Raw genomic sequence first — 56,381 nt, 5'->3', positions numbered from 1 at the left:
GCGTTTGGGAATTCGAGAAAACGTGCCCTAATGTGCTGGGTTTCGATTTCTCGTTTAACCAAATTGCCGAATATCCTCTTAAATTTTTTTATCCATGCCATTCGAGTTTTTTTTTAATGATTGTATTTTAAATTTCTTTAAAGTTCTCAATTTTCGACACCAAGACATTAAGTAATCAACTGGGTACCAATTTTGGGCGTATCGAGGGTGCTAATCCTTCCTCGTGCGTAATCGACTCCCGAACTCATTTTTCTGAATTTCGTAGACCAAAATCGTTGTTTCAATAAAAATTAAATCGTTTATTAAAAACAACCACTTTTCGAGGTGACCCGATCACACCTCATCAAAAAAGATTGGTGGCGACTCCCGTTTTCGTTTTTATTTTCAAAATCCAAGTCGACCCCGTTTCATCCAAAAAATGGTGTCAACAGCTTGGCGACTCCACTGGGGACTTAAATAAGTGAGTCAAGCCATGAGTTGATTATTTTTTATCTTTTTGTCAAAAATTGAAAACTTGGTTTAAATTTACGATCCTCTCATTGCATTTCATTTGTCTTGAATTATAGTTTTCATCAAGTTTTGCATTTTAAATTTTTATATCTTTCTGCACATTGCATTGCATGACCGTTGGTCACACCTTTTAAGTGGGAGTGAGAAGCTAGTCCTTCGTGAGGTTTTCACCTCCGTGCAGGATAGTGGATCGCTTTCGGGATACATCCGTACCTATGTCTTCGTGAGATTTTCATCTCCGTGCAGCCATAGGGAAATGTATTCCCCTGAACCGAACTCGGTCCATATGAGCCTATAATGGGTGAGGATCGAGGAATCTGCTGGTTCGGGTACCTTGATTTTAGAGCCAAACCGCATGTAGAAGACCTTAAAAGCCCACTCTAGGTAGAGCTATTTCAAACCCCTAATGGTTACCCGAATAGGTACTCTATTTTTCTTGTTTGCTTCTGTTTTGTACTAACACATCTTGTTTTGTTTTGATTATGATTGCATTGCATTTGCATCTTAGGAAAGAGATATTGATTCAAATCCAATTACTAAATTAGAAAGCTTGTCATAGAATACGAATTCCTTGATAAAGTAGAAAACAATACGACTGCCTGAATATATTCTGAGAAACACAAGAAAGACGATGGAAGAGTTCGTGACCTTACTTCGTGGCCTGAGGATTCAAGACGATTGTCCAAGAGCCTTCGACGTTCGAACTCCCTTAAAGAAGTTGACGAGTCTCATGAAGATGACGACCAAGATCTAGAAAAGAAGCTAGCAGTGGCGTCTGTTGGAAATTGGTGAGATTATCACAAACATGCAGATGAAGGAAAAGATTGATGTTGTCTCTAGGAATATAAGGGCGAGGCCTTACATGCATCTGCTTTATGTAAAGGAATTTGCTTTCTAGAAAAGTTTCCTAAATGTAATTGAATCAAAATCAATGTCTCTCTAGGCATTCATTTTATGCACCGGCATTACATGCATTAGCATCCATTAAAAGAGTCTAATTGAGTCAATTTATTTCAGTTAACCTGGAAAACCGACAAAGTTACGACACTCGAGCTAAGTAAAAAATTATGGACCAAAAGTTGGAAAAGCTAGAGCGACTTCAAAAGGAAATGCAAGACCAGCTGCAGGCGCAAATGAAAGAACAAATAGAAAAGATTCAACATGACATGGTACAAAAGATGCAAGAGTCTCAAAATGATCTGATAACTAAGATGACGCAATTATTGAAGGGAGTAGATAAGGGGAAAGGACCTGTGATTATTAATGAGGAAGAAAACAATGGCGAACCACTTTATCCTCCAAGTTTTACGCCTCCGCATGCGCAGGTTCAAACTGAGCTGCATCCGCGAAAACCCTCTGTGTCGGTTAGGCCTCAGCAGTTCCAAGGCGATGCTTCAATACCAATGAATTTTCAACCCGGAGCGGGCTCTAATCCCGGTGATAGCCCGAATAATATTGCTATCCCAGATCTTGATGAGATGGCTGAAAAGGACAAGGCGAAGGAGGAACTTCCAAAACAATTTGAGGAGAAATAGAAATAGATAGAAGAGAAGTTTAGGGCAATAGAAAGCATTGAAAGCTATCATGGGATAGACGCAAAAGATCTGAGCTTGGTTCCGGACTTGGTGCTACCTTACAAATTTAAAATGCCGGAATTTGAGAAATATAACGAGACCAGTTGCCCAGAAGCCCATATTACTATGTTTTGCAGAAGAATGACGGGGTATATTAATAATGATCAATTATTAATACATTGCTTTCAAGAAAGTCTTACAGGAGCAGTGTCAAAGTGGTACAATCAGCTGAGCAGAACAAAAATTGGTACTTAGAGGGATTTGGCACAGGCTTTCATGAGACAGTACAATCATGTCTCGGAAATGATGCCTGACAGAATTACCCTACAAAATATGGGGAAAAAGCCTAATGAAAGTTTTAGGCAATACGCACAAAGGTGGAGGGAGATTACCGTACAAGTTCAGCCACCACTCCTGGAAAAAGAGACAACAATGCTCTTCATCAATACGCTGAAGGCCCCGTTCATTACGCATATGTTAGGAAGCGCGACAAAAAGCTTTTCAGACATAGTCATGAGCGGTGAAATGATTGCAAGTGCCGTGAGAAGTGGAAAGATTGATGCTGGGGAGAATAATAGAAGGTCAGATTTAAAGAAGAAGGAAAACGATGTAAGCAATGTGAACACTTACAATAAGGTGATTGCTAGTCAGCAAGGTTCATCTAGACAAGAACCTTGTGCGAAACAAGGTACTGAGAACCTCCAGTTTACGCCAATTCCGATGATGTATAAGGAGCTGTATCAAAAGTTATTCAACGCGCGCATTGTTGCCCCTCTCTATACAAAGCCTCCACAGCCTCCGTACCCCAGATGGCACGATGCGAATGCACAATGCGAATATCATGCGGGAAATACGGGGCATTCGATAAAAAATTGCATTGCTTTTAAAAAACTGGTTGAAAGGCTTATTAGTATGGGCGTCGTTAAATTTGATGATTCCTCCAGTGCGGAAACTCCATTACCCAATCATAATTGATAAGTGGAGTGAATGCAATGCAGAAGCAACTGAAGAAGGGACCCTGTTAGATATTTTCCCTTATAAACATAGAAGTGTTCTAAGCAATTCGACTGCAGAAGAAAACCCTATAGTCTCTAGAGCTTTTTAAAGTAATGTTCAGAACATTTTTGTTGTTCTTAGCCTAGAAATGATAGAAATTCCTTTGTGAAATAGGCTTATGTCTGAACGTTATTATGAAATACATCTTTACGATTATTTTCTTTACGGATAATTCTATATTCTTTCATTCTTTTGGATTTTCTTCCAAACCATCATTCATTCATAATCATATTGTAAATAATCATTCATAAATTTATACATTCTTTTGTATATTCTTCGGTGCATATAATGGGTCCTCAGATATCAATGCCGTGAATGACTCTGCTACACACCTAGATTTTTCTTTTGAGCAAGGCATGTGTGCAGAGGGATCTCAGGACTTTGAAAATGACAAAGATTGTAGCTTACCTCCGGACTTATTGAGGATGGTTGAGTAGGAGGATAGACAGATCCTACCTCTCAATGAATCATTAGGAATTCTGAGCTTGGTGAAGATTAGAATTGACTTGTCCTCAAAAATGAAGTAAGACCTTATTTAAAGAGGTCTTTGTAGGATCACATCAGGAGATGCCGGGTCAAGCACTGATAAAGAAATCTGCACAACAACACGATACAATTCTATGCTGGGGCAATGCCGTTCTCGTCGATTCAGCATAGTTTTGCCCGTTTGAAGTCGAGTTTCTATCCCTTTAAGATGTTGGATTTTATCCTGATGGAAGAGAAAGATCAAAAGTTTCCAGTTGTAGTTTTGCCCCAAAAGGCTCTATAAGGGAAATCCGATATCAGAGGAGATCCTTTGAAAGGGATAACAAGGACTTGCCTAATCCCAAGACTTCAGATCCGATTCGAAAAAAAGGAAAAGAAAAAGAGAAAAAAATCAAAATCAAAATCAAAATAAAAAACAAAAAGAAAAAGAGAAATCAATCAAAGTCAAAATAAAAATATGAAAAGCAAAAAAAAGAAAAGAAGAGGCCAAGGCGAAAACCCAAAAAGGGCGCTTTGTGACCAAAGGTGGTTTTGAGTTGAAAACCCGAAAGGGGCGACTCAAATTTCGAGCAAAATAGAGCATGGACATCACCATTATCGAAGACTTCTAATGGGCATTGCTTCACTACTGGGATCATTAATTACTTCATCAAATGGATAGAGGCTACTGCATGCGTCAATGTCATCATATGCCGATAAAGAATTCCAGAGAGGATGGTATTGAAAAATACATTGAACTGGAATGGCAACACGACAGCTGAGGGATGTAATCAGTTCAAAATCAAGCACCACGGTTTGTCACTGTATTGCAAGACAATGAAGTTCAAAAAAGAGAGATGAAAAATGAAAATGAAAAATTGAAAAGTAAAATGGAGAGGCTAAGGGAAAAACCCGCAAAGGGCACCTTAGACTAAAGGGGATTTAAGTTGAAAACCCGAAAAGGGCGGCTCAAATATTGATTAAAGTAGGGCATGAGGCGATCAGAACGATTCGTATTTTGATCATATTGGGGCATGTGGTGATCTTGCTATACCTGAATCAACAGGAAGGGATAAGCGACATCTTGGGGCATCGACAAAGCACTATAGATCTCCTAAACACATGTCAAACTCAAAATGGTCTTCAGAAAGTTTGTACGGAGAAGTTCAAGTTGCGACATCTGAGGCACCCAATTCTCATATTATTTGTTGTTCTTGGAATACCTTTTTTCTTTTCCAAGATATACATTCCCAATCAATTTCTTTGTCATCCTTCTTTACTATTTTTGGATAACTTGTTCTTTTGAGCTATGCTCAAAACCAACTTTATTCTTATCCATTGTTATGACCCTTTTTGCAAGCATGTTGTATTGGAATAATGATTAATGGACTAATAAAACTTTCACAAAGGAAGTTTTGCATATTACTTTGAAAAGTTTCTAAACAATATAGGAGCCTGAAACAGGACTATTGTTTAGAACACATCAATTTTAAAGGTTGGAAATTTGAGAAGGAAGAGTCTAAACTTAGACTTTCTCTTTGGATTTTGTTGACAAGAACATTGATTGAGGAAAGTGACAAGATGCAATGATCACCAGGCAAATAGGAAGAGGCTACCTCGGAGAAGAGAGCCTTCATTTGCGCATGTCTTTGGTACAACACCTTAGCATTAGTGTAAGAGACCATAACGATTCGGATCCTGTATCCTTGAATTGTGATAAGAGAGGATTGAGGAAAGCCATATATCTCTACTCTTGGATTACAGTGGAAAATGATGGTACAAATTTGGTGCCCCAATGGATTAAACTCTGAGGTTTACGATGGGGGCAACCTGGCTAAATGTTTCTTCAGAAAAGCCAGTCAAGCGAGAAGGCATCGTAGCACGTCAGTCACAAGGCCTTAATAAACTTCGAGTAATAACAACCTAAGCGGGAGCATTCTCGGAAAGATAAAATTCTGCATTCATGCAAACACCATTCATACATGTCTAGTTAGGAGCGTTTGATTCATTTTGATCATGTCATCCTAATCATTAGGCATAATTAGGTTCATTAGACATATCATGTTCCCTAAAGAGTAGACCAGTGAAGATCGAAAACGAAGCCTTGCCTCCATCAGTTGCAGTGGAGCTGGTTAAAGAAGCAGATCTTGCCTTCCTGCGTTAACAGCGAAGCAGATAAAAAAAAACAAAGCCTTGCCTCCATCGGTTGCAGTGGAGCTGGTTAAAAAAGCAGATTTTGCCTTCCTGCGTGAACAGTGAAGCAGATCAAAAAAATAAAGCCTTGCCTCCATCGGTTGCAGTGGTGCTGGTTAAAGAAGCAGATCTTGCCTTCCTGCGTTAACAGCGAAGCAGATCAAAAACAAAGCCCTGCCTCCATCGGTTGCAGTGGAGTCAAGTTAAAAAGCGATTTTGCCTTCTGCTAATAATGAAGCGATCAAAACAAGGCCTTGCCTCCATCGGTTGCAGTGGAGCTAGTTAAAGAAGTAGATTTTGTCTTCCTGCGTTAACAGCGAAGTAGATCAAAAACAAAGCCTTGCCTCCATCGGTTGCAGTGGAGCTGGTTAAAGAAGCAGATTTTGCCTTCCTGCGTGAACAGCGAAGCAGAAAAAAAAACAAAGCCTTGCCTCCATCGGTTGCAGTGGAGCTGGTTAAAGGAGTAGATCAAAACCACCAGTCCTATCTCCCTAAGCAGTAGTGGAGTAGGTCAAAGATGGTAGATCCTATCTCCCTAAGCTGTAGTGGAGTAGGTCAAAGATTGCAGATCTTATCTCCCTAAGCAGTAGTGGAGCAGATCGAAGATGGTAAATCTTATTTTCCCAAGATAGTGGAGAAGCAGATTTAAGCCACCAATCCTATCTCCCTGAGTAGTAGTGGAGTAGATTGAAGATTTAAGATCTTTTCTCCCTAAGCAGTAGTGGAGCAGATCACATCAAGTCTTATCTCTCTAAGTAGTAGTGGAGCAGACAAAAGAAACCAGTCTTATCTCCCTGAAGTTACAGTGGAGCAGGCTAAAACCACAAACATCGTCCCCCTGAAGTTACGGCGAAGAAGATTGGAGCTACAAGTCAGATCTTTTTGAACTGCAATGGAGTGGGTCGAAGCGGACTGGGATAACACTACGTGAAGAGGAGAAGTGTTAAAAGAAGTCGAGACTCGATGAGACCGGGCAAAATTGGTCTTTCTTAGTCTTTGCTCTGTTCCCGTTACACGACAACGAGCAAAGAGGGGCAGCTGTAAGACCCAATTTATGCCCAGGCCCAAAATTACAACCCAAATTCCAAACCCGAAAAATAACAAGGCCCAGATGGCCCAAAATTAAAACAATTTCAGCAAAAATCAGAAACCTAGAAACCCTAGTGCGCGCATCTTGCTACCCATGTGCCTCCAACAAGACTTTCAAATGCCCGAGGTCTCGCCACCGCCACCACGCCTTGCACCAAAATGGAAGCTTTCCGTCTCCGTTGACTTCATCAGTCCGCAAACAACAACAAAAGCAAAAGAAACAAGAACAGAGAATGAAAATGAAAACAAGCGTGTAGTCGGCTATAAGAGCCGAATCAAACAAAAGGAAAAGGGGGTTTTTGCTTTTGGTATCTTTCAAGATAAAACCGATTGAAAAATAGATAAAAAAGAGGGAATCAAGAAAAATCGATCTTTAGATCCGTTAGGGGCCAAACTTTATTCTTGTAACAGGTTCTTTTCTTTTCTTTCTTGTAACTTATTCACGAAATAAAAGCAAAAAATCAAAGGTGATTTCGATTGCAATATTTCCTTTTTTTTTTCGTTGTATTTATTTTTATTTTGATTTTCAAACAAAAACAAAAATAAAGATAAAGGAAAAGGGAAGGGAAGGATAAACTCACCGATCGGCCCCGAATCCGGCGTCGTCATCGGCTCTTCGCCGTCATCGAACGCCGTTAAGGAAGGACAAAGGCCTTCCGTTTTCTCCTCGTTCCCGTTTGAGCCTTGGTCTCTGGCGCTCTCAACGCTGGTGGGAGACACCTCGCATGGCTCCGGCCCACCCAAGGCGGGGAAGGCGTGATGGCGGCGGGGTTCCAAGGCTAAACACGGAACCCTAGCAAAAAGGAATTTCCTTTTATTTCTTTTTGCGTCTCTCTGCAGAATGTAGCAAAAAAAAAATAAAACAAAGTCTTTAGCTTTTGTGTTGAAGTTCAAACGGCGCCGTGTAAAAGAAAGAGGGTCATGCATTATTACCCTAATGGGTATTTTACACAATTAGTCCCTCCAATTCAGTAGCATATGCAACGCACTCTTTTATTTCTTTTAATGTCGGCCACGTAATTTCTACTTTGTTCAATCGGTCCCGCATAAATCAATGCGCATACGGGATGGGGAATATTGCGCGATCGATCCTTCCTTCTTAACGCGCATTTCTTGTGGTCCTTTACCTTTTATTATTTCATTTAAAATCGGCCCTAGTTTTTTATTTTATTTTATTTTGCTTTTATATTATGCCATTAATATTAGTATTTTACTATTTGCTTATTTTAATATTTTAAACTTCAAAATTTGTTATATACATATACATGCATACATTGTTATAATATACGTACATAATATATACACCTACTTATATATATTTTTGTATTCTATAATCTATATTTTTTATTTTCATATATATATATATATATATATATATATATATATACATACATCTTTTATATTTTATAATTTTAAAAATATACATGCACACGTACGTTCTTATAATCTATACATATATTTTATAAATCCTAAATGTATATATATATATATATATTATGTTTTATCATTTTAAAATATGTACATGCATCCATATATTTTATAATCTTGACATATATTTTATAATATATATATATATACGCATTTTTTAACTATTTACATATATACATATATTATTTATCTTCATAACTTAAAATATACATACATACATACATATATTTTCATATTTTCTACATGGTTTTATCTATTTAATGTATTGTAATCGTGGTTACTTGGTGTTATTTATTTATTCACATAGACTATTACTTTTCTAAAATGCTTTAGTTCTACTTATTTATTTACTTGCTATTTTTTTTATATGTAATCGCTTTGTCATTCTCATTTTGCCTATTTAACATCTGTTGTTACTCACAATATTTATGCTTACCTTGTCGTATTCATTTTTGTTTCATTATGCATATTAACACCACACTTCAAAAAAGAAAATTTTTCTAAATGAGGCAATATTTAGCATTTGGAAATTCGAGAAAACGTGTCCTAATGTGCTGGGTGTCTATTTTTCTCGTTCAACCAAGTGACTAAATATCCTTCCAAAAATTTCAAAAGAGGAAATATTTTGCGTTTGGGAATTCGAGAAAACGTGCCCTAATGTGCTGGGTTTCGATTTCTCGTTTAACCAAATTGCCAAATATCCTCTTAAATTTTTTTATCCATGCCATTCGAGTTTTTTTTTAATGATCGTATTTTAAATTTCTTTAAAGTTCTCAATTTTCGACACCAAGACATTAAGTAATCAACTGGGTACCAATTTTGGGCGTATCGAGGGTGCTAATCCTTCCTCGTGCGTAATCGACTCCCAAACTCATTTTTCTGAATTTCGTAGACCAAAATCGTTGTTTCAATAAAAATTAAATCGTTTATTAAAAACAACCACTTTTCAAGGTGACCCGATCACACCTCATCAAAAAAGATTGGTGGCGACTCCCGTTTTCGTTTTTATTTTCAAAATCCAAGTCGACCCCGTTTCATCCAAAAAATGGTGTCAACATACTTAAAACAAATTGAACCTCATCTTTAAATTTTTGTAACATACATTAGAGAGTGGAGGGCCGGTTGGTGGTGCTGGTTGTTGGGCGTTGAATTGGGAAGGAGGAGGGGGTGCCCTGGTGACTTTCATGGGATACCATATTGGAAAAATCATTTTAGAAAACATGATTATTTTTTTAATAGAAATTTAAAAATGAGTATTTGTGTTATTTATAAAAATAAATACGATTTTTTTATTTAATAGTCTTTGTCATGACTCTATTTTCACGAATTGATCACACAATGAAACCTTTTAATTTTCTCCACTAGAAAATTAATTTTTTCTATGGGTTAAAACCCTAACCTGAGTTCTAATAAAAATAAATTTTCTTTGGAAACTATAAATCTTTCTATGTGGTGTATTTTGGCCTAGCCCATAGTCTCTATTTATAGGGGAAAACACAAGAGTTCTACTTGGACAAGATGAGACCAAATACTAATATTTTAATAGAAAACACACATAGTCCTAGTAGGACTACATGGTAGGCAGCACTGGCTTCTCTAGGAACCCTAGGTGTCGAACATCACTATATGATAGCTCAATTTTGGGTTTTTCACTTATTAAGTACAATTTTATGTGATATTTGGTCTTTAAATCAACTCATATAATTTATCCAACCCAATAATTAGCTTTTTATTTTCAAAATATTTTTTATTTAAATAAATTTAATTAATTCTCTCAATTAAATTATTTTCTCAACTCAATTCTAATTCACTTAAAGTCATGACAACTTTACCGTACTAAAATTTATGAGTAAATAAATTTAATTGTCTTATTCTGTAAAATCACGATGACTGCTTAATTTAATTTTCACTTCAAACTTCAATTATGTAATTACAATGAATTGATTAATAATTCAAAGAAATTAAATCAATCACTAAGTCATCTATTATCTTATGTGAAAAAATACATTTATTGCGAATAGTGATACATAAAATCTATTTCTCTCTTCGTTGTTTTCATTCATTCAACATATTAGTTCAAATGTAATCCATAAAGGGTTATATTGAGCTAGCGAGGGACCGATTGAACATATATAATTAGATATCAAATAATTTGTAATTAAGTTTCAACTCTTCGTTTATTAATTACAACATTATTTAGTCATAGAGTCAATCCACTAAAAGTACAATAACTGAACTCTCCTTTATTGTATACCATTACGAAAATAACTTATAATTATGATTGTCAATGACATTGTCATTAGTATGTTATCATCATAGGATTATCTCATGATAACCATTGCATCTTCCTTTTATAAAAAAAATATATTACTAACATATAGTGATAAAATCTTTCATCCTAGACAAATGATTCGTGATCATGTTTCTTTTCCCTCAACCATGCAATGCCAACGAGAGGATATCATTTACGCTTTACCATGCTATGAATTTCATTGTTTTAAGTAAAGCTATGTCATACATAAGTTGTATACCCAACATACCAGCTTTTGACTTTATTACCAATTAAACTCGGGTTTTTAATAAATCAAAGTATATGAGTTACTTACACATAGTTAGTAGTTACTTAGGGTGGAGGTAGGTCTTTCATGGGAGATGCGATTATATTGAAAAAATTTATTTTAGAAAACGTGTTTGTTTTCATAACAAAAATTTAAAAAAAAAAATTTAAATCGAACCTTTGTGTTATTTATAGAAATAAACTTCATCAAATTATTATTTGTGTTTTCGACTTAATAGTTTTGGTCATTTCTTGGCTTTCAACCAATAAAACCTTCTCTACTATTCCCGAACCCTTAGTTTGCTTAAAGAGTACACTCTAATTTCACAAACTGATCACACTATGAAAACTTTTTAATTTTCTCCCATGAAAAATTAATTCTCTATCGGCTAAAAACCTAAATTAGAGAGCAGAGGCTAGTAGTAGTGCTAGTTTAATGCCATAATGGTGGCTACTAATAGTCAAGCAAAGAGCTTACTGGTTAGGGAATGAGACAAGGTGTAGTTATGGAGTAAGGAGGGGGTGGTGGGAGCTTACGTGAAAGTGGCAACAAGGAAACCTTGTTGCTTGTAAGTGGCGATAGTGTAAGATTGTGGGAATTATTAAAGGGGTGCAACAAAGCTATTGGAAAGGGATTGGGTACGACAGAAAGAGCTATATGGGCTGGGGGTAATGGTGGCTTGGCAGGGCCTTTGAAGGTCGATGAAGGGGATGGGCAATGCTGCCAATTATGTCAGACTTGGAGGATTATGTAAGAGATTCGGTAGTGCAAGAAGAAGAAAGGAGTGAAAACTTCTTGGAAGTTTTTAAAGGAAATTAGTTAAAAAAGAACAAACCCTTTTGTATTTAGATAATTATCATGTAACATATAATATTTGGGTTCATGACATAAATAGTTTGTAATTTTAATCATAAAAAATTATATAAACTTAATTTGAAAACATAATTATATTAGGTTGTAGCAATTTTTATAATATGTAAATTTAGTAAAAATAATATAAAATTTATAAGATATAACCTTTATAGAAAATGTTTTTATAAAGTATCCAATAACTTTCATAACACTTCTTATAAATGATATAATTTTTAGCTATAACTTTGGAATTTTTTTACAAATAAGTTATGATAAAAAATTATAACTTTTTTTTTACTGAATAAGCATATTATTTTTATAATATGTAGTACATACACATAAATAAGTTATGTTCATACTTTTTGGACATACTTTTATAAATAAATATATTGTAACACTTTTATAATATGTAAATTATTTTTTATAATAAACTTTTTGACCATAACTTTAAAAAAAATTAAATAATGTAATTTTTGACCATACACCATTTTTTTTGTGAAAATGGGGTCGACTTGAATTTTAAAAATAAAAACAAGTATGGGAGTCGCCACCAATCCTTTTTTATGAGGTGTGATATCGGTTCACCTCGAAAAGTGGTTGTTTTTAATAAACGATTTGATTTTATTAAAACAACAATTTTGGTCCACGAAATTCGAAAAAACGGGTTCGGGAGTCGGATACGCACGAGGAAGGATTAGCACCCTCGATACGCCCAAAATTGGTACCTAGTTGATTACTTAATGTCTTAGTGTCGAAAATTGAAAACTTTGAAGAGATTTAAAATACAATCATTTATTGAAATATTGAAAATTTTTGGGAAAATGACATATTTCACGTAATTCGGGAAAGAGAATTATATCCAGTAAGTTAGGACACAATGTCTAGAATTCCCGATGCGCGAATGAATGCTAAAAATTTACTTATTTAAAAAGATGTTTAATTATCTCGGGTTTAGAAAAGAGATCATGCCCAGTAAGTTAGGACACAATCTTTTCTTAATTCCCGAGATCGTTTAAAACTTGAGAAAAAAGGAATCATGCCCAATAAGTTAGGACACGATCTCCTTTTAATTCCCGAGATCGTTTAAAACTTGAGTTTGAAAGGATTCGTGTATTTAGATTTATTGTGAAAATCAAGACCCAATAAGTTAGGGTACGACCTTCTCGAATCTAAATACGAGATTTTGCTTATTCAAAAATCGTAATTTATGCATTGAAATAAATTAATCTAACACGAAACAGTAGAAATGAAACACGAGGTTAATATGCGTACAAAGCAATATTGAATGCGATAGTAAAAAAAAATAATACGAGCAACAACAATAAAAATGAATGGATAAAAAGGACAAATTAATAACATGCAGAATAACAAATATGTGAATAAATTAGATTGAAATATTCTTTTAAAAATAATAATAAAGACATAAATAAATAAAAGAGATGAACAAAATTATAAAAATATAAAAATATATGTATGTGCTTATGAAAATAAAGTAGGTATATAGATACATATAGATATGTATATAAATTAAAATGTATAAGAAAAATATAAGTATGTATATATTCGTGGAGGTAAAGTAAAAACTATGTACATAAATATATATAGACGTGTATGTAAAATATAAAAAATATATGAATACGTATGTATATGAATTATAAAGTATATAAAAAAAATAAGTAAGTGTAATAACCCAATTTGCCCGAGCCCAACTACTAAAACCCAGATATGAAAAATATCAAATTAATAAAGGTCCAATAATAGTCCATCTACAATCCAATACAATAGGCCCAATTTCAAAACACCCAAAATTTAAACCCAAGCCGAAAATACATTACCCTAGCCCAAATATCCTTAGCCCAAAACTGAAACAAACAGAAACCCTAGGGTTTCTGGGGTCTTCAGCCGCCGCTTTCCCTCAGCCTCACGCACGCACGTAGCACCACTCACGCGAGCCTCCGTACGCGCGCGCCTGCACACATCCGTACGTGCCACGTCCCCGACCCTGCACGACGTACCTGCAAGAGACGAACAAACGAGCAGCAAAGCAGACACCAACAGCACAAAAAGGAGCAGAGAGGAAAAAACAAAAAGGACAGAACGGGGGCGATTTGTTTTCATTTTTATTTTTATTTTTCATTTTTCTGTAAATAGAGACTATAAAAAAGACCAAGAGCGTACTATAACGGACACACGCATTCAGAATACAAAAATCAAAATACAAAGAAGGTGATTTCTGGGTTCTTTTTTATTCGCAAATCATTTTTTTTTCTCTTTTCCCTTCGTTTCTTTTTCTATTTTGTATCTACTAATCGTTTATTAAGGGAAGAAACAACAATAAGAAAGGGTAGAAAGTACCTTGTGACGAGATTCGGGCCTTCTCTGTCGTCATTGGAGACCAGGCTTGGATCGGAGATCACTCAAGCGCCCTCAATGTACAGAACGGCCCAGAGAACATCTATTCTCTTTAGGTTTTCTGAAATGAACCAAATGTTTAGGGTTTTAGTCTTTAAGCGTGGAAGCTAAAACATCGTCGTTTGTCGCCAATACAATGGCTTCAAAACGGCAGCGTTTGAAGACCCGATCCGGGAAGGATCCGCGCATATGGATCGATTGGTTTATTTATTCAATAAGTCCTTGCGCCTTTATGGGAATTGCGATTTAATTTCTTCAATTATTTGTAATTTATACCATGTATTTAACTTATTTTTCATTTGGATCCGAACTTGAACGGTGCCGTTTTCGTGATGGATTGTGATTATTTTAATGCCTGTGTTTAATTGCCTGATTAGTCCCTCAGTTTTGAAATGGATTTCAACTTAATACAAACCTAATTCTTTTTAAATCCAACAAGTTTTTTCAAAACAATTAGGTTCTACTTTTATTTATTATAAAACTTAACATTTTTTTGATATTTAAATTTTAATAATGTTTTAAATTCATTGTTGCTATAGTTTTAAAATTTATTAATTTATTGTTAATACTTCCAAATTCATTATATATTATTAGTTTGAACTTGCTATACATGTTTATTTAATCTCGTTTTTTGTGTGTGCAAATTTTATCTAAACCTTTTATGTTTTATTATAGTTATTGCTATCATTTTTAAAATTGTTTTATCATATTTAAATTCGTCTTCAAAAATGCTTTTAAACAAATTAACCCTTATTTTAACCCATTATTTTCAACATTATTTAGATATTTAGCTTAATATTGTTTTCAAACCCTTTTAATATAATTCTTTGGAAAATAATATGCAAATTCTTTCAAGTTATTATTTTAAATATATTTCAAATTCATTAAATATCCTTTCAAAATTTCTATTGTATACTTGATTATCAAATTGATATTATTATTGGTTCCATTATTTTTGATATATTTATTTGCTACTTTATATCTTTAAATAATGTATCTTAGAATATAACTTAGATCATATTTTCGTAATAAAATTATATGACTTTTTATATCTATATATAATTTATATGCAAATATTTTTAGAATTCATATATATGTACATAAAATATAGCATTAACTTTGAATTTTTTTCTAGTTTCAAACATAAATATTTTGTTACTTAAATTCTATTTATTTTATTAGTTTTATCGTTTGTTTATTTAAGTTTTTATGACATAATTAAAATCAATGTTGGTATTTGTATAACATTTACTTAATTGTTTTTAGTTTAAATTTAGATTGTATTTCATATTTTACATTGTATGAATTGTTATCCAATCACGTTCCTTTTGTGAGAATTGTATTTTATTAAGGCACTATAGTTGTTTTATTACTTAATTCCTAAAAGCTCGATGTTCATAAGTTCTCGAAAGAATCGTGCCTTAACTTACTAGGTTTCAATTCTTCCCGATGAATTTAGATGATCAAGTGCTTATTTTATTAAAACCATGCAATTTTAAAACTAAGCATTTAGGATTTCAAAATGTTAGATCCTAACTTACTCGGTACAACGTTTCCTTATCTCGTTTTTAAAATAAAGGCAATGTTTGATGTTTAAGAATTTCGAGAAGGTGAACCCTAACTTACTGGATTCGGATTTCTCGATTGACTTAAATAGTCAAGTATCCTTCTAAAAGCACATGATTTTCTAAAAAGGAACAAATCTAATTTCAAAGATTGAATGTTCGCACCCTAACTCACTGAGTGTGACAATTTATCTCTTCGAAATGAATGCATCTTATCATTAAAGTTTTCTCACCAAAGGATCGTATCTTAAAAATCTTTTCAAAATTTCGACGCTAAGGCATTATATAATCGATTCGGTACCAATTATGGGCGTTACGAGGGTGCTAACCCTTCCTCGTGCGTAACCGACTCCCGAACCTGTTTTCTCAAAATTCGCAGACCTAAAATTATAATTATAAAATATTAGTGGCGACTCACATTTTCATTTTCAAAGTCGATCCCCGTGTTTTTTTAAAAATTTAAAAATAGTTTCGACAGTAAGTATATATATATCAAAGATGTGTATATATGTATATGATTAAATCTAAAATTAGATGGTATAAATGAATAATAATAATACAAAACTAATAATTTCTTTATCTCGCTGTCCCTTTTCTCCCTTTCACCCTTTAACCACTTCTTGTGTTCTTCCTTTGCTTACCATCTTATGAGAAACTCCAACTCTTCTTATTTATATAGAAGAACTCCACGATTGAGGTGTATAGTTTATACACCATCAATAAAGTAAGTTAAATAGTAATATTGTCCCATTAGTAAATTAAGGGTATGCTTGAATACCACGGAGTAATTAGGTAAAAGTGTAATTTTAAAGTAGTATTTATATTTTTTATAATTAAAAGGAATTGAATTTTCTTTGTGTTTGATTAATAGGGTGTATATTGTAATTTCTTATTCACGTTTGGTAATATAAATTATAATTACACAACTACATAATTTTAAATTCTAAAAGATATTAATTATTATAAAAGTTATCAAGAAAAATTTCTCAAGACAAGTAGCAAAATCTAAAATCAAACCACCATATATAATACGACAGTCCATAAAAGTATTTTTCTTGATAACTTTAGACTTATATCCGTTGTTACCATTGATTGATCATTGACCAAGTATAAATAGTTAATAATAAATACTATATAATTTTTTAATTATTAGGTCAAAATGTGTACAGGAAAATATACCATCAAAAATTAAATTTTAAATAAAATTAGTAAAATAATATATAATTATGGAATAACTTATATTTGGATGATCCTAAAATTAAGATTTTAGGCACCAATAAAATTTTACCACATCATCATATTTTAAAGACATTAAATTATTATTATACAATCATCCATAGAAAATTTATTTTATGGACCCTTCCCACCACATTATTCATGGTCCCTTTCTAATTATTTAATAACATTTCAACAATTTTTTCATATAACTAATACATAACATTGTTACTTTTTTACATTGAATCCCAATCCCAAAACCCCGAACCCTGAATCTAGAATCTCGAGTCCTAAAACCAAAAACCCTATAACCCCAAACCCTTGAACCTTGAACCCCAAACTCATAACCTCAAACCTTAAATCCCAAACCCTTGAACCTTGAACCTGAACTTTAAACCCCGAACTCTAAAACTTAAATCTTAAACCCAAACCTTGAACCTCGAGGTTTGGGGTTCAAGGTTTAAGGTTCAAAGTTCGAGGTTTAGGATAAAATAATTACCAAAATTATGTGTCAATGACATGAAAAAATTGCACAAAAATTACTAATTTTTTAAAAAATTGGTTGCACAAAAATAAAAAAATATTAACTTATGAAAAAAACAAAATGATTAAAATTTGTAAAAGAAGAAAAGATGTTTGTTTATAATTTTAAAATTAATTATTTTAAGTAATTGAATTAAAATTAAATTAAGTTAGAGAAGATATTAGATATAGACGAGTGCATAATAAGACTTTGATATCTTTAAAATTTAATGACGTGGATTATTGTATTGGTGTCTAAAAACTATATTTTTAGGATGATCCTAATATAATTTATTCCTATAATTATGTTTTTAAAATATATATCCTAAAATTAAAACACTGTATTATATAAAATATTTTTTAATGTACGGATATATTTGAAAAGTCACAAGTAATTGAATTTGCATGTAATTGTTTGTAATTATCTGTATAATAACTCTATTTTTCACTCTCCCTTAAGAATCGAAGATTATAATCAGTGCTTCAGTCACAACAATTCATGAGATCCACTAATTATCATAGCTACTGAAATTTATTGCATATATGTAATTATAAAAATTACACTCGAAACTAATTACTAAATTATTAAAATTTGTGTTTTATGTTATTTTTTGTTTTCAACTTGGGTGTTGAAAGATTTGTGAAAAAGAAAACAGGAGGAAACCGCAAAGTTTGAATTGTTTGACATGTTATTTAAAAGGAAATTAAAATTGAATATCTGCATACTATATATAGCTCCATTGGTGTCACCCTTGGACCGCTCCTACAAATTATATAAATATATATTATAAGATTCAAGATCCAAAGTTAATTCACACAATCAACAAATTGCTTTTATGTTAATTGTTATTTTTTGAAAGATTTTAAATAAATAAAATTAAATATATTTCAATTTCAACTTCTTGATTTTACTGAATAAATATTTTCTTTCTAAAATTTATTTCAACTTTATCATGTTATAAATTTAAATTTTATCTAAATTCACCCTAACTAAAATTTGAAAATTTTATCTAAGAGAATAAAACATATAAAAATTAAAAAAAACTTAAAAAATCATTTTGTTTTGTAATTTTATTTTCAAAATTTATATATTATTTTTCCATATATCTTTATAAATCTTAATTAATTCTTACAATTTTATATTTTTTATAAAATTTAAAAATAAAAATTTATAATTGTTTCCTAAAATATAAAGGCTTAAAGATCATTTGCCATACATCATTTTTCTTACTTTGATATTTTTTTTTTGTTCAAATTAGTACCTAATGTCACATTCTATTAATCAGTTCAGTACACTAAATGTGGCCAAATTAGAATGTGCCACGTGGCACTTCAATCCAATTTGAAAGTATCACATGGCATCTAATTGAAGTGTCACGTGGTACATTCTATTTTTAAAACTTGTACATCGTCAGGTAAACAACTAGTTTTTATATTTAAAAAATTTTAATTTATTTTTAAATTTTATATAAATATAACAATTTTTTTTACATATCCAAATTTGATATAATCCTTTTATATATATTCATATTTTTAATAATGTTTGAATTTTATTTTCTTTCCAAAATTTTAGAAATGTTTATATATTTTGGTTTTTATTTTTTAATTTTTGAATCTTTTAGAATATTTATTATATTTCATTTATAAAATTTTTATTATATTTCATTTATATTTCCTTATAATAAATTAAATATAATAAATGAATTATTTTTTGAAATATAATAAATGAACTCTCTCACTAACATTTCTAAGCGTTAACTTTTTTAATTATTTAAGAGATAATTGTTGAAAAAAATTGTAGAAATTTTAGTTAAATTTTTCGTAGAAATTTTTTAAAAATATTTTATTTTTCCTTAAAATATAGTTTAATATTCAAAATTAAAAATAGATTATAATATGGAAATAGCATAAAGATAAATTATCTTAATATTAAATTTTCATTTAATATTTATCATATTAAAGATATATAATTTTATAAAAAATAAATATTATTTATCATAAAATATAAATGTCTCATCATTTTCTTAAAAAATATATTTATCATTATGAATTAATTTCAATATTATTTTAAGCACTAGATATAATTTAAAATTATTGTGAAAATATGAATTATTAAATTTAAATTTAATATAACTAGATATATAAATTTATTTATAAAATTGTTATGTTTGGTTAAAATTGTATAAAGTTATTTTAAATAATAGTGTTTCAGTTTCTTCATTTTAACCTTTCTTATTCTATGTTATTTTTTAATTTTTATGTATCATCATTTCTTTAAAAAATTAGAAATAATATATTTTACGAGAAAGAACCTAATAATCGAGGATGATTAATGAATGACCTTTTTCTCTTACCATCATAAGAAGTTTCTATGACGTAACTTTTCAGTATATTTAGTGTCTATGTTGAAATAATATTGTTAAAACTTAAAAGGAGCTTTAAACTCATAAAGTAAAGTTAGTGGATTGAGAAATGCGGGTTTTTACAGAAATAATATAAAAATAAAAATTATCAAAATGTTATAACTTTTTTTATTTATCAAAATATATATATATTTTATTTATCAAAATATATTAAAAAAACAGAAAAAAAAAACTTGAATTGATTTGACAACTCCCTGGGTGGAGGGAAGCAGGTTGGCGGCACCACCCTTGAATTTAAGGGTGGTCGGTTGGTGGGGGGAAGAAGGAGAGGGGAAGAAGAAGAAAGAAAGGAAGAAAGAAAAAGAAGGAAAAGGAAAGGAGAGGAAAGAAAGAAAAAGAAGGAAAGAAAAGGAAATGGGAGGAAAGAAAGAAAAATAAGGAAAGAAAAGGAAAGGAGAAGAGAAAAAAAAAAGAAGAAGAAGAAGAGGGAAGGAAGGAAGGACAAAAAAGAAAATAAGGTAATTTTATTATTAATTTAAGATTTTGTAATATTTGTGTGTTAAAAATAATGTTAAGTACATTTTACGTATTTTATTAATTTATTTAGGATATATAATTTTGAGATATATTTAGCATGAAAAATTCATAGTATGTACATTATATGTTGATTAGGAATTTTTTATGAAATTGACTTAGGATGTTGAAATTAGTTTTGTTAGGAAAATAACATTAAAAGTAAAATGATAAAGAAATATATTTAAGAAAACATAAAATACGAAAAGAAAAACGAAAATTATATATTCACGAAAGTAAGAAAATGCGAAAAAATTATATCTTTAATAAATTTTAAACATAATGCACTGAAAAGTATAAAATTATAAAATTTAAAATGTCGATATTTTTAAAATAATAAAATGCGGAGAGAAAATACGAACAAATGGCCAAAATAATAGTGTATTACTAACTTTTAAAAAAATTGAGAAATAGTTAATACAAATATTTTAAAAAATGTAATGAAATAATATAAAGTAATAAAATAAAAAATAAAAAAAATTTATTGAAAGTAATAAAATTGGGAAAAAATACGAGCAAATGGCATGGATAAGGATTTTTTTCTTACACCAAATAAAAACCTGTTTTAGTATTTTTTATTTTGGTAAATAAAAATATATATAATATTTTGGTATTTTTTAATATTTTATTATTTTGTAATGTTTTATTATGGGTTTTATAAAAAATAATATAAAAAATAAAATTACCAAAACATTATAACTTTTTTATTTACCAAAATATATATAAATTTTTTATTTACCAAAATATATCAAAAAAGTAAAAACAAAAAAACAGGAAAAACACACTAAATTAATAAATTAATTTTACACTAAATACACTAAATAATACGAGTAAATGGCAGGGATAATGGTTTTTTTACACTAAATTAATTTTAAAAACACACTAAATTAATAAATTTAAAACATTATGTAAAATTATAAAATTAGAAATGAAGATATTTTTTAAAGTAATAAAATGCGGAGAAAAAAATACGAACAAATGGTCGAAGTAAGAGTTTTTACTAACTTTTTTTTCAACTTGCAGGCATCGCAATGGCTTCATTGATTAGCACCAAAAGCCACATATCTGATGCGGCTAATAACGCGGTATGATTTATTATTTATTAATCACGGGTTCTATTTATTTAAAAAGGATAGACGTACAAAGAAATAATGTTATCGTAAAATTTTTTCTATAATTTAACACTATCAGGACTCGTACCGAGTTTTAAGGGGCCGTGTGAGTGTTTTGAAGAATACTCCGAATGCAAGGTTGATGCCGTACTTAGAGCTAGCCGGCTTTGGATCCATAGCACAGATCCGGTACACCGTCTTGCGCTTTGATTTATTATCTGCGCTAGTGGAGCGGTGGCGCCCGGAGACCCACACTTTTCATTTTCCGTGCGGGGAGTGCACGGTGACCTTGGAGGATGTAGCGTTGCAGCTTGGGCTCCCAATTGACGGGAGTCCCGTAACGGGATTATCTGCATTTACCGATCCAGATGCACTTTGCTATCAGCTTCTAGGAGACTCACCAGGGGACGGTGAGTCATATTTTTCGGGCTTACCATTTACATGACTAAAAGCCAAGTATGGACAATTATCAGCGACAGCCACTGAAGGCGAGTTGATGTGCGCTGCTCGAGCGTACATCATGCATATCATAGGGGGAGAAATCATGCCTGATGCAAGCAACAACAATGTGCATTTGATGTACTTGCCCCTGTTAGCTGACTTGTCCAGTGTTAGCTCCTATAGCTGGGGCTCAGCCGTGCTAGCAGTCTTGTATCGAGAGCTTTATCGGGCGGCAGATCCGAAAGTTCGCGACATTGGCGGATGCCTCTCACTGCTGCTGCGATCTGGTATCAGATCGGATGCCATTTTTGGCATCGGTTAGACACCAACCATATGTTTATCCACTACTGAACAGGTGATAAAATATAACTTCTCATTATTTGTAGTCATATTATATTGACTAATGTTACCAACTCTAAACGCTATATTTGTTTTTTGTAGGTGGAGTGCTCGTCCGGGTATCCGGAAGTCGTACAATGTCCCGCTATACCGCCTCATGATTGAACAGTATGCCCGGTATGGGGTAAGATGCTATTCTAATATTAATGCTATTCTAATATTCATGACATCTTACTTTCTATATCTTACGCACACGTTATGGCTAATTATAACCATGTTATTAATCATGCAGTTTATATGGACGCAGTACTGAACGCCAGAAATTACCGCCGTGGTACCCTCGTCTGCGTACGTGCATTCGTACATATGGTGCACTAACGCACTAATTTCAATATGGTCGAGTGGTATCACGGGGATCGGGTGCTACGGCAGTTTGGCTTCATCCAACCTATCTCGGATCCGCCGTGTGAGGTGGGAGAAGTTCACGGCAAGAATAAGAGAGGAAAATCGATGATAGATTGGGGAATTAAGCACCGGAAATTTGTGGCGTTGTGGAACGATCGATTTCGTCGAAAACCTCAGATGGTTATGGCTACCGACTCGCAACCATCAGTAGAGTATATGCAATGGTACTATAGTTGCGGGAAGCCATATTTATACGGAGGCCAGTCGATTGTAATCCCCCCGCACATGCAACGACATGGGGGATCGGCCACAGCGGCCCAGCATGATCTGGACCCCATGGCATATTATTCTCTGGAACCACCGGAGCGGCGAGAGCCCACCGGATCCAAACAATGCTGGATTTGTCGGTTCAGATAGCTATCATCCGGATTTGTCAGGCACTAACAATTTGCCGAGCTTCTCAGGGCCAGAATATGCATACGACTTTGAACTATTCGGATCCTACTCACCCGACCCATATCAGCGGCATTATGGGACTCCCTCAGGTGCATCAAGTTCATCGCTGCCGAACGAATGACCTGCTCAAAATAATTTTCTCCCTATTTTTACTACACCACCACCTGCGCCAAATGATAATGTCGGTCGTCATGAGCACCGTAACGTGTTGTCGACCTCGAATAGGTATACCCTAGGACTACACCATCGAACCATCAATTTTAGGGGTGTATGGCACATGTTTGTACATTAACACGTTTGTACTTTTTTGTATCAATTTAATTATTCTAATTTAATTATTCTAGTTTTAGTTATTGTGCTTACTGTTCAATTTCTTTTTACCAATTTAATTATTTTAAAGTTGCATTACATTAAAGCTTAATTTAAGGTTATATGCCTCCATTTTCGATATAATATTAATAATTCCAAACGCCATATACTATTTTATAACTTAATTTGGATACAATGTAATCATAATCATTTGTATACTTTTTTATCATTACACATAAAAATTTTACAATATTAGGTCAATTACGACCCGATCCGGACGACTGTCCAACATGAAAGTTTCGGTTAGGGCATTTATTCCGACAGCACCTCTTTTTTTCCGCAGCACATCTTCTTTCTTTTCTTTTTCTTCTGATTTTTCTTGTTTCAGCTGGACAGAGTTCGTGTTTATAACACGAGTAGTGCCGCCAATCTGGTTGGCAGGACTGGTGCCGCCAACCTGGTTCCCTCCACTGGTGCCGCCAACCTGCTTCCCTTGTTTGGTGCCGCCAACCTGCTTCCCTCCACCCAGGGAGTTGTCAAATAGTTCAGGTTTTTTTTCTGTTTTTTTTCTGTTTTTTTGTTTTTTTTGATATATTTTGGTAAATAAAAAAATTATATATTTTTTGGTAAATAAAAAAAAGTTATAACATTTTGGTAATTTTTTATTTTTTTTATATTATTTCTATAAAAAACCCGAGAAATGCACTTAGGGCTTGGTATGGATCCCGATTCTCTTTAAAATAGAAATTCTTTTATTTAGGTTTTTAATATTTTAAAATTTTAAATTAGTAAAAATAAAATTGTACTTTTAACCCTTAAAATGATAAATTTTGATATAATTTTTTAAATTTATAAAGATATATAGGCTATTAAAACGATAAAATTTTATTTTTACTATAGTAAAATTACAATTTAATTTCGATCTCTACAAAAATGTTTTGACTTCGCCCTTGTTATGGGTATAATAAACATGAAAAATAAATATTTTAAAGATACATTACTAATATACTAAATATTAATCTTGTAATACATTAAAATGGTGAAATTATATTTTTATTATCGTAAAATTTCTTGAATCCACTTTTTCAAATAATTTCGTAAATTTTGACTTTTTAATAAAAATTATCCAACTGTTTTAAGAAAACTCATATCAAATTATTTTAAGAGATATATATTTTAAAAATAAAAATACTAACAGTGATGGAATTATAATAGATCTTTTAAATTTACTGAGAAGACATAATAACTTTTTATAAAATTGGACCGTGCATTATTGATTGACAAAACTTGACGTTATGTGTAAATGTGTAAATAAATGAAGAAACTTTAGATGCCTATGACCAAGCTTGGCCATAGTCCATATGCCGTCCATTAAATGCCTTAATACCTGGGAATTGCTGAATGACCCCAAATTCTTTCCAATTTGCAGAATCGCTTTTAAAAGCAATTATTAATTATATAAATATTTAGGGTTTTCCCCATTTTTTTAGCTGAAAATGTTTATTCAAATCTTCTTTTTAATTGTGAAATATATAGTATATGGAGTAAGATTTTAACGTATAAAATTGACAATGATAGAAGTGAACACTTTGGACTAAAACCAATTGATGGCCTTTTTGCATATATTTATTTTGGGTTAAATGTGAGCTAGGTTGTTGTATTCTTTATAAATTTTAAAATTAATTTATATATTTTTATTTTCAGAAACTTAGTTATTTATATTACAAGTTGTACCTCTTTGGGGATTCTGTTGATCACTACAAAGGTCATGCTCATTGGTTGAGTGAACACTAGGGTCTAGATTTGCGATTGCGGTTCAAGCTCATTGCAGCAAATTGTTAACAAGTGGAACCAATAGGGAGGAGTAAGAGGTGGTGATGACGGCGGTTGACTCTTTGCTAGGGCGAAGAGTCGCTGTGTTTGGTTTAGTTAAGGGAAGTCAAGAGTGAGAGAGAGAGAGGGAGGGAAGGAATGATGGAAGCAAAAGACTCTACGTGTTTGGTTCTATGTGTACAATGGTTTCTCTGTTGTTGTAAATGGGCTTACATACTGGAGATAAAAGATGTCACGTGTCTTAAGCTTGCTAGTGGTGGGATCACATCTTGTCTCCTTCTAGTGGCGGTGATACGACATTTTAGGATGGTCAAGCAATCAATGGTCCTAAAATTTTATGTACTCTTAACAGAGATGGCTTATGAGAGTTGGCCGTGGTGTTACATGATGTCTAAAGTCTGCTTGGTGTGAGGTTGGCCCAGAACACATGTATGGTATCAAGTTTAACTGCTAAAGACACGTGTAGGAGCTTATGAAGGTGGTGCAATAAGCTTAATATCTTATTTGGATACCTTCGTAATTAAAATTGAGATTTGTGATTAATGGTTGCGATATTATATATATATATATATATATAATTGTTGATAGCCACTAACATGATTTAACATCAACATAAAATGTAATTTTATATATAAAATATTTTAATATTTAAAATTTAATGATGAAAATAAAATATCATAATGTACATGGTTAAGGATATTTCCATCAATCTACTCGTATTTTATATATATTGAGAAAATACAATACAGAGTTTGTCATTATTGTATGACCAACGGATGGGTGTGAATGGCTGCTGTAACATGGTTGACTTGACACCATACCCAAAGAGGTAATATTTTATTTATTTATATAAATATATTAGTTTATAATTCCTCCATCTTGGGGACCTAAATTCCAAACCCATCTTTCATTCTTCTTCATTGTTTTTGGTATCGAAATCCAGAGAGAAAGAGAGAGAGATGGGTAGTTTGGGAAACAGTGCAAACTCCAAAGCGGTACATGAAGCTGGAGAAGATGATTATGATCACCACAAGCACCTTTCTCCTACTCATCAACAGCTCGATGCTGGTGCTCTCTTTGTTCTTAAATCCAAAGGTGTATTCACTATTCTATTCTACTATTTTCTCTTTAATTTTCAACCATGTCTTATAATTTATGATCATTTCTTTGATTTGATTTGCTTTTCAAGAAAAATCTTCGACTTTCTTTCTTTGTTTTTCTCTGGCTCTCCCTTTTTCTCTCTTTCACCACTTTTTGCCTTCTTACATCATAGACACAAACTCCAACACTTCTTATTTCTTATTCTTTATGGAGTTAATATTCAATCATATACCATCGATAAATTTAATGTTATCACATCAAATAAATTTTAAAATTTCTTCCTAATATGTCATTATTTTATATATTAATATGTAGAAAAAGGTAAATTATATCCAAAGTTATTATAGAGTTTTTTAACTTTAAAAATTTATAAAATGGTTATTAAATTATTTAAAAATTTTCATTTAAATCATTGAACTATTGAACTATTAAAATCGTTTGTATGTATGGCCTTCTCTATTCGCACCACCTGCGAATCAAAATCAACTTTGAAAGTCACGAATTTACGAATCAAAATCCAAGCAGTTTTCTTTTTCGATCTCTGACATTAACCGTCAGATAAGTACTGATTCACCATACCGATCGTCAAATCATTGCTTGGAACTCGCTAGTCGCACTATTTAAAAAAAATTGACGGCTGAATGACTTAAAATAAAAAATTTCAAATAATTCATTGATTCAAATAATAACATTACCATTTTATAATATAAATCCTTTCTTTATATGATATAGTTCATAATGAATGCACCAATGAACATGCATGAACTCTTGGTTTTTTGGAATATTACTCTTTTTTTTATCATTAAGATTTTATCGAGATTGAAGACTTATAATTTAAAACCAAAAATTCAGCGTATTATATCATTGACCTTTAATTTATTTTATTTCTATTATCGTCTTATTTATCAACTAGCAAAATTTAGAAATGTGTGTTGAAAGATGGTCAAAAAGAAAACAGGAACTCAAGCTTACGTAGCCAAGTGAAGTCTGAATTGTTTAATTAACATGTTTTAGTTGAACGTATAGGATCATGGCTGCACTGTGGTTACCACTTGACCACATCAATTGTTGCACCACCGCTTCTCAGCCTCCCATTTGCATTCACCTTCCTCGGATGGGCTGCCGGAATTATAAGTTTGGTGGTCGGAGCTTTGGTCACTTTCTACTCTTACAACTTGCTGTCTCTTGTCCTTGAACACCATGCTCAATTGGGTCGCCGACATCTTCGCTTCAGAGACATGGCCAATGACATCTTGGGTAACCACTCTCCCCTCCTACAAATATTTCCAAACTACTTCACCCTTTCTTTCTTTTTTGTCTTTTTTCTAAATGTGTGAAAATTGTATGTATATTGAAAAATAAAAAAGATTAATATAAATAAATAAACTTACTCAATACATATTTGACCCTGCATTATTGATTCACAAAAACTTGTCCTTTTTACCAAATAAATAAATGAAGAAATTTAAATTCCTATGCTATGACCAAGCTTGCCCATACTTCATATGCAAATCCAGTAAATGTCAGCCTTACATTTGTGAATTGCTGAATGGCTCCAAATTATTTAATATTCGTACAATTATTTTTAAAATAATTATTTTTTAATATTAATTTTATTATAGGTTATTATTATATATGTTCTTTTTATATATATATAAGATTTAGAACTATTTATAGCCCCTCTCAACCTTTAAATAAGAGAATAATATACTTCAACGCACTCGAACCTACGTCCTCTTATCATTATTAACTAAATATTTATATAGTTTATATTTTTTTTTGGCTGAAAGTTTTGTTCAAATATATCTTTATAGCTATTATATAGGGAAGAAAAAATATTTTGATTGAAAGAGGAAAAAGTGGAAAGTTTGGTACCCAACAATTTCAAGGACAGTGGCATGGTGTAAAACCAATTGATGTCCTTTATTTTAATATAGGCATATTTTCTTGCGGTAATTTTATCTCACGATCTGCAATATGTACATAGCGCATATGAATATAAGATATTTTTTTTATTTAGAATTACTATTTTTTATATTAATGATGTATACATCTCATTTTATTTTTATTTTATTTTAATGTAGCTCGTAAAACTTTATTACTAATGATTTAAAGCATTGATTTTCATAGCACCATGAAATATTAATTAAGGATACTTGAAATTATAAACTTTCACCCTTACTATACTAAATAGTTATTTTTATTTTTAAAATTTTTAAAATAAATATATATATGTATCTAGAGTTAATTTAGTATTGTTGTAAAAAAAAAGCTAAGTGAGAATAATAATTTTTTTCCTTTTTGGGGTTACCAAACTAAATTTAAACTACAAAAATTAATATTTTATCTATTTATTTTTTATATATGAAGTTAGTGTTTTGTTCATTGTGAGTGAACTCTACAAATAGAGTTAAATGAATGATGTGTGTTTGTTTCTATTATGATCTAAAGTCATATGCAATTATTTATTCCTATTTGTGAAGTTGTTTAACTCTGAATCAAATAAATTTTCATGTATTTCTGAGCACCATATTTTTGGAACTTGAAATTATTAAAAAAAAAATTGCTAGCATAAATTCAGCTCTTGTAACACATTGTATTGTGCAGGGCCAAAATGGGGTCGGTACTATGTTGGGCCAATTCAATTCATGGTCTGCTATGGTGCTGTAATTGCTTGCACTCTTCTGGGAGGACAATGTATGAAGGTAACTCCTTTGTTTTCTCTAGTTTCAAAAAATTCCTATTTATTAATTAGTTATGCTTAAGATGATTGAAAATGGTTTCCAATTTTTGCAGGCAATTTACTTGCTATCACAACCAAATGGGAGTATGAAGCTTTACGAATTCGTTATTATATTTGGGTTCTTGATGCTGGTTTTAGCTCAAATCCCATCTTTTCACTCACTAAGGCATATTAATTTGATATCCTTGTTTCTATGCCTTGCCTATAGTGCCTGTGCCGCTGCTGCTTCCATATATATAGGTAATTCTGGAGATACAATAAGAACTTATTTCCATCATCTGTTTGATTTAATGATTAATTAAACATGGCTTTTTTGTTTGTTTGTTTGTTATTCCAGGGAATTCTTCAAAGGGACCAACAAAGGATTATGGCCTGAAAGGTGACGCCGAAAGCCAAATTTTCGGAATATTCAATGCTATCGCCATTATTGCCACAACTTATGGCAATGGTATCATTCCAGAAATTCAGGCAACAATTGCACCACCGGTGAAGGGGAAGATGTTCAAAGGGTTATGTGTTTGTTACACGGTACTTATCATTACTTTCTTCACTGTTGCCATCACTGGTTATTGGGCATTTGGCAACCATTCTGAAGGCCTTTTACTCAGTAATTTCTTGGATGATGGGAATCCTTTGGTGCCAAAATGGTTCATCTTGATGACCAACCTCTTTACTATTCTCCAACTATCAGCAGTTGGCGTGGTGAGCGCATATCTTTCCCTCCCCCTCTTCTTTCCGACTCTTCATTTTTCTTCAGGTACATGTGTGTCGGGTCAACATAGGTTCATGTATTCAATAATAAAATTCTGGTTTTTGTCACAGGTCTACTTGCAGCCAACAAATGAAGTGCTGGAAAGAACATTTGCAGATCCAAAGAGCAAAGAGTTGTCTGCCCGTAATGTTATCCCGAGGGTAGTCTCGAGATCACTATCTGTTGTTATAGCCACGACAGTTGCAGCTATGCTTCCTTTTTTTGGAGACATCAATGCCGTCATTGGAGCTTTCGGTTTCATGCCCCTTGACTTCATCTTACCTGTCATTTTCTTCAACTTGACATTTAAGCCGTCGAAGCGGAGTCTTGTTTTTTGGTTGAATGTTTCCATTGCAGTGGTTTTCTCTGCACTGGCAATTATAGCAGCCATTGCAGCAGTCAGACAAATAGTTCTTGATGCCAAAACTTATCGATTATTTGCTAATGTATGATATAATCCAACCAAGTTTATCAATGGCTGGCCTTATATTTAGTCGATCCCTCGTTAAAAGTAAAGGAGGGAGAGCCTGTTGTGCCATCACATGTTGATTGAATTCAGTGAAATTGCAGAAAGAATCAAATATTTGATTTAAATTGATTTATTGCAATAGCTAAAAGGTAACAACTGGAACTTAAAGGGGAAAAAAACAAGAAAACTCAGCTGTAAGTCTGCAACAAGCAGCTTAATAGTCTATTTCGATTCTCGACCATTTAAATGTCCAAATTCTTGCTTCCAATAAGCTTGTGCTTCTTCGGGTGTCCGAAATGTCCAAATATGAGACTCGGCTTTCTCACGAGCCTCCAGAATTTCCTGTTTTCAGCAGGACCAGTTCATTATTGGGGAACAGATAGCACAGGTAAAATGCAACTGCAATTTAAGTTTTTTCTACATGGAAAAAACCAAATGGTTGGGCTGTCAATAAACCTCTCTACAGTTCCTAGTCATCGTTCCGTTTACATGAATGTTATCATCATTAGCATTCAGAAAATGACATGCTAAGTTTTCTTACCCCCCCCCCCCACCCCCATAAACAAATGTATAACACCCAAGCTTAGGCCTTAAGGCACTTCTTTAACTTTTGCCATATCAATAACTCTCTTCAATTGTCACCATCAAAATGCATCAAGGACTTCCTTTTTTTTAACTAAACAGTGCGGATGTCAGTGTCTTGCCTCTTCACCTAAGAAATAACTGTATTTACTTATTTATATTTCTAGCATTGTCTTTTCAAGTTCCTCACAAACAAACATGCATGAGCTTTTCCACACTCCTTTATTCTGTGTACCTAAATTATTCAAACCATTTAAGCACATATGAAAAAGGTAATCACTCTTTAGCTAAGATGAAATGGTGAGTCTTTTCCCCCCATAAGTTCCTTTGCAATATCCAGCTTACCCACTTAACCATTTTTTGGTTATATCCCAACTGGTAGTCATCTTTTTGTCTTCCACTGTACCTAATCTTAGTTATCATAGTAATATACTTTGAGATAAAGGTTAAAATCTTTTGAATCTATATTACTCAGCCCCTTCATTTCCCTAAAGCCTTGTTCAACACATATTCAACCATGAGTAAAGAGTATGCTCTTCCAAATATAAGAAATAACTCTAAAAAGAATTAAGTATACTCATATAGGACACATATCCGTATAACACAGGTTTGAACTTAGCTAAACATTTTGGAACTTCTCATTAATTCATTATTGAAGAGATGAATTCACAGCATGCGAAACATAACAATAAAATTACGACTAGTCGGTTATTGATATGTAAACCCTAAAAGTGAAAATGCTATCTTTTTTTCATTATGGTTCAGAGATTTAGGGCACCATTTACAATTCCCAAAAATATGGAAGATTTAGGATACTACAGAAAGACCTAGTTTAACATTACAATTGAAAACAAGCTAATCCCAAGCCATTAGGATTCTCAGTAGAACTTGATATCTTATTTGGATGACACTCGCAACTAAAATTGAGATTTGTGATCAATGGCTGCTCAAATTGAAAGAGACATTACATTTATTTGTTGATAGTTCATCTTCGATAAATTCCTCCAATCAGCTTTTAGCTTATGAACCACAATTTAAGCATAAGGCAACCACTAAGTAGCTTATTAACAAATTAAAAGCTAAAAAATTAAATATAAATTGAAATAATAGTTTTTCCTTAAATCTTTTTGCAATATTTTTAAATCGGAAAAGAAATTAAAAGAAAGAGGAAAAAGAACCTGGAGTTGAGAAGAGGGCTTGGTTTTCAAATACAAACAATCCCAAAGAGCACTCCATTTTCCATAGCAATTATCCAAAACTCCTTCTCTGTAATACTGTTGCAATTGATGAACCGGAGCTGCCCAACGAATTATCGAATCAATTCATACAAAAAAAAATTGAAATTGGTAAAAAGAGAAGGGAAATTAGAGAGAGGGAGGTATACAATAGCAAAACCAGAGAGCGTCGAAGCATTTAGTGCAGGACAAGCGACGTTGAGAGACAGAGGATTCTTTTTCGGCACTCATCTTTCTTCTCCGTCAATCTTGCGCGCTGGCGTCGAAATTATGTCTTTGTGTTGTAGTTGGGCTTAGGCCCAAACACCATCATTGGGAAAAAAAAGTGAAAATGGAAAAATCATTCTGATAGTAGAAAGGGATAGATTTCAAAAGGTTTAATGACAAATTTGGTGACTAACATTTATATGTTTTGTCAAAATAGTTCTAATTATATTTTTCAGCCTTTATTGGCCATCAATTCTTGTTCTTTTTTTCAATTTGTTTTTTTTAACAGGTTTGATGATTTTTTAATGGAATGATGTTGAATTTCATACGTGGAATATTTTTAATGAGCTGTAATTTATTACTTGATAACCCAATAAATAATTACATATGGAAAGTAATAAAATAAATATTTCATGAAGTTTAAAAAAACTCTTAATTTAAAGAAAATATATGCATTCTTTGAAACCTCTTAGTAAACAAATGTATGTATTCTTCATTTCACGTTTATTTTTTTAAATTAATAGTTATTTTTTTAAATGTATGTATTCTTCATTTCACGTTTATTTTAGTTTGATTTATTAATTATCTTTTAAAACCTCTTAGTAAACAAATATATGCATTCTTCATTTTGAAATATTTTTTAGATAATTACGTTTATTTTCTTTAAATTAAGAATTATTTTTAATTTCATGTATGATTTTTTATTTCATTATTTTTCACATGTAATTATTTTATTGGATTACCTAAGTAATACATTACATCTCATTAAAATATTCCACATCATCCACTTTAATTTTTTTAATGGTACTTTCATCAAATCATCGAGAAAAAATAGTTTGAAAAAAGCAAAAGGTTGATGGCTAAAAAGGCTAAAAATACAATTAGGACCATTTTATAAAATATGTAACCGTTAGTGATCAAATTTGTCATTAAGCCAATTTCAAAATTATGAAGGTATTTTGATATAATATAAATATGGTATAAGATTTGGATATGATTTAATTGCATATATAAATTTTATATTTTGGTTAAATTAAACACCTGAAATATTTAATTTGTTTTCAATTGTTTTGGATTATTAATTTGAATCATGCTAATTAAGCTTGAAATTGTTGGACTAGATTGTAACAAATTACAAAAACAAGTTGTATAATATTAATTTTAAACAAGATAATGATGCATTAATGTATAATATAAATATTTTAAGCATAATATAGAATATCATCACTAATTAATAAATTTATTGTCGTACATAATATTTACCATCTCTATATGATTTAACTATCTTCTTTAAAAGTTTTAACAACAAAGGGTCCACGTATATCAATATGTGTCATTTTAAGAAGTTGAGTAATTTTTTTGGCACTTTTCTTTCTATGTTTGTCTTACTTTTCCTTAACACAATTCACACGTACACTAAGATTAGTCAAATCTAGATATGATAGAATCTCATTCTTCACTAATCTTTTAGTCTTTCTTTGGATACATAATCCAAATATTTATGTCACAAGTAAGCGAATTTTCATTTACTATACCACGTTTAATTTTAACATTATTATAACCAACAAGCAATGATTTCATAACAGATTATCTAGTTTCAATTTATATATACTATCAATGAGGTTTCAGGTCCTATAATAATTTTGTTCTTAAATAAATTGAAACAGTAACGTCTAAACTTAACATTAAACCCTAAAACATCAAGTTTCGAAATAGAAATAATATTCATAAAAGGCCTGGAATAAGTTTAAGTGATAGTTAGTATCAAAGACTAAATGGTAAATCTTTATGCCTTCAATTGGAGCCTTCATCTGCTTCCTCTCATATAGGAAATCCTAAATTGGATTTGTGGTTTAGATCAAAAAGAAACCATGAATCGTCATCCCTAATAGTTTTCTGATGCCTAGAGGAGTTGTTTGGGCTATAAGCTTGTTGCCCTCCTGAGTATGGTTGATTTGAGAAGTCTCTTCTAAGTTATCTCTAAGTGGTGGTGTACATTGTCTAGATTGCCAAAGTTCCTTAAGGTTCATTGAAGTTCTCGTTGAACATGAGTGTTTACTCTCTATATTTCATCACTTTCAGTGAACCTATGAGCCAGCTCATAAAAGAATAATAGCTTCATAGGTGGTTTGCTGACTAAATTATACTTCAAAAATTTATGATTAATACCTAACATGATGACCTGAATTGCAAAATCTTTTGGTACATTTTTGGTGATCATTGTTGTTGTGTTGAATCTCTTTACAAAATCTCTCAAGAACTATCTTCTTAATGTTTGATTGACACCAAGTACACTAGTGAATGTTGAAGACTTTTGTTGGCTAAAACCTACTCATAAACAAGTCCATTAGTTGTTTAAAATTAGAGATAAAGTGTTGTAGAAGTGCCAAATACCAAGCTTGTGTTAAGTCTTTTAAGGTCATCGAGAACGCCTTGTATTTTACTTCACCTGAATCGCCCAAGCTATTCATATGGTTGGTATAATATGCTAAATGACCTAAGGATCCCCACGTCAATTATAAAGCATCTTGGGGAACATGGTGGCGAAGTATCTCAACAGTCAATGGTTCATCGGTATACTTTTTGGGTAAGCCAGATGATTCTAAATTTTTATAGTCTTGCATTTCCTTCCTTAAACATTGTATCTTCTCCTCAAATATATATTCATTAAATTGCCAGCTTTGAATTTTACTATTATCCTCAGGACCAGTTACTCTCCGGTACCACGTTGTTGCTTGTAGGTAGAGTGAAATGTCTTATCCTCTTATTCTTAGGGGTTTTGCCTTTAGGGTTCTCCGACCGCCCCTAGCTTTTTGATAATCTTTTCATTTCTTTCATTCATTATATCAATTTGTCTCTTTCTTTCTAACTTTTCTTAGATAAACTTCTATTATTCCTCATATATCTTTTGTTGAGAGGACAATTGTTGCTTAAGAGCCTTCATGTTCTCTTGCATTTCGATAAATTATTGGGATATTGACTACGGATTTTGAGAACTTTTATTGGGTGAAAGGCATTGGTATGACCATGAAGGTAGTAACTATAGTACCATGGTGGATGTAACAAACCGGTTTTGACCCTAATCGGAACAGTGGTTTCGAGACCACAAATCTGAATTAGAAAAATATTATTATTATTATGTGTGTTTATTTTGTGTGTATGTGATTGTGTGAAATTTTCGTGTTTTAATTTCGTCGTTTAAGTGTCCGATTTAATAAAAGGGCTTAAACGCATAAAATGAAAATTTAGGGGTTAATTTAAAAGCACCAATTTGTTGATGTCTTTTTAATTGGGAGGCTTAAAGGTGAAATTAAACCACTATATAGATAGTGGGCGGTTAAGGACAAATTTAACCTTAATAAAAATATATTATATAATTAGTAAATAAGGTTAAATAAGTAAATAGTTATATATTATAATATATGTTAAGTAAAAGCATGAAAATTAGGATTATTTTCATCTCCCTTAGCCGAAAGTTTGAAAGAAAAGAAGCCATTAAAGCTTGGAAAGGTTCGGCCATGTTCATACCAAATTAAAGGTTCGTTTTTGTTTGGTTTTTGAAAATTTTTACGTTTTTGAGATCGTTGCTTCGAATACTTCAAAACCCATGTCTTAATTTTGTGAATTGATGAATATTTTGAGTTATGCCATTGATGACTATTTGTGTTTTGTAATGTTTGATGATGAATAATAGAAGATATGTCTTAGATTAACATGTTGTGTATTGGTATTTTTGATGAATTTGAGTATTTAGGGCTAAATGGTGAAAATAAATTTTTGAGGGACTAAAATGTGAAATAAATGCAATGTGTGGATTTGTATGAGGACCATGAATATTAGGCCCTTGTGTGGTGTGGGAAAATTTTGTGTATTTTGTGTTTTATGCAAAAAAAAAAAAGGACTAAATTGCAAAAAGTGCAAAATGTTAGGGGCAAAATGGTAATTTTCCCATTTATGTAATGTTGCACTAAATTGAATGTTTTGATGAATAAAAAGGTTAAATTTGATTATGTTTAGATCAAGGAACGAAGAAAACAAATTTGGATCGGGGAAAGTCGAAAGTAATCGAATAGTCGATCGTGTTTGCTGATATCCGAGGTAAGTCTATTAGCAACTAAAAGTTATTAAGTTAATATTTATACATGCATATTTATTGTATCTTATGTTGAGCTATAATTTAAAGTATATTAGTTGAATAAATTTTGAATTGTAGATAATGTATATAACATGTTCGAATATACAAGTAAGATCTTGTATAAATTATTGGATTTATTAAAGATAAGTATAAGATATATGTATATATATATATATATAAGGTTCGAATGATTATATAAGTATATATATATGTATAAACTCTTGAATTTGATTTGTGATAGGTATGTTATAATTGTATATATATATATATATAGATTGAATAAGCATGCAATTATACATGTATGTGTTGTGTATTGAATTTAGATATATCATTATATAAGTATATGAGGATCGATTATGTATTTATATATGTATAAATTCTTGTTTTGAAATTGAGTATGAATTTATATTTTTATATGGTAGATTCGAATATGTGTAAATGTACATGGATAATTTCTTGAATTGAAATTAGGTATGGAATTATATATGTATGTGAAAGTTTCGATTTTGTATGTATATTCACGTAAAAGTTTTTGAAAGGAAGTGAAGATATGAAATGATTATTTTGGATCATTATTAAAGTGATTGAAATAATTCAGACTTTACGTCTAGCAGGCTTGATGCCGGTGAAATAATTCAGACTTTACGTCTAGCAGGCTTAATGCCGGTGATACATATCGGACTATATGTCTAGCAGGCTAAGTGCCGGTGTATTGAATCAGGCTTTAAGCCTAGCAGGCTAAATACCGGTGAATCTGTTTTTAAGTATGTGATTAAGTGTTCAACTCTATGATTTAGGATATATTTAATTGATAAGTATATTCATATATCAATTCGACTAAGTGTGTTGGATGATTAAATATACACTCGGCTTATGCATTGGTAATATATATAAATATAGGCTTTGAGAGAATGCATTTGTTCATATGTATTAGATTTGAATGGATTTAAAGTTTACCATGAGTATACATACACATTCGGTTATGATATGTGTATAATATATATATGTTCGATTGTATACATTCGGTTGTGATGTTGTTGTGTATAAATATATATATTCAATTGTTTGCATTCGACAGGTATACATATCTGACTATAAATAAAATGGTCTGAGTACAATAATGTATGAATGTTAGTTAGTCGTGTTAGTTGAAATTTCAGTGAAATAGATTAATAGGTTATATTATTTATATATTTGTATACATTTAGTTATGTTGTAGACTTACTAAGCTATAAAAGCTTACTTCGTTTATTTTCGTTCATTTGTTTTTTTTTTATAGATTTTGGAGACGCGTTACGAGCTCGGGGATCATCAGCATAGTTCATCACACTATCGACTCCTTTTGGTATTTTGTTAAATATTTGAACTCAATCTTATGGCATGTATAGGTTTGAGTACGATGTCAATTACATTTTGATTGTAAATTATAATAACTATGCGAAAGTAATTAAATTTTCATGTTGTGATCATTTTGGTTATTTTTTAAAAAAAAATGGTTGTGTTTGTTCGGTAATGCCTCGTAACCCTAATTCGGCGACGGAGACGGGTTAGGGGTGTTTCAGTGGAAGTATTGGTAATATTGTTGGTTGGGGTTATACTATGCATGCAAGCGTTCCTTTGCAGTTTAGGTCATGCTTGTTTGGCCATGGCTAGCTGTGTAACACCCCACACCCAGCCTATCCACCAGATCTAGGTATGGAGTATCACAATTGAATCTATACTTAATTTTTACTAACTTAACTGCTATAAAACAGTCTAATAATAAAACCTATCAAACAATGAAATTTAACATAATACTTTTTTACAACTAAGTCCTTAAGTCGTTAAGTGTTGGGTCTCTCAAATATTTGTTCTAAATCCATCTATTTGTGTACAAAGAAATTCTTAAAATTTTTCTGAAAACTGACTGTCCTAAAAATCCAGATTCTCAGTGTGCTATTTGGCTTTGCTGTTAATAATTTTGAGGTGAATCCTCCAATGCATGACTCTATCTTCCTGCGATCCCCGTTCTTAGAAACATCTAGCTTGGTCCCTCTTCTAAGTCCTCAATCAACCTCGTAAATCCTAAGACCATCAGCCACACTACTATAATTTCACATGAATTTAATGAGTTCCTTCACTAGGTCACACATAAATAAACCCTATCGCACGGGGGTAACAAATGCAAAATAAAGTAAACTTAAATTAACTCCCTGCTCCCTCAAAGTAGATGTTCTTTATCAGGGTGGAAGATTCCACCTAGTCCTAATGGTTAAAAAATTATAGCAAGAATGAGTAATTGGCCTAATGGTTAAAAAATAGTGAATTTGTTTTTGAGACCCAAGTTCGATTCCCATTGCTTGCAAATTTCTTTTCTTTTAAGCTTGTGCCACCCACCCCTTGTAAGTTGTCAGATTTCAATCTGACTCAAACACTGGAAAATTTGATTAATTTGAATATTAAAAAAATCATCTCAATTATCTAAAAGTTGTCAATTTTTTTAAATATTAAACTAATTTTGTGTTGAGATTTTTTTTTCTTTGTTTCTCTTTTCACCCTTTTTATCATCCCCCTCTAGTGCTCCCCTTTGTTCTTTGTTTTCTTTTTCTTTTTCTTTTTCTCCTCATTCCTTATGCCATCACCACTATTATACACCATTGTGTCGCTCATTTTTCACCTTCTTCTTTCATTTGTTTTTATTTTTCTACTTATCATTCTTTTTTTAAAAGTTTAACCTTGTTGTTTTTTTACTGTCATTGCCGCACCTATACAGCCTTTTTCTCCTCTATTGTTGCCGTCCCAATGAGCCACCATCTTTGTCATTGCCACCCTTTTGATCCGTTTCCCTTATTTTTCATTTTTTTTCTATCGTCAGATCTGAACAAGTAGTGTAAGTGCAGAATTTTTTCTGTTAATTCATTCGAATCTAAGTAGTTTCCTCTTCTTTTATAATTTGTTATGGCCGAATGGTCCATAGCATGGTAAAATCTCACATATTTCATTCCCTTTGTGTTTAGTTGGTTCAAGGTTTAGATCCAAACCATTTGGATTAGCCGTAACTTTGGTGAATTGTTCGTAACTCTATCGTAAACCTGATAAGGTGAGTGTTAACTTTCTAATTCAGATCTAAAATTTTGGGTGATATCATTGCTTTAGACGAACCCTATATGGGTAATAGGGGTTGAGTTTTTATAAATTATCTCTGTTGTGGACATATATAATCGAGTTCTAGTCGGATCTGAGCCCTATGAGTTACAAATTTAAGTTAGTGCTTCGTATTTACACTTAATAGGTGTGGGTCTTTCCTCTATGTCTAATTAGTTTGGAAATCATATAATATGTATTTAAATGATAAATTTATTTGTTGGTTTTGGCTTGGACGAATAGCCTAAGTGCAATTAAGTAAAATGTCGAGCAAGATACGTAATCAATTAGAAAGCTCAATTGTTAAAGGCCCTATTTAGGTCCAATAAAATTGTGTATGACTTGTGCTACGCATTGGTTGATTGTATGATTGATATGCCATATCTTTGATTTTTTAGTCCGTGATGAAATTGTGTATTGAATGCTTGTATAGCATGCCATTGTTACAATTAAATGAAAAGTATGCAAAGTATATATTGATACTGAATATTGACATGCATGTTAAACATGCCATTGTACCAAAATGTTTACTAAAAGCATTATGTGCTTACTGATTGTATGATATATTACATTTGCATGGGGTGGGTATTTGTGGTTGATGGAGGAATTTCGTGAAGAAGTGGCGGCATTTAAAGTCCGTAATATTGTTGTCAGTGCACTGCACCAGAATACCGAAGAGATTGGGTGATTTATTGCATTTTACTGACAAATTCTCTGTATTTTACTCGTAATTTTATCTGCAGATTGTTATTGGTGGTTTTAACCACATCAAGCTTAGGTCCTTACTGTTTGGAGTTCCGATGATGAGTTCTGGAAAACTCGTATGTGTAGCGGATAGATGGGTAGAATTATTGCACTGTAACATTGAGTATGCCATATTCGTATGATGTTATGCCATGATAAATTGATTGGACTGTTATATTAATTGTGTGCCTATTTGACTAATTGAATGCTTATATTGCTTAGACTAACACTAGGCTTTTAAAGCTCACCCCTTAGTTTACTCTTTACAGATAACCCTCATGATTAGGCTCGGACTCAACATACAAAGGCCTTATCTCGGGCTTTCTAGTAATAAAGTTTGCTTAATTACTCTATTTATTTTATTATTTTTATTTTAGGACTATAATTTTTATTTAAGTATGGACTATGGTATGGGATATGTTTAACTGGGATTTTGCATGCATGAGTTTTTGACAAAAAATGAAAAAAATTTAAAAATCGACCTAATGTGACATAAAAGTATGAACTTTTCTATGAAAATCAAATGCAATACTTTTCCCGCCGCGTAATGGTTAAACAAAGGTTTTAAAAGGGGTTTTCTGAAGAAATTAGTCTTATTTCAAACGACACAACCTTTTAATAAATTGAACTTAATAATAGATGACCTAACAACCTGATATTTTTAACAAGCTTTATGTAATCACGCTAAGTTTTCTGAAAATTTAACAAAATAGCGATTTTACAACTGGGCTTTTTACTTAACCATTTCGGTGGCTAATATAACCTTTAGGATTCAGTAATAATGTCTAGGCCAAGTTTGAGAGGTTACAACTTTCTTCTGGTCGGACTCTCCACTTAACTGTATACCTAATACCTTGCCATATCAGCGAGTCTTATCCATACTTCTCGTTTTCCTCCCTTCATTCACCTCGCATACAAGGTGTTTGTTAGCCTCTAACTTGCTTAGTTACACGCCTATTTTCCCAAATTATTTCTCCGTATTAGTTTTCTCGCATTTCCGTCCAAGGGTTCTTAGGACCTATCTACCTTCCTTGGCGAACTGCTTTGGTCGAACCAATCCCTGGTGGACTCCATCTCTCTATGCTATAGTCCCGAAAGACTCATTAACATTTCCACATTTTGTTGCCTTACAGCAGACCTTACCTTTCTAGTGAACCTATTCTCGTTCCATCCTACTGATACAAGTGGCAGGATTACTTTCAGTAACCCGCCTTATACTTAGAACTAAACTGGGACCTCACCTATCCCATGTGATAAACAGCTGACTTATTGTCTTAGCAGGCCATCACTCATAAGACTATACTAGTCTGCCATCTTACTTGCTCGTTTCCTCATTACGAAGCTAAGATTATGGTGGCATAACCGCACTATACTTTCCTCAAAAAGAAATAGTTTTAACAGACATTCTGTCCCTTAGAGAGAATCATTATCCTATGAGTGGAATTCTCGTCCCTCTCACGAGATTGCTTCTCGCGTACAATTTCATTGAGCTCTCCCGGTTGGCTCTTTATTGTGGAGCCTTATTTTTTATCTTTGGATAATTTTCCTTTTTACACTTCCATAATTAGGCCAGCTTTCACACTACCTATCTTCCTCTAATTCTTGTTAGGTCTTTGTCCATGCTTTTTTAGCTTTTACATTTATCCTTATCATTTTCTCTTAACTTTTCTTCCACCTACGTGATTTCTAATACTTGGTGCACTGGCCAAATACCCCTTACTTGAGGCCCTAACGTACTTTCCACATTTGTTCTATGGTGGACTCAAGGGTTGTTGTAGTCAAACTAGGGTCTTATGCCTTTCTCATCTCTTTTCCCTTGTCTTGGCGAACAGTTCTTATGTTTACTGTCCCAGCAGACGTTATCTTGTGTTTGCTGTCCTAGTAGACTTATCTATGTCTGTGCTTACTATCCCAGTGGACTATCTCTATTCAATGCTTACTGTCCCAATAGACTATCTTTATGGATGCCATGAAGTCTTTCATCCATAGTCTTATACCACTTTGTCATCCTGGTGTACTACCTCATGATGTCATGGAGTCTTTCACCCATGGTCTTACTCGTCATACCTGGCTGCCATAGCATCTTTCATCTAAGGTTTTACACAGTATACCTTATACCTTGTACCATGCTGCCATGACATCTTTCATCTATGGCCCTACACTACGTACCACATACTGGATAGCTATAACATCTTTCATTTATAGTTTTACGCCATATACCATCGTTACGGTGTCGCACCAAAAGACTAGTCGATACTGCTTTCGTGGTAAATATCATTCCATGATTTTTATTTCTCGAATCCTCTTCTCATTACCTTCTTTACACCACCTAACATTGATGCTCAAACAACGCAATGTTCCCTCTGTAAGGCCCGGAGCTTCACCCGAGACGGTATCTAATAGGTTCACTCCCCATTTCTCATCCTAATCTTCATTTATATCCTTAACGATTTTTCCCACGGTCATGCAATACATACACATATCATCACATTTCAAGTTTATACAAACATGGCATACTTAAATGACGTAGACCATAATAGTAAGTTTAGAGTTTGAAACTCACCTGAAGCTTCATCGTTTCTATAACTTATCTTTCTCAAACGCCAGAGCTTCTATTCTCCTAGCAGCTAAGTATTTTAACCAAAAATCATGGGTTATACTAAATATTCTCAGCTTAACCCATTTTTCTAGAAACATACAGAGCCTACTTTTCCCTACTTTTCTAGAAACGCCATAACTTCATTCTACACACACAGAAGGGCTAAAAATCTTACGAAATTATTGGTTTCCCTACTTTTCCATCTCCATCCTCATGAAGTCTGCTCCATGCAGAGCCTTTCTTAGTTTTTCCTTCTTCAGAGAAACCGAAGAAGATGATGAAGAAGAGAGAAAAAGAAACAGAATCAAGAAGAAAATCATCCCTGGGAGCATGTCCCAGCTATTTATAGCCCTTCCTGTGTTATTACCAACCTCATGAGAACTGTCTATAGCTAATTATTATGTTTCCTACTAAGGAACTAACAGCTTCCATCCTAACCGAACAAGAATTGGTCCTCAACTTTGTCCAAATTAGTTTTTAGTTTTCTCGTTTCTTTCAATAGAGGCCGAAACTTGCGGTCTCTTGTAATTTAGTTCCCCTATTATCTCAAATTTTTGGGTTATTAGGAATTCGAGTGTTACAAGTTGCATCTCTTTGGAGATTCTGTTGATCACCACAAAGGTTATGCTCATTGGTTTAGTGAACACTAGGGTCTAGATTTGCCATTACAGTTCACGCTCATCGCAGCAAATTTTTAATAAGTGGAATCAATAGGGAGAAGTAGGAGGTGGTAATGAAGGCGGTTTACCCTTTGCTGGGGCGAAGAGTCGCTGTGCTTGGTTTAGTTAAGGGAAGTCGAGAATGAGTGAGCGAGAGGGATGAAGGAATGATGGAAGCAGAAGACTCTACGTGTTTGGTTCTATGTGTACAATGGTTTCTTTGTTGTTGTAAATGGGCTTACACACAAGAGATAAAAGATGTCATGCGTCTTAAGCTTGCTAGCGATGAGGTTACATCTTGTCTCCTTCTAGTGGCGGTGATACGACATTTTAGGATGGTCAAGCAATCAATGGTCCTAAAGTTTTATGTACTCTTAATAGATATGGCTTAGTGAGAGTTGGTCATGGTGTTACTTGATGTCTAAAGTCTGCTTGGTGTGAGGTTAGCCTAGAACACATGTATGGTATAAGTTTAACTACTAAAGACACGTGTAGGAGCTTATAAAGGTGGTGCAATAAGCTTAATATCTTATTTGAATACATTCGTATTAAAATTGAGATTTGTAATTAATGGCTGCCATATTGCATATGTAATTGTTGATAGTTTATCTTCAATCATGCCACTAACATGATTTAACATGAACATAAAATGTAATTTTATATATATAATATTTTAATATTTAAAATTTAATGATGAAAATAAAATATCATAATGTACATGGTTAAGGATATTTCCATCAATCGACTCGTATTTTTGAGAAAATAAAATACAGAGTTTGTCATTATTGTATGACCAACGGATTGGTGTGAATGGCTGGGGTTGACTTGACACCATACCCAAAGAGGTAAAATTTTATTTATTTATATAAATATATTAGTTTATAATTCCTCCATCTTGGGGACCTAAATTCCAAACCCATCTTTCATTCTTCTTCATTGTTTTTGGTATCGAAATCCCAGAGAGAAAGAGGGAGAGATGGGTAGTTTGGGAAACAGTGCAAACTCCAAAGCGGTACATGAAGCTGGAGAAGATGATTATGATCACCACAAGCACCTTTCTCCTACTCATCAACAGCTCGATGCTGGTGCTCTCTTTGTTCTTAAATCCAAAGGTGTATTCACTATTCTATTCTACTATTTTCTCTTTAATTTCCAACCATGTCTTATAATTTATGATCATTGCTTTGATTTGATTTGCTTTTCAAGAAAAGTCTTCGACTTTCTTTCTTTCTTTTTTTTCTGGCTCTCCCTTTTTCTCTCTTTCACCACTTTTTGTCTTCTTATTTCTTATTCTTTATGGAGTTAATATTCAATCATATACCATCGATAAATTTAATGTTATCACATCAAATAAATTTTAAAATTTCTTCCTAATATGTCATTATTTTATATATTAATATATAGAAAAAGGTAAATTATATCCAAAGTTATTATACTATTAGTTAATTTACGTTTTAGTCTTTTAACTATAAAAAATTATAAAATGGTCATTAAATTATTTGAAAGTTTTCATTTAAATCATTGAACTATTGAAATCGCCGTTGAATGGCATTTTCTATTCGCACCACCTGCACTAAATGAAAGCTCTATTTCCTTTTCTTTTCTACAGTTCAGTCTTTTTCATAAATCAACTTTGAAAGTTACGAATTTACGAATCAAAATCCAAACAGTTTTCTTTTTCGATCCCTGACATTAACTGTCAGATAAGTACTGATTCACCGTACTGATCATCAAATCATTGATTGAAACTCGCTAGTCGCAATATTTAAAAAAAATTAACAGCTCAATTACTTAAATAAAAATTTTCAAATAATTCATTGGCTTAAATGAAAACATTCAAATAGTAACATTACCATTTTATAACTTTTAAGTTAATATAAATCCTTTCCTTATATGATATAGTTCATAATAAATGCACCGATGAACATGCATGAACTCTTGGTTTTTTTGGAATATTACTCTTTTTTTATCATAAAGATTTTATCGAGATTGAAGACTTATAATTTAAAACCAAAAATTCAGCGTATTATATCATTGACCTTTAATTTATTTTATTTCTATTATTGTCTTATTTATCAACTGGTAAAATTTAGAAATGTGTTGAAAGATGGTCAAAAAGAAAATAGGAACTCAAGCTTACGTAGCCAAGTGAAGTCTGAATTGTTTAATTAACATGTTTTAGTTGAACATATAGGATCATGGCTGCACTGTGGTTACCACTTGACCACATCAATTGTTGCACCAACGCTTCTCAGCCTCCCATTTGCATTCACCTTCCTCGGATGGGCTGTCGGAATTATAAGTTTGGTGGTCGGAGCTTTGGTCACTTTCTACTCTTACAACTTGCTGTCTCTTGTCCTTGAACACCATGCTCAATTGGGTCGCCGACATCTTCGCTTCAGAGACATGGCCAATGACATCTTGGGTAACCACTCTCCCCTCCTACAAATATTTCCAAACTACTTCACACTTTCTTTCGGGCAAATTACCAATAAAAGCCCCCTTTTTTTAAATTACCGAAATGGGCCAGATCTTAAATTAATTACCAGAATGGGCCTATTTCCCTCAAAACGCGTTCACGTCAGCGCGTTGTCAGGTGACAAAGCAGGAAAACGCTTTCTTGAGGAAGCGTTTTCCCCGTGTCTGTTTGGTTAGGGTTTTGGGGTTTTTGAGTTTAGGGTTTTAAAGAAATAAATAAATAAATAAGAGCTTAGGGTTTAGGGTTTCTTAATTAAATTAATTATAATTTTTTTAAAATTAGATTAGGGTTTCGTTTTTATGGTTTTTAAGGAAAAAATCAAATAAATTAGGGCTTAAGGTTGCTTGTGTAAATTAATTATAAAATTTTAAAAAATTAGATTAGGGTTTAGCGTTTAGGGTTTTTAAGGAAAAAATCAAATAAATTAGGGCTTGGGGTTTAGGGTTACTTGAGTACATTAATTATAAATTTTAAAAAAATTCGATTAGGGTTTAGTGTTTAGGGTTTTTAAGGAAAAAATTAAATAAATCAGGGTTTGGGGTTTAGGGTTACTTAATTAAATTATTGTTTAATTTAAAAAAGCTCCCACGTGGACGCTCTTTTGCTACAGTAGTTCCTGAAAAATAATTTTGAAAAGACGTTTCTGAGCAAATAGTGTCAAAAATGCTTTAAGCAAGATGCTTTGTCAGCAAAAGTATTGAAAGAAGCTCCCACGTGAACGTTTTTTTGCTACAGTAGTTCCTGAAAGAATAATTTTGAGAAGACGTTTCTGAGCAAATAGTGTCAAAAACACTTTAAGCAAGATGCTTTGTCAGCAAAAGTACTAAAAGAAGCTCCCACGTGGACGCTCTTTTGCTACAATAGTTTCTATTTGGCCTAAGGCTATAAATGAGCCAAATTTTTTTCTCAGGTTGCATAAGTTACAGCCAAAAAAAATTAGAGAGGCTAAGAATGATAGAAATTGAAGATGAGTGAACATATTAGTGCTGTTATTTACTATGATGGTGAGGTTCGTCACACCAAGAACGGTGTTATTTTTTATCAGAAAATACAGTGCGACTAATTTTTAACCAGAACATATATTTGACAGAACTTCGTAAAAGAATTAGGCGTAAAATATTCAGAACGACGCTAATGAAATTTTTGTCTATTAGGTATCGATTTTGTGCTTCTGTTGATCCGGTGACATATGAATCGTTTGACATCAAAGGTGCTCATAGCTTAGAGGCAATGGTGCAGACTCATCTCGCTAGTGGAACACCCTATATTGAGTTATATTTACAATTTACATCGCCAAATGATACACTTGCGACTGCCGTTCGAGAGGTATACACGACTCCTGCCCGACACTCCGTTAGTGGGTTACAACAGACGGAACCACCTGTGTTTGGTAGCAGTATGGAATAACAACCCCTGCACGACATTCCGTCAGTGGATGGGACATGCACCTCGATGGGTCGATGTTTGATGCTGGAAATACGTACTGAGAAACAGCATCAACTTCTAGTGGTTGGCAATCTACATCCAATTTGGGACGTTATGAAACGCCCAGAAGAATGGATGATATATTCCCTACGACGTCCATCGGTGAGGGGACCTCGTACGTTGCAGATGATGGTGGGTTAGAAGATGACTTCGATGTGGATCCACCTCGAGAGCCTAGGCCCGATGGTGCAGAAGTTGCAGTATTTTCTGAACCGGGGCCTATTCCAACCGAACCTGAAGATGTTGAATGGGGTTTAGATGAAGAAGAAAATTCACAATTCAGGGCATACTCGCCTCCAGCCCATATGCATAATGTCAATCTATCTGCAGATGATACGTTGGAGTTTCCAGATCTACCACACAGAATGTGTGATCGTACAAGTTCGTTATTAGATTCAGGTGAATTTGGAGTTGGTAAGGAGTTTTCCAATAAGGATAGTTTTATTGGTGCATTGAAATAACATAGCATCAATAACAGCATTAACTACCATGTGGTTAAATCCAAATCTGAAAAGTTTGAGATGAAGTGTGCAGTGCAAGACGGTACATGTTCATGGAAAATCTACGCCTCGTTGATGAAAAAGATAGGGTTGTGGAAGATAAAAAAGTATAAAGGTCCACATATATGTGTTGCAGGTACAGTATTTAGGGTTTTTGAATAATATTGTTATTATGTAATGTTGCATTATTTAACAAGATCATCCCAAGATGGACTTAGCTATATTAGCTAGCTTAATACTACCACGATGAAGGCAGATCCTAGGACTTCAGTGTCAGTCTTAATTGCCAATATTCGTAGCCAAATAGGGTACACGTCCTCTTACCGCAAGGCTTGGATAGCTAAGCAGAAGGCGTTTGAGAAGATGCATAGTGGGTGGGACGCTTCATATAATGAAATATGGCAGTAGTGTCAAGTGCTAGAGAGATACGTCCCAGGTTGCATAACAGACCTTGAAACGGAACATACGTACTACAACGATCAATTGCTCCATGGATGCCAAGTGTTCAAATGTCTGTTCTGAACCTTTAAGCAATGCCGAGATGCATTTCTATACTGCAAGCCATTGGTACAAATTGACAGTACCTTTATGCTTGGTAGATATACCCATCGACTATTGCTAGCAGTGGCACAGGATGCAGTGGGAGAATTCTTCCAATTGCGTTTGCAATAACACCGAGAAAGTCAGCTGATGACTGGGATTTCTTTCTATCTAAGTTAAGGAGGCATGTGTATTTAGTCTCTATTAATATAATTTCGTTTGTCATTTTGAATTTATTCTAAATGAAAAAGTGGTATGTAATATTCGTTATAAACTTATATTGGTAGGGTATGAAATAAGTAAAGACCGTTTTCATGATATGTTGGCAGTTTTGCGTTCAGTTAACGACGAAGGCGCGGACTACCTCTGTAACATACCTTTCGAACAGTGGACACAAGCATACGACGGCGGCCTACGATATGGTCATATGACCTCAAACCTGGCTAAATGCATAAATTTAATTCTAAAAAGAACGTGCCATTTACAGATAACATGGTGTTACGAGAGACATATTTTCGTTTAGCAGCCATATTTCCAAAACAAGCAGCGAGTTATGTAGGCCAAATACAAGGAGGCCATGTATGGTGCAGGAAGGTATTGCAAGAAATTAACAAGGCGAAGGCGCGGACGAACACTATGCACACAGTGTGTCACGATCAAGACAACTTATGGTTTCGTGTGACGAAGTTTGACAGACCGCACCAAGGTGTTATTGGCGGGCAATATCGTGTACACTTGAAAAATAGGACTTGCGACTGTGGGATGTTTGACGCACTTCGTTATCCATGCGCTCATGTAATTGCAGCTTGTCAAAATCTCCGTCTGGATCCCATGAGCTATGTCGATGAAGTGTTCAAATTAGAATACATGTACAACGTCTGGAGACACGTATTCCCACCAGTCTCAGATGAACGTAAGTGGTCGTCTGTATCGATCGCTTCTTTTAAGCTATTACCGGATAGAGAATTGCGTCGCAAACTAAAGGGTCGGCCTTGTTCGACTAGAACACGTAACAATATGGATATCTGAGAAACAGCCAATCAACAGAAGTTGTACGGATGGTGTAGGAACCCAGGCCATACAAGTAGATCATGTCCAAATCGCAATAGTTGATAGTTGTTGTAAAAAACTATGTTGTATTATTTATATTTTATTACATCAAATAATATAGAAATATTCAAAATATTGCCTTATTTAAAAGAATTTCTATTTTATTAAAAATATAAAAGTAAATTACAATTTCTTTATTCAAAACAACCTTTTATTTTATTACATGAAATAATATAGAAATATTCAAAATATTGCATTATTTAAAAGAATTTCTATTTTATTAAAAATATAAAAGTAAATTACAATTACAATTACTTTATTCAAAACAACCTTCCATTTCATTACATGAAATAATATAAAAATATTCAAAATGTTTGTACAAATATATTAAAATAAAAATCAATCTCCATGCCCACCAAATTCAGTGCCACATGGAGGTCGTCGACGGTTACGCGTTGGATTCCTCCTTTGTCCAGATTCCGGCGGGGGTTGTAGTTGCTCCGGCGGGAATTCTAGTTCCTCCGGTAGGGGATCTGGTTGTCGGTGTTGGGAGGATAACCCACCTTGATAGAATAGTGACTGTGGAGGTGTTTGCATCACCGATGGCGAAGGTGTTTGAAACCCATAAGGTGATGGGGATTGGTAAAACGAAGTAGGGGTGTGCAAAATTCGGGTAAAACCGAAAAGATTCTGTTAACCAACCGAATTCGGTTAAACGGTCAGTTAACCAAATTTTTTCGGTCAGGGGTCGATTAATTAGTTTTTGATTTTTTGGTTAACGATTAATTCGGTTCGAAATCGGTCGGCTAACTGAATTTTTTCGGTTTAACTGAAAAATTAATAAATAAAATTATAATATATAAATAGGCCCACTATTCACCTAAACCCAATCCAAACCCAAGTATTCAACCCAACCCAATCATAAAAATTACAAATAATTTAATAAATAAAAATAAAATTCTAAAACTAAAACTAAAACTAAAGTCTAAGAGTCTAGAAATAATTTAATTATGTAGTGATTCAATTCGATTAATTCGGGTAATTCAGTTAATTTGGGTAATTCGGTTAATTCGGGTAATTCGGTTAATTCGGGTAATTAGGTTAATTTTTAACCAAAAATAAAAAAACATATAATTTTCGATTAATTCGGTTAACCGACCGAATTAACCGAAAAAATTTCGGTTCGGTTAATTTTTTTAAAAAAATTTCAGTTCGGTTAACGGTTAAAAATTTTGAAAGGTCGGTTAATCCGGTTAATGTTATTTCGGGTCGGTTAACCGAATGAACATTCTAAAAAGAAGAGCTCCTCGACGGCCTCTCGTGCGATCCCTCGTGTGACGGTGGCCTATAGATCGGCGGTGAACCGGGCCATGGATTCCAACCTGCCATAGGACTAGAAAAAGAAAACATATAAGGGTTAGGATACATAAAAAGGGCTAGGATACGCACTTGGCATCATCTAAAAAGGCTGTGCTGTGGGTGCTGTTGCTGGGCCTGGTGATCGTATGAGCGCTGTTGATGGGCCAAGTGATTGTGTGGGCACTGTTGATGGGCCTGCATTGTCGTCCCTTCTTCTTGGATTTAAAGGGCCACGTCGTTCCCTTTGGACACGCAATTGCCGCCGCCTCTCCTCTTCCGACAATAAATATGGCTTGCCATGGATCCTAAACCATGGCATGTATTATGGCACGCACGCTAACTCTGGAACGATGATCGGTTCCTGAGTAGGTATATAATCATACCGATCTTTCCACATTTCGATATAGTATGACCAGAATCTCGAACAATTCGTATGCAATTGCCTTAAGTCAATTTTGTGATGATCATCCAACACCTTAGGTGCCACGGGAATCGGTTGTCGGAATCTAAATTGTCGTAATACTCTATCTGACTGGTGCATCTCCACGATCGTAAAGTTGACCAATGGGACTTTCACATGCCAAGCGTTCGGATTTTGGAAGTATTCATCTGGAATTAATGCCCGAATTGCTGGGTCCTCGTATGGTGTCCATTGAAACTATATGAACATGATGGAAATATTAGTTATATACTAAATACTAAATACTAAATACGAATTGACTATCTCATTATGTATATCTAATTTATATAATACTTACTTGTGCTTCTGACCGTTAGTCTAATAGAAGTCGTATAACTTCAAGAGAGGTAGGTAATCCAGAATAACTTGCCGAATGGTTCCACCTAATTAAATAAATTTTTAGCATACTATTATATTTTAAATCTATGTAATAATTGTAAAATCTAATATAAAATTTACGTCGTTATGAGTGGGAATGTATATGAGTGGTCCACTCGATGATGTAAAAATGGAAAGCGAAACCGTGCCCATGATTACAGTAGTGATAGGCAACCTCCGATTTTCACTTTATTCAGTCACGTCGCCCCGTACATCTATCGGTACAATGTTGCCAACACGGTAGACCCCCAACTAAATTCACCAACTGCTCTAAAATCAACGAGTTTCAGCAGTCATCTCAGATGTATAAGGTTCCGTGATAAGTCCGACATCAGATAACCTCCAATTATCTCAAGAATGTATGCCCGGGCATATCGTATTCTTTCTAGTTCAATAGAATCATCATTCGACTCCAGAAATGTGTCTCGTAACCAGCCCATCTCGATCCGACCTTTGTTAATATTATCTGGAATAGCACCCAAAAGCTCGTAGCATACCGCTCCTCAATCACCAGATTGAACGGACCCGGTGATTGCGTACCCGTCCACTGGCAATCCCAATTGCAAATTCATGTATTTCAAAGTGATAGTACACTTTCCACATGGAAGATGGAATGTGTGCGTCTCGGGTCTCCACCTCTCTTGGGTCTCCACCTCTCTATCAACGCACTAATGAGTTTCGGGTCCAACTTGCATCCCCGGCCTATCGTCGCCATGTGCCAAAAACCCGCTTCCCGCAGGTAATTCTCTATCAACGGTGATGGAGGACCATGCATATTACAAATATAGCATTGCAATATCCGATCTACAGACTTTTATAAGAAATAATAAAATAAAAATTATTTAAAATTGCATAAATGAAAAAAATCTTAAATAATATTTAAAAATTAAATTTAACACTTATCATTTTCATTTATCCGACGGATATGTGTTTATCATCGAGACGAATTAATTCTCCGGCCATTGCTAACACGATCAAATTTTTATGATTTAAAAAAATAAATTCAAAAAAATAAAATTAGAGCTTTTTTGAAAAAAAAATAAAGAGAGCTTTGAGAGGAATTTGAGAGAAATTTGAGAGAAATATGAGAGAATATTGAAAGATTGAAGATAGAAAGGATTTAAGTGTGAAAAAAATGAAAGTGGGGGTTTTTATAGTTGTTGTTTTTTTACCGTTGGGGGGTACCAACGACTATTTTTTTGACCGTTGGTACTGTAGCAGACACGGGAAAAACGCTTCCTCCAGGAAGCACCTATTCCACGTGGACACAAAGCGCGCCCTCAAGGACGCGTTTTCTGTCCATGTGAACAAAGCGCTTCCTTGAGGAAGCGTTTTCTTGCTTTGTCATCTGACAACGCGCTAACGTGGACGCGTTTTGTGGGAAATAGGCTCATTTCGGTAATTTAAAAAAAAGGGGGCTTTTATTGGTAATTTACCCAACTTTTTTTTTGTCTTTTTTCTAAATTTGTGAAAATGTATGTATATTGAAAAATAAAAAAAAATTAACATAAATAAATAAACTTACTCAATACATCAACTTTTTTATAAAATTTGACCCTGCATTATTGATTCACAAAAACTTGTCCTTTTTACCAAATAAATAAATGAAGAAATTTAGATGCCTATGCTATGACCAAGCTTGCCCATACTTCGTATGCCAATCCAGTAAATGTCAGCTTTACACTTGTGAATTGCTGAATGGCTCCAAATTATTTACTATTCGTATAATTATTTTTAAAATAATTATTTTTTAACATTAGTTTTATTATAAGTTATTATTATATATGTTCTTTTTTTATACAAGATTTAAAATTACTTATAACTCCTCTCAACTCTTAAATAAAAGGATAATATACTTTAACGCACTTGAACTTACGTCCTCCTATCATTATTAACTAAATATTTATATAGTTTTTTTTTGGCTGAAATCTTTGTTCAAATATTTCTTTATAGCTATTATATAGGGAAGGAAAAAGATTTTGATTGAAAGAGGAAAAAGTGGAAAGTTTGGCATCCAACAATTTCAAGGACAATGGCATGGTGTAAAACCAATTGATGTCCTTTATTTTAATATAGGCATATTTTATTGCGGATGGACTGTTCTTTTCTAATAATTTTATCTGGTTGGTGAGATTGATGACCTACAATATGAATATAATATTTGTTTATTTTTATTTAGAATTATTATTTTATATATTAATGATGTATACATCTTATTTTTATTTTTATTTTATTTTAATGTAGCTCGTAAAACTTTATTACTAATTATTTAAAGCCTTGATTTTCATAGCATCATGAAATATTAATTAAGGATACTTTTATTTTTAATTTTTAAAAAAATAAATATATCTATGTATCTAGAGTTAATTTAGTATTGTGGTAAAAAAAAAGCTAAGTGAGAATAATAAAGTTTTTTCTTCCTTTTTGGGGTTACCAAACTAGATTTAAACTACAAAAATAATATTTTATCTATTTATTTTTATATATAAAGTTAGTATTTTGTTCATTGTGTGTGAACTCTACAAATAGAGTTAAATGAACGATGTGTGTTTGTTTTATTATGATCTAAACTAAAGTCATATGCAATTATTTATTCCTATCTGTGAAGTTGTTTAACTCTGAATCAAATAAATTTTCATGTATTTCTGAGCATCATATTTTTGGAACTTGAAAAATATAAAAAAATAAAAAATAAAAAATTTGCTAGCATAAATTCAGCTCTTGTAACACATTGTATTGTGCAGGGCCAAGATGGGGTTGGTACTATGTTGGGCCAACTCAATTCATGGTCTGCTATGGTTCTGTAATTGCTTTGACTCTTCTGGGAGGACAATGTATGAAGGTAACTCTTTTGTTTTCTCTAGTTTCAAAAAATTCCTATTTATTAATTAGTTATGCTTAAGATGATTGAAAATGGTTTCCAATTTTTGCAGGCAATTTACGTGCTCTCACAACCAAATGGGAGTATGAAGCTTTACGAATTCGTTATTATATTTGGGTTCTTGATGCTGGTTTTAGATCAAATCCCATCTTTTCACTCACTAAGGCATATTAATTTGATATCCTTGTTTCTATGCCTTGCCTATAGTGCCTGTGCCGCTGCTGCTTCCATACATATAGGTAATTCTGGAGATACAATAAGAACTTGTTTCCATCATCTGTTTGATTCAATGATTAATTAAACATGGCTTTTTTGTTTGTTTGTTTGTTTGTTATTCCAGGGAATTCTTCAAAGGGACCAAAAAAGGATTATGGCCTGAAAGGTGACACCGAAAGCCGAATTTTCGGAATATTCAATGCTATCGCCATTATTGCCACAACTTATGGCAATGGTATCATTCCAGAAATTCAGGCAACAATTGCACCACCGGTGAAGGGGAAGATGTTCAAAGGGTTATGTGTTTGTTACACAGTACTTATCATTACTTTCTTCACTGTTGCCATCACCGGTTATTGGGCATTTGGCAACCATTCTGAAGGCCTTTTACTCAGTAATTTCTTGGATGATGGGAATCCTTTGGTGCCAAAATGGTTCATCTTGATGACCAACCTCTTTACTATTCTCCAACTATCAGCAGTTGGCGTGGTGAGCGCATATCTTTCCCTCCTCCCTCTTCTTTCCGACTCTTCATTTTTCTTCAGGTGCATGTGTGTCGGGTCAACATAGGTTCATGTATTCAATAATAAAAATCTGGTTTTTGTCACAGGTCTACTTGCAGCCAACAAATGAAGTGCTGGAAAGAACATTTGCAGATCCAAAGAGCAAAGAGTTGTCTGCCCGTAATGTTATCCCGAGGGTAGTCTCGAGATCACTATCTGTTGTTATAGCCACGACAGTTGCAGCTATGCTTCCATTTTTCGGAGACATCAATGCCGTCATTGGAGCTTTCGGTTTCATGCCCCTTGACTTCATCTTACCTGTCATTTTCTTCAACTTGACATTTAAGCCGTCGAAGCGGAGTCTTGTTTTTTGGTTGAATGTTTCCATTGCAGTGGTTTTCTCTGCACTGGCAATTATAGCAGCCATTGCAGCAGTCAGAAAAATAGTTCTTGATGCCAAAACTTATAGATTATTTGCTAATGTATGATATAATCCAACCAAGTTTATCAATGGCTGGCCTTATATGTAGTCGATACCTCGTTAAAAGTAAAGGACGGAGAGCCTGTTATGCCATCACATGTTGAATGAATTCAGTGAAATTGCAGAAAGAATCAAATATTTGATTTAAATTGATTTATTGTGATAGCTAAAAGGTAACAACCGGAACTTAAAGGGGAAAAAAACAAGAAAACTCAGCTGTAAGTCTGCAACAAGCAGCTTAATTAAAGTCTATTTCGATTCTCGACCATTTAAATGTCCAAATTCTTGCTTCCAAAAAGCTTGTGCTTCTTCGGGTGTCCGAAATGTCCAAATATGAGACTCGGCTTTCTCACGAGCCTCTAGAATCTCCTGTTTTCAGCAGGACCAGTTCATTATTGGGGAACAGATAGCACAGGTAAAATGCAACTGCA

At 33.1% G+C, this 56,381-nt stretch overlaps 3 protein-coding genes across 4 annotated transcripts; 2 read left to right on the top strand and 1 right to left on the bottom strand.

The window, feature by feature from the left end:
* The first annotated feature begins 26,144 nt into the window (after positions 1 to 26,144).
* Positions 26,145 to 30,459, top strand: LOC105799181 (GABA transporter 1). Its single transcript, XM_012629599.2, has 6 exons — positions 26,145 to 26,365; positions 27,398 to 27,628; positions 28,979 to 29,076; positions 29,168 to 29,354; positions 29,452 to 29,816; positions 29,937 to 30,459. Exons 1-6 carry the CDS (start codon positions 26,230 to 26,232, stop codon positions 30,315 to 30,317), a joined length of 1,398 nt encoding a protein of 465 aa, XP_012485053.2. The 5' UTR covers positions 26,145 to 26,229; the 3' UTR covers positions 30,318 to 30,459.
* LOC105799183 (hypothetical protein) lies at positions 30,449 to 32,468 on the bottom strand. Its single transcript, XM_012629601.2, has 3 exons — positions 32,301 to 32,468; positions 32,095 to 32,213; positions 30,449 to 30,676 (listed from the first exon to the last, which is right to left on the bottom strand). The coding sequence occupies exons 1-3, from the start codon at positions 32,380 to 32,382 to the stop codon at positions 30,557 to 30,559; spliced, it is 321 nt and encodes a 106-aa protein (XP_012485055.1). The 5' UTR covers positions 32,383 to 32,468; the 3' UTR covers positions 30,449 to 30,556.
* An 11,909-nt stretch (positions 32,469 to 44,377) lies between these two features.
* Positions 44,378 to 56,103, top strand: LOC105799182 (GABA transporter 1). Of its 2 annotated transcripts, XM_012629600.2 has the most exons (7): positions 44,378 to 44,463; positions 44,579 to 44,730; positions 45,813 to 46,043; positions 54,614 to 54,711; positions 54,803 to 54,989; positions 55,091 to 55,455; positions 55,577 to 56,103. In XM_012629600.2, the coding sequence occupies exons 1-7, from the start codon at positions 44,429 to 44,431 to the stop codon at positions 55,955 to 55,957; spliced, it is 1,449 nt and encodes a 482-aa protein (XP_012485054.2). In that variant the 5' UTR covers positions 44,378 to 44,428; the 3' UTR covers positions 55,958 to 56,103. The 2 variants fall into 2 exon arrangements, with proteins under 2 accessions (XP_012485054.2, XP_052477329.1); XM_052621369.1 differs by lacking the exons at positions 44,378 to 44,463; positions 44,579 to 44,730; positions 45,813 to 46,043 and adding an exon at positions 50,083 to 52,608.
* Positions 56,104 to 56,381: the final 278 nt, after the last annotated feature.

Source organism: Gossypium raimondii, chromosome 9, assembly GCF_025698545.1.
Source record: "Gossypium raimondii isolate GPD5lz chromosome 9, ASM2569854v1, whole genome shotgun sequence".
In the NCBI taxonomy this organism is placed as follows: Eukaryota; Viridiplantae; Streptophyta; class Magnoliopsida; order Malvales; family Malvaceae; genus Gossypium; species Gossypium raimondii.
The sequence above is the reverse complement of the archived record's forward strand: the minus strand, read 5'-3'. Positions and strand labels throughout refer to the sequence as shown.

What these genes read in the sequence shown, in the direction of transcription:
- LOC105799181 (XM_012629599.2), top strand. Translation starts at nt 26,230, where the DNA reads ATGGGTAGTTTGGGAAACAGTGCAAACTCCAAAGCGGTACATGAAGCT. An exon ending in TGCTGCTTCCATATATATAG is followed by an intron (nt 29,355 to 29,451) that starts GTAATTCTGGAG and finishes TTGTTATTCCAG; the next exon opens with GGAATTCTTCAAAGGGACCA. An exon ending in AACTATCAGCAGTTGGCGTG is followed by an intron (nt 29,817 to 29,936) that starts GTGAGCGCATAT and finishes TTTTTGTCACAG; the next exon opens with GTCTACTTGCAGCCAACAAA.
- LOC105799183 (XM_012629601.2), bottom strand. Translation starts at nt 32,382, where the DNA reads ATGAGTGCCGAAAAAGAATCCTCTGTCTCTCAACGTCGCTTGTCCTGC. An exon ending in CGCTCTCTGGTTTTGCTATT is followed by an intron (nt 32,214 to 32,300) that starts GTATACCTCCCT and finishes TTCGTTGGGCAG; the next exon opens with CTCCGGTTCATCAATTGCAA. An exon ending in AGCCCTCTTCTCAACTCCAG is followed by an intron (nt 30,677 to 32,094) that starts GTTCTTTTTCCT and finishes TGCTGAAAACAG; the next exon opens with GAAATTCTGGAGGCTCGTGA.
- LOC105799182 (XM_012629600.2), top strand. Translation starts at nt 44,429, where the DNA reads ATGGCTGGGGTTGACTTGACACCATACCCAAAGAG. An exon ending in CATGGCCAATGACATCTTGG is followed by an intron (nt 46,044 to 54,613) that starts GTAACCACTCTC and finishes TGTATTGTGCAG; the next exon opens with GGCCAAGATGGGGTTGGTAC. An exon ending in AACTATCAGCAGTTGGCGTG is followed by an intron (nt 55,456 to 55,576) that starts GTGAGCGCATAT and finishes TTTTTGTCACAG; the next exon opens with GTCTACTTGCAGCCAACAAA.